This window comes from Anomalospiza imberbis, chromosome 4 (assembly GCF_031753505.1).
Source record: "Anomalospiza imberbis isolate Cuckoo-Finch-1a 21T00152 chromosome 4, ASM3175350v1, whole genome shotgun sequence".
NCBI lineage: Eukaryota > Metazoa > Chordata > Aves > Passeriformes > Viduidae > Anomalospiza > Anomalospiza imberbis.
Window position 1 is genome coordinate 269,101 of NC_089684.1, and position 72,089 is coordinate 341,189.

Sequence of the window (72,089 nt, forward strand, 5' to 3'; positions counted from 1 at the left end):
ATAACTCTAAAACTCCATAGCCGGTCAGCAGCTGTTCTCCCATTTTATTCGGACAAAACAATTTCTCTATAGGCCTGAAACTCAGGGACACCTTACTATCTCAGGGCCTGAAAAACATAAACAAAAAGTGAATTGAGGGGAGTAAACTAGGGGAATGTGAATACATCACCTAAAGCTGTAATTGGACAATTAACCTCTGATATGCAAATAGACCAAACTTCCATCTGTCTGAAAAACTCGTGATTGTCGTCCAACTTGGGTGTAGTCTCTGTGAGACTCCTGCACTGCCCAAGGTGTACCTTGTGAAGGCCTTTCAATAAATGCCTACATCCTTTAACTCTGTCTAGCCTCTGTTCTAGGTAGCCTCTCTGGGCATCACCAGAAATGAAGAGGTCATCAAGGTAGCTACAGAGGAGCTGGTGAAAATATTCCTACAGTTCAACTGCTCTAGCTGAGTAGTGGCCAGATTCAGCTGAGGTTGGAGTTATCTAAAATATATATGGATTTTGGTACACATTGCCCAATTTCTACCATTTTCACCAAATTAAGAGTTGGAAGTTTATTTGACTACCAGGTGAACTACCTTGAGGATGAAAAATGCTTCATAAATGACAGTGAGAATTACATTATTTGTGAATAAATGAAATTTATGGTTTTATTTGTGATCTTGTTTTCAAAGACCAGAGATAATCACACATTCAGTAATAGTAGTAGTAGTTCTTCTCCAGTGTTCGGTGTTCCACACATTACTATGCCTTACAGCTGCACAGAAAACACAGCTCTGCACACCAGAATTTTTATGAGGATGCTATAAGACACTTATTCTAGATTCTGTTATTACTAATCCCACTGTTAAGCTGCAAACCTACCTGGAGCTTCTTTACAGCTATAATGAAGTGATTGATACTAAAATTTGCTCTCTAAGCATTTGTGATGTCTGGTTTGCAATATTGGGTGACATCTCTATCTTCTGTTTTGACATCTTTGGTTCTGTTCTGTACATGACTTGAATATTTTTTCTCATATGTGTGTCAAATGAAATCCAAAGGGTGTTTCACTCTGTCTTATTCCAATTTTCATTCAGCATTGACCTCTTTATTTTACTCTTGCAGATTTGGAAAAAAGTCTTTATCAGCCTCCACCTCTTGACTTTTATTTGATCCTGGTAGGTCTCTCCAGGCATCCTGGGACAACCTGCAAACTCCAGGGTGTTGACTCCTTTGCTGTTTCTGTGTTCATGGTGAGATGAAATGCACTATTAGCACCAGGTGAAGTGTTTGTGACTGGTTAAACTCTGCATTGTGCAATGAGGGTGAGTGAAATTTAACATGGCAATGGAGTGATCTCAAAGTATTTGTCAAAAAATTAATAAGAAGGTTTTTTTCAGAACAGATAATTAAAATGTCCTGTTGCCATTGTGTGTGTGTGTGTGTATGTATTAAAAATGGTTGTCCTATTTTTCTTCTTTAAGAATTGGTACTAGATTTTTAAGTTGCACACAAGCATTCAAGGAAATTGATATCTCTAGAAATGTGGAACGTGGTTTTCCATGTCATGTATTTAGTCATATCTAATAAATACCATTTGAAGTCTGGCAACTACATTTAAATGAGTAACCTTACAATTTTCTCCTACCATATCTGACTTTTCAATTCAGATTAAATTACATTTTTAGCATTTCTCTGGTTATCTGGTGCACAGAACATAACCCAGTCTAATATAAAAGGATTAATCTAATTCATACAAAAGAGTAAGGAACAAAGATACAGGTAAACATCATACAGCTTCTAGGAAAGTGCAATTCTGAAATGAGAGAAATTCTAGTGGAGTCCATGTACAGTGATTATGAATCCTGACGCTGCAAACTTTTTTCTTGGTTTCTTTATTTGTGCACCATAAATTCTATTTCTTCAAAATGTTTTAAAATAATGGTTTTGTGAATATTTATTTCAGTCATCTCCTGTGTTTTAAATTTCTGTCTCCATCCTGCAGTCAAATGCTTACATCCCAATAACCCAGAAATAAATTTGAAAGTACTTCAAATATTTTTAATTTGAAAGGAAACATACTGTAAGATATGAAGTGTTTTCCAACCCAGTCCTTTGATAGTCTGAAGTGCCATAAATCTTACATAGATCTTAGTGTGTTAGCTATAAATGCAACATGCAGTTTGCCAGCTATGTTTGATTTCAGTACCCTAAATGATTATGAAAGAATAAAGATAACCCATTTAGACAGGAGCAAGAAACTCCAGCCTTTTATTTACCTCACGTTTGAGAATGTAAATTGTGTTTGTTAATGAACAACTAAAGGAAAATCAGCAGACAACAGGAACCTTTCAACTCTTTGACAAAATTTTAGACATCATTAGCAAAATCCTTTTCCACTCCATTAGTCACAGGTAAAATCCCAGGCTAAAAGGGCTCATTGTTTCCTGATGTAAAAGGTAGTTTTATTCTGGCTAATTTTTATTCTCTTCAGTTTAAGCTGAAACATTGAAGCTCAGAAACATTGACAAGGTCAGTGGTGTGCTTTAACTGGGTACAGCTCAGTCATGCAATTGTATATATATTCTACCAAAACAACTCAGAAACTGCTTGCAAAACTTGTTCTTTTAAGACACTTCAGACACAATCAGCCCGCGTGGTGAAATATTCTCTGAAGTCACTTAAAATGTGTTGATCACACTAAATGAAATAAAAAGCAAGCATCAGTAGTCTTGTCATCTGTAAGAACACAGGCATCTGATGTTCAGAAGCATGTTGTGTAACAACCAACATCAATACTCAATATGGCTCCAGTCAAAGCAAATTGAATGGAAGTGAGATCAGCTAGGGAGTTTATTTTATGTAAAATATAAACATGTTAACAGGAGAAAATACTGTTTTCTTATGTTACAACCTTAATAACCGACATGATTTTTATCTTACAGTTCTGCAGGTTGTGCAGGGTTCAATTACATGTACATGATGATTAAAAAGAGCAGATATTCATCTGTACACATACACCAAGTATTGAACGCTCTACTAGAAATCCAGTATTTGTATGTGTCCCCAGTTGTGTGCCTCATAACTCTGGTACCTCTTATTCTATTAAAAAAACTAGCACAAAATTTAAGTAGTTTTATTATGATTGCATCATTATGACAAGGTAGAGAGGGACTATATATTTAAAACATACACATATTCAAAGCCTCTGAAAAAAACTACCCTTTCCATATTTCATCCTCTTCTCTTCTTCCTGCTACCCTACATTCATATTCATTACTCCTAAAGCATTGTGATAAGTCATGGAGCTTGTGTCAGGTCTTTTTTAATGAAAGCCACTGAGACTAGAAAATTGTCTCCAGGAAAACCGCTGGCACCTGTAACATGGCTGCCCTGATGTTGCTCTTGCTGTTAGAATGAGAGTTGAGAGAGGACTAAAAACCAATTTAGTATGTGGCCAGAGTCTGGTGTGGGGCATTTCAAACATGAACACCATTGCAAATATAAAGCTGAGGTTTAAGCTCAGCATCTCCGAGGAATGTATATCCATGAATGAGATTTTGGGGACCGGGGACAGAGGGGTTGCAAATACTCATTAATTATCTACTGCAGAGCAACATGTCTTGGTGAACTGCAAGATGTCTTCATGAAGGGCTTAGTCCTGCCACTTTGGAACGCTATGAGAAGGGTCAGGATTATCTAGAGGATGAAGGTTAGGAAGCTGCATGTCAGTCCAGCTTCTCCTATAGACCTACTGAACTACCACAGAAAAGTTACTTACTGTTTCATATTCTTATACACAGTGAAGTTGCCACCTGCAACAGCCTTCATCAGAAGCATTAGGCTGTTAAATTGACTGCAGTGAATGGCACACACAAGTTAATTTATTTTACGTAGTACAATAGTCCCAGTCTTGAACCAAATGAAACAGAATTTATTAAAGAATTATAGCAAGAGACCATGAATAAAGGGAGTTAATTGCAGTTTCATATTAAATCAGTCAGGCAAAGCCAGCAACCAAACCTCCTAGAGGGTTAAGAATCATTAGTATGTAAAACGATGTGGGTCTAGTCAGATGGTCCCATCAGGTGGGCACATACCTCCTGATAGGTGTTATTTGACCCTGTATACAAAAGAACTGTGTTATCTGAATAAATCTTGTAGACAGGTTCTAGCAATCTCTTTGAAGTAATGCATATTAATGGAAAAGAAATTAAATGGGTGTCTATCGAGCCTTGCCAAGGGCTATTTACATAGTAAGGGCCATGTTAAATTGAGAATACCTCAGTATCAGAACAGATGCAACAGGAAAAAGTTCTGGTCTTTTCACTGATCAAAGAAAATGCAGTATCTAAAGCACTAGGAATAACCTTGCATTAACAACACAGAAAGTCACTGGCTTTCTGATATGGACAATGCTGTCCATATCAGATGCTGTCCTCTAAAAACCATCATTTTACACAAGCACTTACCTTACTTCTTTATCTCTTTGCTTTATATTGGCCCAAGTGAAGAGAAGAAAGATGCAAAAATTTGTTCTCCTAGCCAGCACGCACACAGTAGCCAAGAATAATTGTGACTCATTACATTATTCACAGTTGAGACCAAACAGAGCACTGATAAAATGGCAAAGAGAGCCATACCTGTATTACCAGCTGACTAACAGCTGACTCTGTGTCTGGTAAAAGAGAATTCTTCTGTAAGAACTGGAACTTTTCTAAATTCTAGTCATTGATAACCGTGCCACAGATTGAAGTATGGCAGTCGTCCTCAGATGGGTTAGCAGGCAGAGAGCACGAGAGGCTGTGAAATGTGCAGAGTGCAGCTCGTCAGGTACACACTGGTGCATGTAGCAGACACATAGCAAATGCTCTGCCCTTTTTATGCATGAACAAATATATATGAAAATGCTTGAGCTTTCCAATTTTACCACCCAGCCAGGACTACAAGCCTAAAAATGGAAATTGCGTTCTAACTAGAGATATTGGATCACAAGCAAACAGCTGCAAAAGCAGTAAGACAAAGGCAAAATATTAAGGTGATTGGAATTTCACAAGATTGATATTGTTGCTTAAAGTGCTTGGGTTGATCACATTTTTTAAAAATTACATAAAATTAAAGCAAAACAAATAGTATTAACCACATAAGTTATTATACAAATACAGTAACAGACCAACAAAAGAAAAATAAATTAAAACAAACCCTTCTAAATGATACTAGCAAACAACAGGTACACAGCCAAAACTTGCTAAAATTTCTAGTATTCATTCAGCTGTAAGACACTGCTCACAACTAGCAGCCACATGGAGCAAAAAAGAGATAAAACAAGAAGGGTCTGCTGTTGAGAGGCATCAAATCACTGGCAGCTGCAAGCTGTCAGCTCAGGTGCCAACTGCATGACATTGGAACAGAAGAGTGACTGAAATATAATGTCTGAAGACAAAAGGTTGTGCTAGCACTATAGGACCCATTGTGTAAGGTGAATTTCAGTCGAATTTTGCTAGGTCTTTAATGTTTATACTAAACCTGATATGAAGGAAACTCCTGCTTCGTTGTTTTCTTTACTCTAACTGCTAAAGGAACAAGACTTTTCATATATAATCTAGCACTCTGAGGTAACAAAATTGTTAAAATATTTTTGACAGGAGTAATTTTGGGACCAAATTTCAAAAAGGAGTTCTGTTTCATTAGTATGACTTTTCCATCACTCTACTCTTTTGGCTCCCTCTGCTATGTCCCCACATTAGAAATTCCATAAAATCCCAACAGCCTGTTCTTGGAAATATAAAAGCTGAGTTCTGAGCTCATCCTCTAAGGTAACTGATTTATCAGCACTGTAGTGCTGTGGAAACACGGCACAAGACAAAAATAGGTTTTTTTCTAAGTAGAGAACATAGTATTTACAAATGGACAGGGCATCTCAGCAACAGCATGGGAAACAACTGGAAAACTCCAGAACCTGACACCATAAAATATAGACATTTTAGGGAGGCACAGAATAGTATTAGACATTTGTGCTAGCCTTTTGTTTTCTAGCTGCTAGCTGAAAACTTTTATTGTCTTAGATATTTTTCCATTCTTTCATAAGGGATTGGAAATATCTGCATAAGCATAAGAGAAAAAGGATTATGCTTTATTTAACCAACTGAAATACTTTACACCATATGATTGTTCCTGTGGGGATCCCAGTCCTGCAAAACTTGAGTGAATGTGCTTAATTTGACAAAGAAGAGTTCCTCTGCCTATACTGGCACTATTAATACAGCTGTGACAGACAGCTTTTGGACGGAAGTCAAGACATTCAGCACACTGGAGACTGGATCCAATTTACAGAATTGTGACTGCAACTTTATTAATCAAAAGAAAATGCTCCCTAGTTTAGCCAGTGTTAATATGAAGTGTGTATTCCACAGTGCTTCAGAGCTGATGTCAGACTACTGATGCTGGACTGGTGTGATACTAGTGCTGTGATCTTTCCATGGGTTGGCATGAAAAATGCTTTTTCATATTTTATGAAACAGCTTATTCTAGTAATTTTCCTCTCAATAACTTACTGCAATGATCTGTGTGTTTTACAATCTAAAGCTGTCTTGCAGTGGAGAAAAACAGAGATTATTATCCTGTAGTTTAGCATTTAAATATTAATTCAAACTATTAACATTTTAAAAACCAATTTTCACATAGATCTATTGAAATAAGGAAATTTTTTCCTAAAATTAAACTGATTTAAAAATTATTTTTATGAAAAATTACTTTTCATATAAACATGAGCCCTGAAGATTCAAATGATACATTAAGAATATCTGGTTTTTATGAATCTTTTAAAGCAAAAGAATGCTGTAAGAATGTTCAGTAGTAAACAGCTAAATACAGACCTTTGCACCAGCACTGATTAATGCTGGTCTAGAAAGTGATTTCATTCATAGTCAGGAAACCTTATTCATTTTAAAAGGCCAGTAATTTTTATATTTTTATACAGAAATTCTGAATGTTTATAAATAAATAAATTAAAGAGGGATTTGCAGGTTTAGCTTTTCAGTGGAAAAGCTCCCACATCTCAGTGGGAGTTGAAGTCTGCTGTAAGATGTCTATCTTCTGTATTAGAGACAGAACATTGCATTCTAACATCAATAAAAGAATAAGAGCTGCATCCTAATTATGCTTGTCTTGAGCCTGCATACCAGCCTTCATTTGTGTGAGTGATCTCTGTAGATCACTACTCTCATTCACTTAAGTCCTTTAAGGTTACATTCTGCGTCTGTTTTCTTGCATCAGTAAAATAACATGATAAATCACAAGTAATCTTAGCTGAAAAGTCCACTTCTGCTTCTCATTCAGTGTAAAGTGCTACATTGCCTTAGTTTACAAAATGGCCATTGATAAATCCAACTGAACTTCAGATGATGTTACAGTAGAAACTACTTAATTTTCACCAATATTTCACAAAAAGGTATTTCACATTCACAGTGGAGTACAATGAAAACCATTACTATCTTTTCTACAGAAGACTAAAATATGAGACGTAGCTGCACTTCAAAAGTCATTTCTTGAAAGGGAGTGTTGGCCATAAAGTGTCAGGCAGGCTTCTTAGAAAAAAGGAAAAAAAAATCAACATAGTCAGATAAATACATAATGAGCAAATAAAATGTAACAGGTAGAAATAAATTTCATGAGATGAGAATATTTCCTTATAAATACTAGAACCAACTGTCAGTCCCCATGAAAACAAGAAGAGTGGTTTTGCTGTTGATGTCATTGCAATAGGACTTTGGCTACTCAAGTTCAAGAATTATATAATGGAGTCAAAGTGTCAAACAGAAGAGGGTAGTTACCCAGCATGACCACTGACTCAAGCCACTATCAATCCCTTCTCAAACCCTACTGATACTTTCTTCTACATTTATTCTTTGCCAAATTCAGGTATTCAGGTGAATTCAGAAATTTTATTAGCCATTGCATGACAAGTGCCAGCCAAATTTATCCAGGAAAATCACAAACTAATTCTTTTGTACTAATTTTGAAATCAAACTCTCCAGATCCCTATCTGTTTCTGTGGTGACAAAACTCTGTCAAGTATGACCAAAATGTTAAGGATGATATATATACAGGATAGCATGTACACTAGTGGTTGCTATGTATTATGTTTCTAAGAAATGGAGTCTGTCTTGAGAAATGAAAATGGGACCTACAGATATTTAGAAAATTGCAGGATCAAGTTATGTCTTATGTACAAACAATGCTTATTTAAATGGACTGGATAATTTCAGTCCTGATGGATATGTTACATGTGACCCGTGTTGCAATCTTTGCAAACACAATCCAAGTAAACAATCTGTACAATGTTAACAAAAATGTAAGATCAATCTTTATAAAAGCAATTTATCTCTGTATCATATGTGTGATATTACTCCCTTTATTCCAGTGCTCTGTAAGTTCTGAAATCTCACCTCATTTGTACTATCTCAGAACAAAGTGACTGAACATACAGAATTACTTAGTTCCAGTGTAATTTAAATCCCTCTACGTGAATTTTAGGTCTGTGGTTACACACTGAAAGTTTTTAACAACCAAAATGGAAATGATTTTGGAAGAAAACCTTTTCTGCAGCAGAGTAACATGTAAAAAAAATCCCCTATACAACCACAACTCAAATCATCATGAAATTGATTTTTTTTTCTTACACTTAAAAGGGATAAGTATATGTCAGGATGTATTTAAAGGAATGCTTTGTAAATCAACACACTCCAAAACCATCTAGAAAGTTTTAAATAATTTTTCCCTAAATGTAATGAATACTTTCATATAAAATACTACTCTAGCTGGATTGGGTCTAACAGTTGACATCCAAATCTTATTATCTGTAAATGTTAGTCCATATAAATTCCACTAAAATCTGACTTCAATTAGCTCTTCAATCAGACTTAAAAACTACAAACAGCCCCCCCCCCGTCTAAAACAAAGTTTTGAATGTCAAGAATGGACAGTTATAGTCAACATCACAGAAACCATTGAACAGGAGACAGTGAGCTGTTGTTCAACCATCCGAGATGTGATCTGTGTAAAAGTCAGTTCAGGGGAGCCATCACCTTCCTTTGTGTGCAGCATCCTTGTGCGCAATCATCACAGTTTGCCAAGTCACTCTCTTGACTGATAGAATAAAATATAGCCAGACTCTGAATTTTTTGATATATCAGAGGTCAGACCATAGAATTCTTCAATAGCTTGAGCATCTATTTTCTGCAAAATAAATATTTTTTTAATATGCTGTTAGATAAAACACCAAACACCGATCAAATGACTGCACGTACAGAAAAGGCAAATTCAGTTATTTGTTCAGGGGCAGCAATTAGCAAATTCTGTTTGCAATTTAAGCAGGGAAAGGGCAAAGATTAGGGGCTGAGCCTTGCTGATCTCACTCATGAAATTCATAGGCATGTTTCTGTCACTGAACCTAACTGAATTAGGCTTTCTGCAATAACAGAGAGACTCCTTGGAATGCAGTAATGAACACTGTTAAAACACATAAATGTGACCATGTGATCCTATCTTTCTTAAATTTTCAGAAATCTTCTTCAAGACTTGCCCCATCCAGCATCCCCGTGCTTACTTTCCTTACCTCTTGGGAAATCAGACTTGAAACCTCAGTTTTGCCAGTATGCCACAATGACATAAAGGGTTTGTACAAGAATGAATTTCAGAGTGCTCAGACAGAATCTGCAATTGCTGTGGGACATTCTACTCTAATCTACACTCAGGCAATCCCAGATCAACAACAAAATTCGGACTTTCTTGTAACTTCCCTATTCAAAACTGAAAATTCTACAGCAATGCTAGCTTTACTTAGTTCAATTTTACCAAGTGATAAGGTTTTAATTAATTAAATTGATTTTATTAGATATAGAAAACATTCAAAATTAAACTCTTAAAGTCTGCTATTAAAAACATCTGTTGTTGCTATGAAATAAAGAAACCCCTCTTATACTGACAGAGCACAAACTACAGGATTAATAATTTTGTTTATAATCTTTTTTCCTAACAGAGCTGAAATAAACATTACAACCAAACTATGGCTTTGCAAACTGGTAATCTCTACCCAGTTCTGGATCAGAATTTTAGCCCCAAGTAGGGAAGCAAACATTAATACAAAAGTTGTGCTCATGACCTTCAGCATACTGACCTCTACAATGTCATCATCAAACAAGAGCCAAAATCCATGACTTTTCACAATAGTAATGTAATGCCCCCGATTAGGTCCACTAGAAAGCAAAAGAAAAACCCAAAATATTAGAATGTACTACTGAGTCCATTTTGATAAGTCACATTTCTTTATGAATGCAGAATTATAACTAAATGTTATGAAAAACATGGTGAATCCACCTGTGGTGGTACTCTAGACATTCAGTCCTTTCCCTTTTTATTTTAACTTGTTGCAAAGCTAATCAACTGAAAGCTAAAGGTGTTATTTTCACCCGTGCCAGGACCATTTAGCAAATTATCGTACAGAACACTTAACAAGTTGCTCATGGTAGGCATCAAATACTTTTAAAACTGTAAGAACTAAGTATAGGGGGCAACTGACCAAAATGATCTGTTCTGAGACCTACATGATGCCAGCCTTTGGCTCTCACAGAGTCCTGGCTCCCAACTTTTTTAAGGGGTCTTATGAGGAAGGAGGCAGTTTCATCAATTTAAACCAAACTTGTGACTTTTGGAGACCTGAGACATTATTTCTTAAACAAGTACTGATTTACTATGAGGGATGTTGGGTAAATGGTTCAGCCCAAGACACATGCAAGTCCATGCAGCAGCAGGCTTTAAGTCCATTCTCCCCACATTTTGTCAGGGATAGCTCTGCCCTTGGCAAACACCTGCCAATAGCTGGTGATACACATGAAGGCACACTACCTTCCGCAGTGAACAACGACCGCGACCAGGTCGTACATTCGATCCAAGTTGACGGCATCGCCAGAGGTGTTGAAGAGACGTAACTCCAGAGGAAACACGACCCGGTAAGACAGCTTTGTATACCTGTGCAGCTGCTCCATATACTTGAATCTCTTGAGGTGTAAGGCAAGAATCATTGGCAGTTTTTTTACTCTCATCCTATGAAAGCATTAAGAATGCATATGATGAACACCTGACCCGTTCAAAGCCATTCTCTCTTCCCTTAATAAGCAAATGGCTGCATTATAAAAGCACTTTGTAAGTAACAATATCCAACTAGAAATAGCTTCTAGACTAAGACACATGCCTTTAAACCTGTCTGCAGGTTCTCTTGTCAACACAGAGAATGCATTTGGGATGTAAGATTTCTAGGTATTTAAACAAAATAAATATCAAGGAGTAAGTTTGCCAGAACCCAGGAAGGGCATGGTGAAACAGCCTGCTCTTTGCTTACCTCTTCTGTGCCTCCTGTTTACTGCAGCAAGTTTCACAGTAGTATTTCTGTTCACTACATAGTGTCTCTGTGTTACTGAAGTCTCTGTAAATAAATACAATCATCAGTTCTTTAAGGATATGAATACATTTGCCCCACTTGGGTGGATGAACTGGAACCCAAAAGACACACAGGATGAAATCTTCACCCATTCCAGTTTTCTAAAGCATCTGAAACGACTGTACTGGGGTTTGCAAATGGACTAAGGATATCTGGCTGCTATGATAAGTTACAATAGGAGCAGAGGCCCTCTATATGATACAAATGAAAAGTCAGGTGTCTCAAAATGGGACCTATGTCTGGTCTCTCATATAAAGAGGCTGCCCAAACTTGGGTATAATCACTCAATCCATTCTGTTTTTTTTTTTTAATTATTTGCAGAATAAAACAGCTTTAAGTACACTTCTGCCATCCCCAAATATCTCACATGTTATGGTGTTCTTCCATAAGAAAGGTTTGACTCCTCTTACAAAGAAGAAATAAATTGAACTTAGTTTCCTGCATGCTCTAACCTTCTGAACAGTCATCCAGAAGTTTTTAGATTATACTTTTTCATTTTCTAGAAAATTTTGTAAATACTGATCAAGTAAATACACTCAGAGATATTTCTGTATTGAGCTTTTAAAGTTGTAAAGGCAGTGGAAGGCTGCCTTTATGCTGGAAGGATAGCATCTCTCAGTACACCAAAAAGATTTGCTGGAAGTCACAGCATTGATATGCTTTGGAGCAGAATTTTAGGTACCCAACACCACTTAAAAAAAAAACTAACAGTAATTATTTTTGTCCCCTCTTGTGTTACATTGCAGCTGCACAGATGTTTTGAGAGCTGTGAATGCAGATATAAGCACCAATCTTCCATTTTAAACACATAGGTTTTCCTGTGACTTTGGGCCTTAAATAGCTATATCAGAATTCCAGAACTGTCGTATTGAGTGACCCTACCTGTACCTGACAGGCTTCTGAACTCCAGGCAAATTCACACCCATTCAGACCCAAATAAATTCCCTTCTACCACTGCAATTCACATTCACGGAGCCCGAATCCACACTGTCTGCAACTTCAGCCTGCTCTCACGGTAGGCAGCACCAGAATTGTCTTACAAGGCAAAGGGAGGATTCTGGATGATAATTTCTTCCTGACATCATCACTACAGGGGTAGGTGGGAGAGATGAAGATTACATTGTTTGCTAGGGCATAGATGTTAGAAATTAATTACATAACTTCATAAAAGTTTTAGGTTGACAGAGCACAACAAATTAGCACTTCATATGACTGCATAATATTTTTAACAACTGAGAATACTTTAACTGATTTATTTTCTTTATAAGGTCTTAACACTGAGGAGAAAGTGCTGAAAATTAGGAAAAAAATATATTTTGAAAGATAAGTTACAGCTAAACTTTGATCCTAAGTATTATTTTTTATCTAAAAGAAAAGAAAATGTTTTTACTGGGAAGGATTTGCTTCAGTGGTAAACACTGATCTCAATATGTGATTTCACATTTGAATTTAAACATAAAATTAATTTAATTCAGCCAATTCCTCTGAAAAGCACGGTAACCTTTCAGGGAATTGTAAGTGAAGAGCTGAAACTAGAAAATATTAAAGATGAGTTATATGTGCGGAGAATATAAGTCTCAGTAGAATGTGCCTGTGAAAGTTTTAGGTTGGCTGTTAGAGAAAGAGTCTGATATTTATTTTCGAAGCCTACAGTCTCAATTAAAAAAAAAAGCAAACAAATTTGGGGAATTTATTAGTTTTCTTCCCATCTCAAAGTGAAGCATGGAAAAATGTTTTTCTAACATGAAGAAATGTGCAGATGGTAGAAATTTGATAGATATTGGTTTGTTGCATTCCAAGTCTCCTATGAAAGTTAATTAAATGCAAAGAGTTTCTAAATTCCTGTTAAAATATCCTAGTTCTTCTGATGCTTTTAATATCTATTATGAGTATGATTTATTATTAGTAGTAGTATTTATTTATTAGTAGCATTATGGCATCTATTCTTGGTAGAATTAGAAAAAAATGTTTCACTGAAAAATGGTTAGGCATTGAAATAATTTCAACTTCAGTAACTCTTTCAGCAATCAAGAATTTTCAGCATGGCACTTCTAACAGATGTTGAATGGCTAAAAAAACCAGATCACTGACTGCTGTTCACAAAGTCTGCATGTGCAAGAGGCACAGCCCTGCAGAACTCTTCTCTAGGCCTGCAAAGCTAGTTTCAAGATATATCTAACTCTTTCCTATCCCATTAACATTAACAGTCCAATCTGCATTCTGCTTATGTTATTTTAGCAAGAAAAAGAAATGTTTGTATATACTTGTTCAAGATGTACTAACTTATCACTGACCTTGTGCTTCTACAGCCTCTCTGCTACAGTGTGAAAGCTGCTTTCTATTGCTTATATGCATAAATAATATTAATTTTTTGTTTTAAGAGATGAGACAACTATTAGTGTAATATAAATTACTACACAAGTCAGGATCAAACTGACTGATAAATATTGCAACTCCAATTGGAAATAAAAACAATGGATATATACTATATTTGTTATAAGACTTTTATTGCTTTGGGCCCAGTTGTCGATCCTGTGGGTTTAGACTATGCCAGAGGCTTGTATTCTTTCTGTTCTTTGGACATCTTGAGCACAGAAGGACTTTTTACATTTTGAAAAACTACAAAAATAAAAGAACATTAATCTGTAGTGGTAAAGAGTTTCATTATACTTAAATGTTATTTTGCACAGCTTTTCTGTATTTTACCTTTTAAATGCAGCAGCCCTTAAAGCTATTAGGACACATCAAAGCAGTTGTTTAAAAAAAAGGAGACAGCAAAGATTCCACAAAGAGTAATAACTTGGATGTTCCCATTGAAAGAAACCACAAAAGCATTTACATTTTGTGTAATAATGCATAATACCAGACAGCAATGAGAGGAAATCCATATTCTAACTGAATATATGTTTTCTAAACTGAGGTAGAAATGTTGCTAACATAAAACACAATAGAATAGATGAGAGGTGATAACACTCCTCCTGTTCAATCTGTAAATAGTGGCCTGTACCTCCCACTCAAGAAAAGAAAAATCAGGATTTTGCTTTCCTTTATTTCCAAAAGGAGCAATGGGTAAACTTCTAAATGCATGTCATGCTGTTGGAGTAAAGGCACTACACTGGAATGCACAAAGAGACTTAGGGCATTCATTCTTCTCAGGATTGTATAGATCTCTCTTGGAATATTATGTCCTGTTCTAGACAGCAGCACTTCAAGAAAGACAGAGTTCAAGAGAGAGGTCCAATAGGAGAGAAGGCTGAAGAGTAATGAACATGTGTAGAGATCCAGAGAAGATAGCCTGAAAAGGAGAAGTTGAATGACCTTAGCTGTTTAATTTTTTTTAAAAGTGATTACATTCTTCTTGTATGCAAAAGGCTACTGCAAAAGGGAATGGGGGCAACCTCTGGCTTATGCCTAGAGTACACAGGGCAAGTAGAAATAGGCTTGAACTGAAATGCCAAAGATTCATATTACACAGCAGGTAAAACTTATTAGTACTAAAGAACAGGAATGACTGGGATAGACAATCAAGATAATACTGCTAAAAAGATCTTCTGGAACATGTTGGATAAGCATCCTCTCTGACATGAAGGTAGGGGAAAACCTCTTTGGAGTCACTTTCAACTCCACCATTCACTTGTTGGTTGCAGTTGTGCAGATGCAGTTCTTCCACGCCTTAAGCTACAGCCACTGTCTGTTCATTAGAAAAAATGCTATTGGTATTTTTACTGAAGTACTTACTCTGCCTTTACTTAAAATGGCCATTCTTATGAAAACATTTCCAAGAAGATGAAAGATCAAGAATGTAAATAAAAACTGGAGAAAGCTGAAGGACAGATGGTAACCTCTATACAGCAGCAGTTTTTAACATGTTTACCAGACTCAGCTGTAAGAAAATGTCAGAGCTCATTCTCCAGTACCACAGAACCAAATAACAACTCAGATTAGAAAGGGCCTACAAAGGCACTGTGGCACTCTTGCAGCTCAGTGGCATTTCAAACTGACTTTGAACACCATAGGGAATAGTAATACTGGCAAGTTCAGGGTGGTGGCTATAATGAGTACTCAAAAGTGTGCAAACAAAAGCCTGTAATACCAATAAAGATTCAACTACTGGTTATTATAAAGAGGAAAAGAGACTACAGGGGAAAAAGAGAATGCACTGCTTTCCAAAGCTGCTCTTTGGTTTGCTCACCTATTACAGGGAGGCTAATTAATGAAGTCTGGAACTACTTGAGGGCTAAGAACTGCTACAGTATCCTGTGGGAGACTGAACAGAAACTGAGAAGGAAGGAACTTTAAATTATAAGAGAAGCTACTTAGTGCAGTTGTCATATTCACAGAGAAGTCACTGCTTTCTGGTTCAGGAAATAGCTAGTACCTCACATTCTTTCTCTTTCTGTAACTCTCACCTTGGGATGACACACCAGGAAACCCCTCCTAGGCGTTCCAGAATTAACTGAATAATGCAATTTCAACCTTGATAGCAATTTTGACGTTTGAAGGAGTTTGACCAATTGATAATCATTACCTTAGAAGAGCAATATATTGTCTTAAATATAGGTAGTGGTTTATTGTATTAACGTCAAAACTCTGGACATTTTAAATCTCTCAGAACAAGACTGAATGTAAGACTGAAAATTTTTTTGATGTCTAGAATTTTCAAGTTAAGAATATACTAGGAGCAGAACAGAAATTTAGAATAAAAGACTTCACATAATTCTAGGATCAGACACAGAATAAGAAATTTCTGATAATAAAATAGACTTTTGAAATATTTTGCCCTCTATGAACTCTAGCACTCATTCTGCAAAACATGCACTCAACTTTTAATATGCATATAAATCCTAATCAACAAAGCACTTGTGTAGAAGCTTAAAGATAAGCACATTAAAATCTCTTTGAAGGTAATAATTATTCTGCAGCAATTCTTCCAGATAACAACACAATCAATTATTTTCCCTGGAAGTTGTTTTCTTTTCCTCTTTCAAATACATACATTGAAAGAGAAAGTGAGTAAAACAAAGAACATTAATGTATATTTTGTCATTAGAGGAAACATCCAGTTTAAAGTATTTTTCTCCTGCTTAGGGTAAGCTCAAATCTAAATGTTTTTCTACTTTTCTATACTACTAGACCTGAAAAATCTAGCAGTTAGAACTAACTGCTGAAAAGATGCATTTGTTTACCTTAGACAGTGTGTAATCGATGTGTTCTGCTCCACATCAACAGAAAGGTCAAGAAAATCTTCATCTTTGCTACTAACCTGTTGCAAAAAACATACATGTAAAACAGAGATACCATACATCTAAATGCTGTCTCTATCTTTAGCAAATGCTAAAGATATTTGTTTCTGTAGAAATTGCTCTTACATAAAAATAATTCATTTCGATGCTTTAATATTTTTTAGTTCTGTGTGACTAATGTTCAGTGTGATATTTATTAGTAATTCTACCAATCCAGCTTTCATATAATTTAACTTCTGTCTATTCCACTTTTACAATCCCACCAACCATGGGCCATTAATGGCAGCCTACTGTTCAGTAAAGGTGAACCATCCTCCCCTGTATTATCTGAGATTATGTATGTTTCCTTGTTATGTAACACAGTCTGCTTTCTTTTATTATCAGAAATTTGTTTACCCTTTGTATAACATATTACAATATACATTCACATTTTATTCTTACATAATTATTTCCACTATTAAGGATGCAATGAAGATAATTTCCAAATATATTTCTGTCACAAAAGTCATACTATACCATGTTATCTTTTCTCTCTAGTGAGTATTGAAAAGTGTGGGTTTATACTTCTGGTTGACACAGCTACATTTCCCCACTGGATATTGTTCCTGGTCAATATTTTGATTAAAAAATTTAAATATTAAAGGTAAAAATGGTTCAGTGATAATATTTTGCAAAATCATTTCGGTGTTGCCAATCTTTTTTTAGACAGAACAAGAGGAGAAAAATGATACTGAAGAGTCTTCACCTAAAAAATTGAAGTCCGAATATTTTCAGAATGACAGATCCCGATTTTTGTATTGAAAATTATTTTTCACTAAGAGTGTTTAATCTTAAAGTTGAAATAATATTAACAAAAAAATCATCCAAATGGCTAATTCTTGTACTACTTCAACTGAGTGAAAAGATTGCAGAATTACTTACTGCATATGAATTCAGTCATATTCATAATAATATTTTTATAAAATGTTGCATGAACACTCCATGTTTTTGCCTCCTATTGCATTTCCTTAGAAAAACTAAATCAGATGGGAAAATAGTGAAGTACAAATCAAGAACTGCTGTGAGGATCCATTGTTGTGGCAGAAGTCCCTCATGCTCAGATTTTTGCAATGCTGTAGATGTAATAGTTATGTACCGCCTTGAGCTCATATTTGTGTTATGTCAGGCATACTATAAGCTTGGTGAATGCAGCCCATATCAGACTTGAATGCAGAGAAACACCTTTAGCTGGATTAATTTTGATATGATCAAAGATGTACAGAGGAATAATGCACACCCAACTGAAATGAACAACAGCTTTTCAAATAAAAATCCTCCCTGAGACATGACTTGACCCACAGAGGACAGGAAACCACAAAACCAGCAGCAATTGACTGCAGTATAAATATACAGCTAAAATTTGAAAGATAAAGCAACAAAGCTTCAGAGAACATTGTGTCTCTACAGCTGGAACCAGACTTCTATCAGACACACTGAGTATCATGAGAACTTAAACACTTGAAAAAGTCCTTGGCAGGCATAGTGCTTCATCTGAATGCCTTAAAGAAGCTAGGAATTCTGTTATTGATTTCTGCATATCAAATATTTCCTGGAAGGGAAGATGAGCTACTTAGAGCTAGAATAATACAGATTAAAACTAAAGGTAGCTGGAAAACCAGATTCAAACTACCTTCTTTGTGAGAATAAGAACTGCTGAAATCTGAATGATTCTTCATGTACTACTTATGAATATTTTAACAAAAGAATAACTTTTAATCTGTTTTACTATTTTTCTAAGATTTCCTGTTACATTAATCCAAGGAAAACACACTGGAAAAATATCCTGAGTAGTATACACTATTTCTGCACTCAGAGGAAGCTACAGACAAGCTACATTTTCCATACAGTTTCATCACTTTGAATTAGAAGTATGGAATTGTGCAGTTATGCTGTTACCCAAGGACACATCCTCACTTCTTCACCAGTTTCTCTGAGTAAACATTAGATATTGATTTAGAATTAGGCCACAACTATTTAGAGAAGCTTGTCAGTTAAAAAAATAATTCTTACTTTTCACTTATTTTAACTTGCTATTACCCAAGGTTTTATAATTGAAATAGATTAAATAGTTAATTTTCACTATCTCTCTCATGTGTTCACTCATACAAGCTTGCTCCAAACTTGTTCCAACATCTTATGTTGACTATCATTGTATCTCTTCTCCTCACCATCCTCCTCTGACCAAGTTCCTGGAAGTGCCACATGTATTTTCTTGGAATATAGAGCTAATCTTTATTATTAGAAATATCAGACTTTGTTCTTTTACACATCTGGTAGGACATGGGTAGAGTTTATGTCACCAAGCTTCAGCTGCCTAGACCTTGCTGTCTGAAGATACCTTTTCTGAGCACCTTCTCCCATCTTAATGCAGCTAATCTAAAGTTGTGTTTTCTTTGAGGAAGCCCATAGCAGCAGCACTGATCTTAGTAAAAGTACATAATTTTTAGGCCAGATCAGTTTGTTGGCCCAGTTCTCAACTTGCTGCACCAAGAATTGCAACACCAGGAAGCCAGGACAAGCAGTATGGAACAAAACACCGGATACTGCTAAAAACTTTGTTTCATGAAACAGCCTAGAGACAGATGGAGAGAGCTTCCTGCAAAAGCTCCTTCACAATCTCCATCAGCTGCAGGAGTTGAGATGACTAGCTCATCCTTGATGCCTGTCAACTTTGCTTCACCAAGCAAAGGTTAGGTGATGTTAATTCCAACCTTAGTGGAAGGTCAGTGTCACTGTTCTCCCCGAAGACTTTTTTTTCTGTTACTCTTTCATGCAACCTCACAGGAAAAATTTTAAAAAATTATTTATTTTCTCTTTCAATAAGAGCATGTGTTTGAAAAAGACAGTAATCAACAGGAGACTTGCAATCAGGTTTCCCAACAAAAATTAATTTTTACTTATAGCTCAAGCATAAGACATTTCAAACTGATATCATCCTCTAGAAATTATTAGGGAGATAAAATAAAACAATTTGTTAATAATGAACCCTCTGTATACCTGTCAGACTCTTAAGATGGAATTAACACAAATCATCTTAACATTTCACTTATTATATGAATATGATGTGAATATCGTCTCTCAAAGTTACAGTGATAAGGAAAGGTATTGATTTACCAGCAAGGATTTTAACTGTAGACATATGCATTAGGACAGCAAAACTTGGCAGAGATTAGCCAAGTAATGCTTAGAAAAATAAATTTTTAGAAAAGAATATACTCACTTCAAGAAGTAAATTCTACAGGAATATCCACAATTCTCAGATGTCTGAAAAGATTCATATATTTATATATACAAAATGTATCTATCTATTAATGGGCAACAACCAAAAAAAAAAATCTATCCCAATGCTTACGGTTTCACAGTTCAAACATCTAGTTTCGTTAGTCAGTGTTCCCTGAAAAATCTCATGCACCCAGGTCAATTCTTGTTTATTGCTCTCTTCGGCTTCATTCATGTTGCCATTTTTCAGTTTCCCATTTTGCTTTTCCTGTTTCTTCTCCTCCTGCAAAATGTCTGCAATAGTGTTGAGCAGGTAATTTAAAAACTCATGTGCATCTTGCTGCATGTAGTTGTCAAAGAGATCTGTGAAGAAGAGAGTCAAGATTTGTACAGCTGAATATCCTTTCCTCCAAGACAGAAAAATATTTTTTTCCCAAATACTTGTACTGGCCCTTGCTCAGCAAAGTATTTGTAGTAATTCCAAAGAATAGCTTTGCAGCCATTCACCCTGGCTCCAGTGAAGTTACTTTGGGGGAGAGCTTCCAAACTTTAGCTGTCTAGAAAGTTACACTGATTGGAGTTGGTTGTGTAGGCTCCCATTACAGTCAATGAAGAAAGCAAGAGAGTGACTCATCCTAAATTATTTCCTTACACTAGACAGTTACTGCCTAACTTTAGCCAGCACTAACTTCCATCCCCATATTCCACATCCCTCAGACACTCAGGAACATCACAGAGTTTTGACAGTAAGCCACATGGCTGGGAAAATTGAGGCCATTGGATGCTGACACATACTCGTGTACCGTGTCTGGGATGGAGTTACCTTTCCTCACAGTAGCCCACAGGGAGTTGTGCTTTGTAGCACAAAATGCCTAAAATGGTGGTGTTGATGTACCAGTGTTTCAGCTGATGCTGAGCAGCACTCACACAAGGCTGTCTCTCCAACCCTCATCCTGCCCAAAGGCTGGTAGACTGGGTGTGAAAGAGGTTGGGAAGGGGACATAGGTGAGGCAGCTGACCCAAACTGGTCAAAGTCATATTTTATGCCATGTGACTTCATGTTCATCACTAAAATCTAAGAGAAAGATGTGTGGTTTTCCATTATTAAGATATATCTCTTCCAAACAAACTTCTACACATGCCAAGGCCCTACATCCCAGGTAGTACCTGGAAATCATCTGTAGATGGGAGGTAGAGAATAAATCTCCTTTGGTTTTTCTTTGTTTCTGCATGTAATTTTTTTTTTTTTAATTAAACTACTTTGATCTCAACTCATGAGATTTTTTTCCTCTTATCTTCTCCCCCTGCCCTGCTGAGATGAGGAGTGAGAGACCGGCTTGGTGGGCACCTGGCAGCCAGTCAAGGTTAACTCACTTCAAGCAGTAATAATAACACTACCTAACAAAGCTCATTTTTCACACACAAGTCTGGTGAGAAAAGACTTGTCCTGTTCAATACGAATTGCTTGCAGTGAAAGGGGAAAATATCCCAGTGGTGATTTAGTACAGACTTCTCCAGTAAAGGCTTAACTCGCCCACCATGTCAAAGAAAAAAGTATGCGTGCTCCCAGAAATGTATATTTTTATCCCCCTGCTCCTGAAAAACTTCACATGGATTTCCTCAGAAAACATTGCACAGAACCGCTGGCTTTGAAGTGTCTAGCCTGGACATATAAGCAGGCTAATACACACTGACTCTGGCACTAATTTAAAAAAGCTGAAAACATAAGATCCAGTCTTTACAAGTGATCCCCAATAGTGTGGGGGCATTTATCACTAGATGACTCAGAGTTAACTTTTTCATGATTTCAAATGTCTGCTCTGAAATGAACAGTCTGCTCATTTATATGCTGTCACCAGGAAGCAATTTCTTCCAGGTGTTTGACTCATACTTTGTCTCTTCATTCAAAGCCTCTCTGTTTCTAAGCATGCCATCCACACCGATATGAATCCAGGCCAAAATGGAGCTGTGACAGGCTCATATCCCTTAGACAGAACTACTACAAGATTAGGTCTATGCTGTTGCCAACTTAATGGTCAAAAGGGGTCTGATGCTTCACCAAGTAAGACTGTGTCCACCACTTCCAAGAACCAGAGCAGCAGCTGATGTGTAATTGATGGACCACCTTACACATTCCCGGCTCCTTATCCTCCAGGGTGTTCTGGAGCTGGTGGTGCCTGCAGCCTTCCTAGGTCACACAGTTTCTATACTGCCAGCTGCCCTCAATGTTTCTCTCTGCCATACTCAAAAAAAAAAAAAAAAAAAAAAAAAAAAAAAAAAAAAAAAAAAAAAATTACAGCAGTGTCACCCTATTCCCAGCCCTAGCTCACCCTACAGTAAGGTCTGCCCCACCATGTTGTCAAAACATCACTAATTCACAAACCTCTGGGAGCCTATGAAATCTGCCATGGTTATTTCAAGCATAACATCACATACACAGATACTAAAATAATAATACACCCCACAAAGTACCAAAAGCAATTTACAAATCTAACCTGTGTTTCTGATTAACATGATCACATTGCTTAAGATGTATTTATGCTTTTTTGATCAATGCATGAATACCTTAGAGAACTTTGGTTTTACACTTACCATTCTCTTTTCGTAACCTTGATATAAACTTCTTTGGTGGAATAACTCCAACTTTTTTCTTCTGAGTAGCAATACTGTGGAAAAGATCTGCCAGGCAAGTCAAGAGGTTTTCCTTCTTTTTCTGTTGGGCTTTGTATGATAATACATTTTCCCGAAATGGCCGGCAAAAATACAATGCCTGCAGCACGGAGTTACAGTAGCAGGTGTTCCCAAACTGCCATGCAAAATTAAAAACAAGCTTAATCCCTGTGCATCACAACCAAACTAGCTGTTCATCCAAATCCTGACTCCTGTCACTGTCACAAACCAGCCATTTTGCCATGTAGTTGCAGTAGAAATAGATTTCCACACCCACCATGACACTTCATGAAAAACACTATGGTGTTCTAAATTAACTAGGATACAAAGTAAAGGTTTCCACTTGTAAGGAAAATATTTATTGCAGTGGATTTCATTAAGTTTATTTACATATCTGGGCTCTATCTTACTGCTCAGTAGCAGAATGACTAATGTTTTCAATGGAAAAAATTACTATATCTATATAATTTCCAAGGGAACAAACAAGTGATTAAACATTCTTCTCACTCATTTTCTCCTTGGTCAAATAAAAAAGCTCCTCCTAAGAGTTGCCAATGCAGAATGCTGTACCTAAACTTGTACATACTTTCACCACTTCCTCCGTCCTATTTCACACCTAAAATAGACTTTTAATTTTATTTAAGTGTATGTTCTAATCCCTGGAAATATTCATAGAACTGTTCTCTCTGGGGGTGTATGAAGCCATCTTCAACCATCTGATAGAGTTTTGCAACCCACTGTGCCTAAAATTGCAACATGAGCAGCACTTAAAAATAAAAGACAATCCTGCATTAGAATAAGATTAGTAAGAGCAGGGGAGAAAAACAAAACAAAACCAAGGAATAAAGCAAATTTCAAGTAACATCAAAATGGGACTTACATTGACCAATCCAAAGTAGTGTTCATTGATTGGAAACTGCTCTGGGCCAATGTCTTTTTCCAGAGCAGAGGCATTGGTGCCCTACACACACACACACAGAAAAAAAAAAAAAAAAAAAAAAAGGAAAAAAAAAAAAGGAAAAAATGTCAGAACCCAAACCAACCAACAACAACAACAACAACAAAAAGCATTAAAATGGAAGAAATTATTTAGAATATTAAGATTCCAAAGTAAAATTATGGACAGTATCAAGACAGATAATAATTCATTCCTTTTAGCTATGATTAGTCAAGATATCTCTGTCTTACTGATAGGCAAGAACAATAGTCCCATGAGCCAATAAAAATATTTGCAAATCTGGATAGTTGAGCTGGCCTGGCATGGGCCCTCTAGTAATAGATGACTAGGAATGAACAGGTCACAATGGGGGTTCTTCCCACACCCACCTCCCCCTTATTTTTACTGTGTACATGGTCATCTGGATCCCATTACTCTCTTGTCTCATAAAGACAGTAGTTGATCTTAAGTACAACCCTAAAAACCAGTTTCTAGATAGAAGGCAGGTTTTTTAAGCATTACTGAAACTCCTCTGATTCCCTCTGAATTAAACATCAGCCTGTAACAATACTTGGGCTTCAGATTGGCACCCAGTTCTAGTAACATCACAGATGCTAAAAGCAAATGCAATATACATGTCATTTTGTCCTATCTAACATTAAAGAGCACATAAATCCAAGCACAGTTAGATCTCTTAGTCACTGCCCTAGTGTGGCAAGTTATGCTCAGCTGTATCTTCAACACCAATGTTGTTTAGGTAACTGCTGGTCTGTAAGCACAACCACTAATTTCGTATGTTACCTGTTGTTTGGCTATATTAAAATGCCCATTTTTGAACAAGCTTAAATTAATAAGCAAGGTAGTTGCTGTCAAAGCAAATGTCATAATTCCTATACACATTATGAGCTTGGCTCCATCCTCTGACACCCTCACTTCAGATACTTATAGATGTTGATGAGTTCCCCTCTCAGCTGTCTCTCCTCCAGGCTGAACGGGCCCAGCTCCCTCAGCCTTTTCTCATGAGAGGGATGCTCTAATCCCTCACTCATCTTTATTGCCCTCCACTGGACCTGCTCCAGGAGCTCCATGTCTCTCCTGCCCTGAGGAGCCCAGAACTGGGCACAGCGCTCCTGATGTGGCCTCACAGGGCTGAGTAAGAGGGGCAGGATCACCACCCTCAGCCTGCTGGCAATGTTCTTCCTAATGCACCCCAGGACACCACTGGCCTTCTCATCCACATGGGCACACTGCTGGCTCATGGACAGTTTGGTGTCCACCAGAAGCCCCTGGTCCTTCCCTGTACAGCTGCTTTCCAGCAGGTCAATGCCCAGCCTGTGCTGGTGCATGGGGTTACTCCTCCCCAGGTGCAGGACCCTGCACTTGCCTTGGCTGAATTTCCTCTCTGCCCGTCTCCCCAGCCTGTCGAGGGGCTGCTCCTCCCAGCTTGGTGTCATCAGCAAACTTGCTGAGGAGTCATCTGCCCCTTTATCCAAGTCATTGATGAATAATTTAAACAACTCCACTATTGAATCCTGGGGAACACCACAAGTGTCAGGCCTCCAACCAGAACCTGTGTCACTGACAATGACTCTGGGATCAACCAGTTCTCAATCCACCTCACTGTCCACTCATCCAGTCCACAATTCTTGAATTTGACTACGAGGACATTGTATGAGACAGTGTCAAAAGCCTTGGTGGAGTCAAGGTAGACATTTGCTTAGACTTCATCAGCTAAAATTTTCAAAGTAACTGGTAATCTGATCTAGAATTCTCATGTCCCTTCCCCACCTTCTCCCTAAGGCCTGATTTCTGTTCCCTCACTGCACCTACCATCACCACTGCTTGCCAAATTAGATTATTATTTCATGCCAATTCATTAAAAGAAGATTTAGTCAACAGAATTAGCAGTGTGAAACTCAGCACAGGTTCTCTTTGAGAATTTGCAAGCCTTGAAAGTAAAACATCTCCTTTAAGTCGGCAGGTTCCAGAAAAGCTCCAAAGATTTCATATTTTACATCCCCTTCTCAGATCTTTTTCCATTCTCTCTTTTTCTCTCACATACACAGAGTTCATTGCTCAGACCATGTTACTTCCCAGAAAATCCTTTGAGTCTGAAGTACTTTAAAAGCACAAACCTTCATGAGAGACTTCATAAGGGATATATGGTCTCACCAGATTCTGCTAAGCCTTGGTGAAAAACTTGGAAAAAAAGATTGATTAATACAAAGCAATTATTGGCTACCATTCAACAGAGATGACAGTGTGATATTTATATAAGTCTCATAAGATTAGTTTCATTGCTTGGAAAGTCAGCCTTGCCAAAGATGCACATATTCAGCAAAGCATTCCAAGAGGGAAAAAACTGATAAATATTTGCCTGATATTAGCAGTGAAGCAAACAGCCACTGTTACCCTCAAACCCTTGTCTGATACAAGAGAAACATGACTACAGAAGATTAATGCAGCTTCTGAGGAAAAACATCTTCATATTAATACTCATAGTACAGTATTCAGATCAAAGTGACGGTTTCTTTGAATTCACTTTGAACATTACAATGGAGTTCCCTAAACAAAAAATGAAATGGGTGTTTTTCCAGTTTTGTAGGAAGTATTCTCCACATTGAAATAAATTCTTCCTCTACAGTTCATGGAAAATATTATCTCTAGGAAGTAACATTCTATACTTTCATAAAACTACAGGTTAGTGCATTCTGTTAGACAAATATGATGCAAGTGCTCTGCTAACTAGTTGCTCCTACATTAGTCATTTGCCTTTTCTCCAGGGCCAGGGTTTCTTAATTCAGAGGATGCCAGATGGTTGATTTAAATTTTCTTGTAAATATTGTGAGAAAGATCAAGAATCAGGATTTATCAAATGAAATTATCACTGAAAACCAAACAAATTAATGATCTATACTAACCAATCTTCATATAAAAACTCTATATTGCATGGAAATTTCCAAAGTATCTGCTGTCGAAAAAACCACATGCTTAGTAACATCCTATCATGGAGCTTTTTTTACCTCTCCAAATCCAGGCCTTGGCTGTTGCAAATATAAAATAAAGTTCAGTGTGACAGTGACCCAACAAAACAGTGAGGCTAAATTCAATCTTTGAGTAAACTGACATAACCCGCTCAGACTTCATTAGGAGTAGGGTCTTCTTGTATCAAAGGGAATTTCAGTCTGGTTTTTATTTATTCTGAGGTTTCCAAAAAGATACTGTTAAATCCTTGGAAAGGCAGTCCAAGAACATAGGTAAGAAGCAGAGAGACCTGGTGCTTCAAAGAAGGATATATTCCTTACATGGAGAAAAAAATGTACACAGGCTACTTAGCAAAACTCAAACCATGTCACATTGCATATAAATTTCTTGCTTTGCATATGAAGTCTCCTCAATAAGCAGTTGACATGAGGAGAGAAGAAGGACATTTTTCCAAGAAAGTATACCAGAAACTACCCCCAATCCAGGTTTAAACTGGAAAAAATATATTATTAGGGATGTGTTAAAGGTGGTTCAGAATTCAGTTTAAATCGACCATATCAAATGGAAAACATGATGTTTTTCATTCCACTAGACTAATGTTAGTGAGTCTACTGATGTCAATCTACAGCAAACATCAACCATGACTATTTTTCAGCATGTTTGTGTTTGTTCTCACTCCCAGCAAGTAATTTTGATTACTTCTACAGTGAAAACCTGCTCAGACATTTTAATGCAACCACTCTCCATTGTTTCATAAAAGCTTCAGCTAGGAGAAATATCCTACCACAGCTGAATCTACTGTAGTTCCATAAAAATAAGCAGAAGCAGCAGTGTAGCTACAGAGCCTGATATAAGGAAAGGCTGCATAAGTCAACGAAGTGAGATTTGGGAATATTAAATAAAGTCATATCAGAGTAGAGACAGTAAAGGAGACTGGCTCCTTCTTAAAAGAATACACTGGTGAAGGAAATGCACTGGAGTGACTGTGGTCTCCAGACCTAATTAGAGTGAGAACTCGGTCAGTGTGGAAACTCCTACTATGTATTCTGTGGTGTTGGAACCTTGATTTCTCAGTTTTACCACTTAATTCAACAATCAGTATTCAGCCCTCATAAAAAGACATACAGCTGGAGACATAGTCAAGCACAGGTCAATTCAGGCCAAGATTTTTGCCACAGCATGGCTCCAAAAACATTCGGCCCATGTGACCTATATTTTTCCCTCTTGTTGTTTTGCCCTGGACTTTCCAAAGAATAAGACTGCTGGTTTTCTTTTCAGTTGAAATTTCTGATAATATTGCTAAGAGTTTCATTTGTCCTTTTGATCACATGAAACAGATTAGGTAAAAAAACACTTGAAGTTCCTTTACACTTTAGCATATATATATATATATAAAAACTTCAGGATAAAAAGAAGTAATCCAATTGGTTCATTAAATCACATGTAGCAAAGTAATCTAAATACGATTATTCTGTGGAGGATGAGAAATGGACAAGAGCTAATATGAAAGATAGTATCAACAGAAGACAGCAAAGCAGACTAAACTTCGTACTGTGACAGAGCTATAAAAATGGCACTAACTTTCTAGAAATATAAATGTGTTTAATTTAAAGTAAATGGATACAGTAAAGAAATTAGGACTCTTCATAAGCCACTTTATGTTATTTAGTGATACCCACCCCAAGTGGGTTTATTTATCACTAAATAAACAGAAACATGGTAGGAAAACCAAAAAATTAATTAAATTTTTCTTTGCACAGAAAAATATGTCTGTACAATGACAAAAAAATAAAAGAAATAAGAAGAAATATTTTGTTCACAAGAAAATCTAAAAAGTATAATGGAAAAACACATAAAAATTTAATAATTAAAATAGGAACTTAAATACATGAAGAGCAAGAGATTGATGAAGGAAGATGGCTGGTCCATGACAAAGAGTTTCAGATCATATACATTTATAGATTAGATTTCTTTTTTCTTAGTATTCAGGGAAAGTGAGAGCAACACAATAGTTTCCTGAAGGGAAAAACTGAAGACTTAAGACAAACTAATGGTGATGTTTGAGCTGGTAGAAGAGAAATTAGAGTAAAAATAGAAATGGCTCCAGGGCTAGGCAGCCTGAGTTTAAGGATTTTGGAAGGCACAGCACATGGAAGGAAAGGAAAAAAGAAAGTAAAGAAATTTGGGGAAGGCCTCCTGGCCAACAAATGGCAGTGACAGATAACTCAAAAGAGAGGAGGCAACTGTAAAAATCCCAAAATTAGCTCCCAGAAGCAACACAAAGAATCAAGAGTAAAAGGAGGACTAGCAATAGCACAGCATGCAGCACACATGCAGCTGCTTTCAAAGATGCATCACCTGTCCCCAGTGCTGGACTTTGGCTATCCTCAGCAGCAATCTCAACTTTCAGAGAGGTATGGTAAGTATGAAATAGCCAAACCAGCCTTCTTAAAAACTCATAGATATTAAATGCCAAACGTGGAGCATTTCTGTAATTTTCTAAAGTGTAAGTCCCACAGGATGGTTGAATTTAACCAGATTAGCTCTCTCTTCATTCTGTGAGGAAATGCCTTTTGTTCCTTCAGCAAAGCTATTTTGGGTCTTTTTTACCACAAGAAGAAAGAGGAAAGAGGCGATTCTATGAAAACACAGAGGGTATCATAGTAAACAGCAAAAGAACATGGACTGACTGAAAAATGACTGTGTATTCAATTTCTTTTTGGGAAAGATGATTTATCAAAACTTATCTAAATAAATTATTTTTGTGTGTTTTTTCCAAAGAGCCTTCTGATCATTAAGGCAAATTAGAAGAGCTTGAAAGGAGAGGCCTAACCTTTTTTCTTGCTGGGTACACTAAATTTTCTCTATTTACAGATCTAAGTATCACATATATCACAAATAACTTCATCTGTCTACTGTGTGGTTTCCAAGAAATGGATAAAAATTGCAAGACCTGAAATCCTGAACCACTTAAAATCATGGACAAAGTTTTTAAGGTACTCAGTCTTACATAGCTGATAAACTTGGTTTTCTCAAAGCACAAAGCAACAAAGCACTGCAGGTAAGGTTCTATTGAAGTGTTGCAAGTCCAGTGTCTATATCCATAAGTAATTTTTTAAAAATATTGATCTTTAAACTTTCCAAGATTAGACAGCTTTTACCAAACTGCAACTCAATATTCTCCTGTGAGTCTTTTTGTATCTCCAGCTAAATTGTTCTTGGATTAATGGCACCCAGGCTTTTGCTGGAAGAAGCAGCAAAACCATTGGTTTTGGCCAGTTTCCTTCTTGCAGAACGCAAGATGGTCTCATGAGTCAAAACTAAACTAAGATTTGCGTACAAACTATTAACTTCTTCAGTAACATTTTGGTCTAGACCACATACTGCATACATGCTGCCTCAGAGCATTTTAAAAGCAAGGCACCTTCTAAACTTCATCGCAGCTGCACCAGCTGGAATACTCTGATAACCTGGAGACAGAAGTAGGAATACATTCATTAAATCTCCACACAAGATGAGTAATGAGGGCTGCAGCTATGTTGCAGGACAGGTTTAGAATTAAAAAAAAAATTACAGTATTTTTCTTTTAGAGAAATCCTCTAAGGACCTGAGACAAGTGTAAGATTCTGCGCATGAAGAGAAGAATCACCATGTACAAAACGGGAAACAGCTGGCTAAGGTAGTAAAGTTTTAGAAAAGAAAGAAAGAAAAGGGAAGTCTCTGAGTCATCTAAGATGAATAAGCCACAGGTATGTAGTGTTATTTTAAAAAATCTCCAAAACCCCAACAACAAATGTTGACAACATAATCAATTCTTGCAGGTGGTCTACTAAGATCTTAAAGTAACTTTCCTGTTAAACTTGTCAGTAGTAAGACATCTTACATCCAGTTTTGGGTGCCTGGTTTCAAGGAAGATAAAAGTAACTGGAAAGAATCCAAAAGAAGCCAGTCAAAATGGAAGACTCAACTCTAGAGAAAAGTGACCTATAAAAAAGGGTTGCATAGGGTTGTGTTGCATAAGACAGAAAAGGCTGCATAATGCAGGAAAGGGCATGACAATATTTTCAAGTCTACAGTTTGTTACAGAAAAGAACTAGTCTGTTCTTGGTCTCAGCAATGGACAGGATGAGAAGTACCAAACTCAAATTACCGCAATGTAGATTTCAGTAAGACATTAGGAAATGCGATGTCATTCCTATCATTGGCAATCTCCAACTTTGGCTGACCTACATCAGAAATAACACAGGTTTATCATATTCAGTGGACAGTTGGAGACTTTATTGTCATAGGATACGTTACATACAGCTGTTACGAGGCCATTAACTGTGAAATCAAAAAATCAAATGAAATAACCTAAACATGCAATATCCAGTAATGGCTGGTTTGAAACCTACAGCAGAACAGCCTTGCAATGGCTGAGCATACCCAAGAACATGCTTACAGTGGAGTCCTGACAGTGGGGATGCTTCTTCCCCAGAAGCACTGATATCCTGGCGTGTTAAGCACATAATGTAGGCAATAAATATATGCAAGCGTTCCTACAAAACAGCCAGCCAAGGACAGTTTCTGAGGCTAAAGGAAGGTCAGCAGAAGGGAACTGGCTGACTGATTCTCTGATTGGCCAGGACTTAGACTCCACAGACTGTGGCTCTTCAAATCCATCAGAACCTCACCTCCTGTACGGCACTTGCCCACCACACACAGTTATCAGGGTCCAGAGTCTGCTTTTAATGTAATCTCTTCCACAATTCAGATTCACTCAGCCTTGCTGATCTATAACTAAGAGGTTTCTTTACTGAGGTGTTTAGTGTAACCACTAGTTTACTCTTAATTCAGCAATATGAAGCCAGACTACATGCATCTAAAAGAAACACACTGTACACTGCACATTGTGTTTATGAATTGTCCTTTTGTGCTTATTTTCTAAGCAGCTAGTAAGTACATAATAACCACTTCAGCCATCAAAAGGTAGTCATGCAAGACAAGCCTCAGCCATTACTCGAGGTTATACTTTGGGAATGATATATTAGGATGTTTCTCATTTAGCATATACTCCTCTATCCAATAAAAAATATCTTTTGTGGACTTCTGATGGAATGCACACTTTCTGTGCATCTTCTGATGGAATGCACACTTTCTGTCTGTTAGTCCAATACCCATTTGTCAGCCATACCCTCAAGTTTCTCATTACTTCAGAAAGTTATTACAAAGGTTAGACTTCATATTCTCCACACTTTTCATATTTTTGTTTCTATATTTTCTATGTCATATTGAAATTGTGCACTTTTGAGACTATGCTTCTAAAACTGCATTGCTTGAACTCTCTAATCTTATCAGATGTAAAAACTTATTTTCCTTTATCAATCTAAATATGCCTTCAGATAGCTGTTTTTATTGTCTGGCACGTATTATTTTGCCTTTATCTGCATTTATGAGAAGATATATAAGACATGAAGAAATATATACTGCAGGTTGTCCAAATGAATAAATCCAGTTGAAAATCATAGTGATCAATTCTGTAATTGACTAATAATCTTATTATTCCTGTACGAAACAGGATTTTAGTATTTTTTGCAGCATTAAAATTGTAGGGGTTTTTTTGTATAAAGCCTTTTCCAAATCTGTTTGTAGTTTGAGTCTTCATTCTGCCAATGCCCTATATTCAAACAAATGCTGCAATTAGTCTCTAAAATAATGCTATTAAATGCACAAAAAAAACCCCCAACATTTATTCTTATTTGTTTCCTGAATGTACTGACTCCTAGACTTGTATGTTTTTTCTCTACAACCAGTTTCTAGGATTGTTAGAAACTGTTTGTTTGTTTGTTTGCTTTGCTTGCTTGTTTATTTTTAAATGAAAGCTGCAATTCACAGGTGTTCACATAATTCCTGATGAATTGCGTGAATGTTTTCATGCAGAAAACCAACTATTTTTCTGAAACTCATAACTATGAGACTATGAGAAGAAAGAGTAACATGAAACTCCAAAATTAATCCTAGGAACTGCAACTTTTATTCCAAAGGATATCTATACAACAACTACCAGGAGTAACTATGAGGTATCTCAGATGACACCTTGTATCAGAGAAATCTGAATGTGTTTAGATTATTCTGTTCATTAATTGTCAGAACACTATGAAGTTCTAATTGGAATATTTGAAATACTATTACAAAATTATGAAAGGGAGGGAATTAATACCTGTTCTCAACAGAATTCTGAAAGAGAGAAATATGATCCACAGAACTTGTTAGCCAGATCAGTATAAATATATATCAATACATTCTGAAATGGTTAGATGTCCTTCACTGCACATAACAGGAATATCCTGAGGCCACAGCTGCAGCATGAGCTTAACTCAGAACACAAGGCTGTACCTAAAGCTCATCAACAGAGAAACATACTGCAGAGGATTTCAGTAAGCATGAAATGCCATCATGCCTGTCTACATTTGAACCAGGATTTGGTACTTGAGTCACTGAGTTATTCCACAGAAACAATAACCAAAGAGAATTACGGCACCGTAGGAGCTACATCACATCCCTAGCTGGTGCCTGCAGTCTACCAGTGTTACAAGGCACTGGCTGCGGATACTCCCTCAAACAGAGTTTTTCCAATGTATCTTATACTTCTTCACCTCTGTTGTACCTGTCCTACATAAAAGACGACAGCTGCCTATTGTATACGTCCCTCAGTGGTGAAAATGGTGTGCAGGCAGAGTGAATGAGCTTTTACTGGGGCTGAAGGGCAGGAGAGTTGAACATCCTGCAGACTACACCTCCCTTCTCAGTGAACATGGCCATCATGCCCACATAAGAATCCTACTGATTCCTTCAGGCACAGTTGCCTTCATCCCCTCCACCCATTCAGAATAAGTTTTAGCTCTTAATTCTCATTAAGTAAATCAGTGAACAATAACTAGAACTATTGCTATTATTATAACTTAGGGGACAAAACTGGTAAAACACAATAGAGAAATTTTGTTTAATTCTAGAAAGTTGTACATTTAAATATTTACTACAAGTAAATGTGCCAAATGGAAACGTCCCCCACCAAATATTTGCTTCTTACTGGCTAGCTCCTACTGTGTCTGTCTCAGCATGTGAGAGCTTATCCAGTACTAAGTATCTTTTGCGAGTTAAATACTGTCCCTGTCTTTCTTGCTTCACTACACTTGTTTTGATCCTTCCTCAAAAGACTAACAAGCTCTACCATCTTTAGGAGATCAAAATTACAACCCAAGATAGCAAATATCAGGCAGTCAACTCTATAGCAAACATACATTCAAAAATGCTGGCTAGCCAGGTTTTTCCATTAATTCAGTTAAATTTCAGTAATATTTTTCCCTGCAGGACATGAGACCAAACATTGGACAAACACACACAAAAAACTTTGTCAAGAAAGGACTACCATTGAAAACACAATCTAAGTTCCATTCAGGGAAGGACAAGTAACCAATTGCTGCCTCTGTCCCTCTTCCTCTACTCTCTACACCACCCCTAAAAATCAACCAGACATAATTGTTTGGATTCTGGGGGCCTTTTTTTTTTTTTTTTTTTCAAAAACCAAAAAACACTCTGTGAACACTCTAAAGTGGAATGGGAAAAAATAAAGACCAGAACCCCCTTTTTTAATTACTGAGTTTAGCCCGGTTAAAAAACTTAGAAACCTACTATTATGTAGCATTATATAGAAAAAACATATTATATTACCTAAGAACTACACAGTTATTTCTTAGTTCACAACTTGTCAGTAGCTCAGTTTTCAAGCACTCTATTATAGTGCAGAAACAAGGTCTGAGAATCAGCATCTCAGCATCTTTCTAGATAGATTTCTACAGATGTCCTAAATCAAACTAGTGCTGCAAATATTCAGGTTTTTAAAAAGGCAAAGGTTTACTTTTATATCTCTAGCCCTCTAGAAGGTTGCCATAGCTCCTTCGACAGATCACTGAGTTCAAGTCCATCACCTCATCAGGGTGGACACATTTTTGGAGTTGCCATAATGCAATGTTGCCAACACTTGCAGGAATTTGTATTTCTCTTACAGCCCCAAATTCCTGTAACTGTCTAAAACTCCATTGCTTTTGCCTTAAAGAACTTCCAGTCCCTGAGGGTTATCCAGAAAAAACTAAATGTGACCAACACAACATGGCATCTCTAAAAGCTAAATACGCAGACCTCAATGAATATGTAGTGTTAAAATATCATTAACATTAAATCGACTGCACCTTCTGTCACAGTACCATGAGTTAGAATTGTCTTGAAGTATGAATCCTTGTACGCCTTTTCTGCTTAGGGCTCTCCTCCTTCCCTTTGGTCTCTCCATCTCTCAGATGCTACTTTTGCAGGATGTATTGGCAATGACAGCTGAGCAGCACACCACTGCAACAACCTCATCAGTTCTGCTGTGAACCTGTTCAGTCTTTGGGAGAAGTATGCTGCGTAAAAGTGCATCTGCCTGAAGCACATGAAAAATCAGAGTTCTTAGCACTTTATGCCAAGGCCTTACATCCACCTATGAGGCTCCAGCTCCTCTTCATGCACTGCTCTTTTATACAGTTTGCAAGGCATCGCATCTACCATTAATCAGCAGTAAAAACTGGAGCCTGTCTCAGAGCGAAGGTAAGTGCACCTAGGTTTTCTCCTCAGTCCTGTACCATTTCCTGAACCTCTTTCTGCAGTATTTGTGGCTCATTGGACTGAAAATCATTAAGAACAATGAAGGGTTCAGAAAACTTGTTACTGTTGGTGAAGAAAGGTGAGCACCCAGGTTATTATACCTCAAATCTGGATTTTGTATTACTTCTTTTAAGCCCAGAATCAATACACCCTCCCTGCATTTCAGAGCAGGTATTTCAAAGGGAGGGCTGAGGTTCAAATCAAGCCTATGCATGGGATTTCCCAGGCATCTCATTTGCAACAAAAGAGCAATCCCACTTAAGTGGAAGTGCAGACACATGGAAGGGGAGCAGGCTTGCAATCCACACTCCCTCAGTCAGACCCCGCAGGAGCCAGGCCTCTGGGGCTGTGCCCATTGCCTTACCCTAGAGACAGGCTCCATTCTCCAGGGCAGATGAATGGTATGTGTGGCATCAGCAGCACAAGGCATGCTGGGGCACCACATGGAGGGAAGCTGGCAACTGTGTGTAGCTGCTCTTGAAGAACCTGGAAATAAGGGTGAAAAATACAGACTAAAAAACCAAAGTGAACAAAAATAGGACTCTCTTCTGTTTGCATTGGGATGCTTAGAATGCAACCACTTATTCGGTAAGTTTGCTACAGTCTCACTGTATTAAAAAGTCTTTGACATAGTTTGAGCTTTTCCTCCTCCTGCCAAGAAGTTTCAAAAACCTAAACTAAATTAGGTGCTCCAAGTTTGTTAAAATTTAAATTAAACCCAAACACAATGCAGAAAACATCATTTCAACTATTCCATGGGGAGAAAAGTAGCAAAGTGAACATAACAAACAAAAATATAAACGTTTCCTTGCTCCTTCCTAATTCCCTAAGTGGTTTTGAGAAAGCTAAGTGATTCGAGAGTACTTCACGAACACCAGTTCTCTTCGAGCAGCGTACAGTGCAAGTTAAACCCTGTTAGCTCTAAAGACAAGACTTCCTAGAACAGGCACCTAGCATCGAGATCCAAGTGTTATTAGGCACCTAAACATCCTCCTTTTCTATGTAATCTGGGGAGCTCCTGGCCCTAGGAGACCACAGAGTGCCTGCCTGAGAGGGTTAAACGGGGTCATTGATTTAATGCGGATTCAGAACCCAACTTTGGTCCTTTCGCAGTGTTAGGGCAGGAGGAAGGGCAGGCGGAGGAAGGGCGGGCCACGGCTCCGTCTGCAACGCGCCTCGGCCGGGGTCAGACCCACTCCGTGGGGCCTCGCACCGATTCTGCAGCTCCGTCCCTCCCCGGCCCACGCCCGGGTTGCTCCAGGAAAACTCCTCGGGACATCGTCACTCTCCGTCGGCCAGCTCCATCCCAGGCACTTCCCGGCGCAGCCTGCCCGGCTCCCCGGCCGCTGGGGCGAGGGATGGAGCCGCGCGGTTGGGCTGCGCCCCTGGGGCAGCCCCCCAGCCGGCCCCCGCAGGGGCTGCCGTGCCGCCCGCCGCCCGCCAGCACTCACCATATTACAGATGGAGGCGATGTTTCTGACAGTCATGAGTCTAAAGGTTGCAGCGATCCCACACCGCCATCTTTATAAGGTGAAAACAGCCCCGCTCATGGTGGGAAGAGCGCAGGAAGGGATAGGGGGCGGCGGCGGCTCCTGCTCCGGGGCTGGGATAAAAGCAAGAGGAGGGGACTGCACAGGCACCCTTTGCGCCCGCAGAGCAGCGAGAAGGACGGACCTTCCCGGCCTCCCTCCCTCCTCCGGGCGAGTGACCGGCAGCTTCAGCAGCGCGGGGACAGCGGCCGCATCTCCGCTCCTTCCGCCCGTGCCCCTCGCGCGGTCCGCAGGGCCCCGGGCTCCCGCTGGAGCGCTCAGCCGCGCCTCTGCGCCAGCCGGCACCGCGCTAATCTCTCCCTTCCTCCTCCTCCTCCTCTTCCTCCTCTCCCGGCGGCTGCCGCTCGCCGCTCCATCGCAGCGCCGCGCCCGCTGATCCGCTCCGACACCAGCGGGGAAGGGAAGGTCAGAGGCAGCGCCCGGCACGGGGCACCCCAGCGGGCTCGGCGGGGCGGCCGCCGCCGCAGCCAATGCGCTGCGGGGGCGCGGGGGAGCGGCGCCCGCCGCCCCTCGGGACGGGCCCTCCGACAGGGGCCGAGGTGCTTTAATCGCCGGGCCTGGAATGGCCACGGGGCTGAGAAACCCGGCCTCAGTGCGTACGCAAGCACACCGGCAGGCAGCAGCGTGAAGGACGGGAAGGCAGAGTGCGGGCAGGAGGACGGCTGCACTGTGCTTTGGGACATGCTCACCCCACCTAATTAGGAGGTACACAGGAGCCCAGGTACTTGCAAAATCCAGAACAGTAGGCTGGAATGTAATTTACTGCCCTCAGTTGGTGCTTTGCATTGCATTCATGCAGATAACCTTTATCTTCACAAATGCAGTTTTGGGACTATGTCCACACCGCATGTGCAAGTGCTCACTCACAAATTCACGACATGTAGCATTTATACAACACGGCTAATGTAATAATCTCCGTTTCTCTTCAAACACAAGCAAGCTGAGGCCCATGTCTTTCTCCAAGGCAGAGCAGCGTAAGCATATTAAATTTACACACGTGATAATAGGCACAAGGTTGTTAAATAGCTAACTTGAGGTCACATAGCAAATCTCTGAGAGACGCAAGAACAGAGTTCAGCTAGGGAAATCCTCATCTTAGAATTCCCCTTTCCTTAGCAGATGTTGCTTTTTTTCAGTTTAAGGCCCGTTTATTGTTCCTCTGCTATGCTGAGGAAATCATTCAAATGAAGAGAGAACTACTAACATTTCTACAGACACCTCTGCTCCTAACAGCACCTCAAGTGTGGCATGCTCATGCTTGGCTACGCCTTTCATTTCATGATGCTAGAATAAACTAATTGCAGCCTATAGAGCCTGCATCCACAGGCTTTATTTACAGGAAACATTCTGAAGTCATTTTTTTTTTTTTTTTTGTGGTTTTTTTTTTTTTTTTATAATTTCAAATTAAGATCTATGATTACTAGTAAAAATCTGGCTTCAGCAGTAACATCTAAAGATAAATTCCTGCCTTGAGAATACTGTTAGGTAAGTGGCCTTAATCCAGCTCACTGTGGACAAGTGCCCACTTTATAAAAATGGTACCAAATTTAGCATTAGTTGGTATCCTGCTGACAGTTTCGGCAAAGAAACTCAAATTTGAGTTGTCACAGAGACAGAATTTTCTTTCCTCCTTAAGCTGGATTAGTTATATTAAATCATTACAGACATTCAACATACAGGATGAAGAAAGATTTTTGGACATAATGGAGTGACTGAAGTCCTCAGGGCCACTAAACTGCTTCATAAATCCACAAATCACTATGCAAAAGCCATTAAATAACATGGGAAAAAAATTATCTTTGGTATAATTCTATTAAGTTCATGGTCTTACATTATGTGTGAATTTGATCCCAAGTGTTTAATTTGCTTAAACTCAGAGGACTGGATTACACATAATACGACAGGTTTTCTCAACATAACCTGGGAAAATGGGAGTTAAGCCGACGTGTCAGGACTGAAGCAATGAAGGTCTGATTAGTTTCCAGCACATTTCTAAGTAGCCTGCAGAGAGTGGACAGTACTGCACCTTCCCTGGTTTTTCAGCTGATGCCTGTTATTACACAAGCCTAATCATGTATTCTTTGCTGCAGCCTGCTTATTCCAATTTACTGGGGAGAATCATAGTTGCTATCAGTGAAAAGTTATGGAACAAACAAATGGGTTTGAAAGGTGATTAAAAATTTTAATGAAACAAAATGCAGGATCTAATAAAGCCATTTGCCTCACATATATTTTAATGTCAATAACATTATTTCCATAATAAAAACCCCAGGGAAATCATAGAAAGTGTGAAAACAAAAAAGAAAGAAGTGGTATTTTCATACTTCTGTTTTTCTCAAATGCCAATTACTTGACTTCAGGCTAAGTTTTCAGTTGTTTCTGATCGTTAAACATTTTTTGACACAAAACTAAATTGCTACTGATTAAGCACTTATTAGTTGTTCAAGGGAATATTTGTAAACATGCACACACATCATTCTGTGAAGAATTCAGTATCATATTCCTTAATGCTAATATAAATACTTTCATTTAAAGGTGGACACTTTTCATGCCTTGTTTCTGCAGATAAATAATAAAAATAGGGAATAATATACAAGTGTTTATGTGTCAGTTTGACAATAGTCTAGCACTGTCTTTTTCACTCTTCAGACATATCAAAACAGGAAAGAAGAAAGAAACTTTCATGCTGGAAATGGACTGGTATCTGTTTTTGTTTTCTTCTGCTGTTGTCATTTTCAGGAATAGAAACTTTATTCCTGTAGCTGTTTGAAGATAAAAAAGTGCTAAGCAATGCAACACATATTAGTTACAAACTTTATAAGAATTGTATAAATAAAGAACAGTGCACAATTGTTTCCACTCTGAAGCATTGCCCTATCTCCTTACAACAAACAACCAACCCTGTGTTTCTTCTGAGTGTTAGACAAAGAGAAGTAAAACAAAGGACTATTTATAACCTAAAAGTGCTTATATAATTTCCGTTGAAAGGTCAAAAAATACCTCCTGCATATAATGTTAGATCCATCTTGGTCTCATCTGGTTTTACACTTGAACATTTCTATTTCATTACATAAAATATGGACCTATTGTAGATATCCTACTTGGCTAACAGAGGCGTGGATTTCCATAACATTTTCCATCAGACTTTTTTGCAAGAGTATTTTGCAGGCATTCACTCAGAGTTGTCAAATTATTTGGTGGCAATTTAATATTAGCTTCTTTTACAAAGCAAGAAAATTGCCAGCAGAAATTTAGTGACTTGTCCAAAGTTAACACAGGAAAGTTGGTAGCAAATCTGAGACTAGAATATCTGTTCATTTTGTGCTACAAAGAGGATATTGCATTTCCTCTCTAGAAATCTTTTAAAATTCCACAAAGGGTTCATTTATGTTTTTCTTGTAGTAAACTTGGGTCCAGAAGTGGGTAATCATCAGTCAGTTTTGCTGAACAAATATTTGGAATAGATCAAATTCGGGATATTTCCAACCAATTAGAAGCTGGAAAAAAGCTTTCTGGAAGCATGGAAAATGTATAAGAATTATAAGAGAATTCAGAGATCTGAAATACTTGCAGTGCTGACAGTGTAGGTTTAGAATTTTACAATTTTTAAAATATGTTTTGTATCTAATATTAAATTATGTTCTACCAAAAAATAGCAAAATGTCTTTAACAAAATGGTAAATAAGTAGACACAAGAATGAGAAATCAGGATTTTCCATGAAGCCTGGCCTCATTTCAGAACAGACTGGTGGCTTTAGTACAATACCAAACAACAGCTTGCAGCCTATGGATTGAATCTGTGGCACATAGCTCATAGCAGGTCCATGGAAACCACTCCATCTGCACCTGAAATTCTAATGGTAAGAGTGAGTTGTAGTCCATGAACAATTCATGGAAATCCATAGAAAATGTGGAGAGTCTAAAACCAAAAAGCCAACGCCACTTTAGAATTACTATTCTTCTTTAAGACTGTCATCTTCAAAGCAACCCCTACCCAGCATTTTCAAATTATCTGAGAAATTATTTCTCTTTATTCAAAATACTGTAAAACTTCATGTTTTGGTGACAGTATGACTCGTCAGCATTCTAAAGATAAAGCATGGAAATAAAACTGCATTAAACTGATCCCCGAATCTTGCCTACCTTTTGCTAGTTTAAGCATTTTACTAGTTGGCAAGTAGAGAATACCATCTCTTAATTTTTCTCAGAAATTACTACTGTTCAGAAGAAAACAAAACACATTTACAGCATCTGACATCATCTTTTTTTGGCCAGACACCAGATCTGAAAGCCCAAAGAGAGCAGAATAATACAGATGCAAGTACATTGACGTCGAGGTACCAAAAGCTGACTGAGTAGATACAAAGGGTCGAAGAGTTCTCTAGTGCAAGCCATTAAATTCTATTCTATGAAGAGGCTGTTAAAGCCTCTGCAGCCAGTCCAGTGTTGATAATGGCCTGGAGCTGTGATTATCTCATTATATATATCTTTCTCCTGCCCTTTTCCTTCTGCTTGAGTTTCAAATACACTGTGTTAAGAGCTTGGAACAGTGATAATAAGAGAACTTGAGTGTATTGCTTCATCAGTTTAAATAATATTAACCTTCCCTACACTCACTACTCAAGTAAAAATATTCCCACCTTTCCAGAAAGAAGAATCTTGAAGAATGGCCTCTTCATCAGGTATATTATTCAGATAGTGAGCTCACTAGCAAACTTTACTGGCATTTTTCTTACCGATGCAAAATGTGCTTTCAGGTGGAAAAATACTATTTAAATTCTAATCATACATATTGGCTGGAAAGAGATAACCAAAAATTTTAACCATGGAAATAATTTACCAAACAAAAAGAGACTCGCTGAGCAAAAATAACAGAAAACTGAAGATTTTTACAGAAATACATTGGTATTTCTGCCTCTGAAAAGGAAATAATGATTCTGGCTTGCTTTCCTCTTCTCCAAAGATTTTATTTATTAGTTTTATTCTATTTTACAGGCTCCAATTTTAACTCACAAGCATTCTGAGGACAAAAAAAAAAAAAAAAAACAAAACAAAACAAAAAAAAAAAAAAACCCCAAAGGGCAGATAAGCTGTAAATGGCATTTAGTCTATTTTCAGTATGAATTTAAAATAAACTTTACATTTTATTAAATTGTGCATAAATTAATTAAATTACACTTTTATTACATTACACTACATCTCAAAGTTTTAACCAAATTAACACACACACACACACACACACACACACACACACACACATATATATATAAGGCTATTACATTCTAAGATTTGAAACCTGGCAATTATTTAATGCTACCGAATACTAATACTACTTTGCAAGTGATCCACCTGCAAAGACTGATGGTTACAATGAGGTTTTACTTGATTGATTTTGCTTCATATCAGTGTGGAGAAAGACAGTAAAACTGAAGTGAAACATTTATGACAACTGCACATTGTGGTAAACTCCTGATGTTGTTAAACAAGTTGTTTTCTAGAGTCTTTCTTCTGTGAGAAGCATCAAAGCAGTGACTTTGAGATTTAATTCTTGCATGTGACAAAGAGACACTTGCCTAGTTAGAGCACCACTCTTCAAGGTTTGAACAAGTTAGTTCAACTCACCCAACTCCTTAAAAAGCTCAACACTAATCTACAAAATAACCAAGATACCCTGCTGCCACTTAATACATTTCAAAATGCCCCCAGGATAACTGGATTTCCTACAAATTCTGCTCATGATCAGGCCTGTATTTCTCCCATTTAATGAGTGATCCAGCGTAATCTCAAAATTAACCTGTACTCAGATCCACCAATATTGTGGTCTTTCCCTCAAGTCCCCTAAGTACCCAGATTGTAGGCAGACTCAGTGCCCAGCTGAGAAGTTCACTCAGATAAAAGTTACATCCCACACACATGGAAACAGCAGATCTGCCTGCAGCCTTGTAGGCAGCAACTTAGTGGTTACAGCACCTTTCCAGGAATGGGAGAACTAACCTGCAAGTAAAGAGGCTCAAATCCAGATCTGATCCTTGCAGTAATTTATTAAAGGGCAGTTATTTTATTCTATAGAGAGGGTTTGGAAAAGGACAGATAGGTCAGGTAGACTCTGCATTTCTTCTCTTGAAGTTATGACACTATCAGACACAAAAGTTAGTTTCATAGACCCAGAGAGAAGGCAAACAATACAAACTTTTTATGGGGAAAACAGAAGAAAGCTTGTGAGGGGCAAGAAAAAGGTGTAGGATTATGTGAATGATTAAAATGCTCAGCTGGGATGGATACTGATCACTGGTTTGCTGTGGATTGCTGGTTTTCTGTGTAAGAGAAGTGCCAGTTTACATTCTGTACTGGAAAAGAAGAAACCAAATTTGACAGAAGTCCCACTGGCACAAGTGCTAAAAATTTAAAGGTTGAATGCCACTTCATCATTTTGACTACATTACATAAAAGGACTGATCTGACTTAGGTGTCTGACTGTAGAAAATAGTCATTGCGAAGAAGCGCATCTGAAATAACTTAAAACTACATGTCTCACAAATTCATCTCCAGAGATGGATCTGCCTAGAGACCTAAGGGAGGTTTTGAATCTTGATGTACAGACAATAAACTATCACCGGGTTGCAACAATCTGGAACACTGTTTTGAGTGTCAAGAACAAGACGGAAGAGGTAACTAGAAGTGGTAGGAAACAATTTCTAGACTCATCCCTTGATTGCAACTATGTGACTATTTGTTTCAGCCTGCATCGGATTGGTTCAGCTCTATTGAGAGTGATTTAAATACAGGGTTCAGATTAGGGACAGCGGGCCAACTCGTTATTTTCTTTCCACACACTTTACAGGTACTGCGCAGGTAGTAATTCGGCATGAATCAGGAAATACAGTTTCTCCTGAGAAAGGAAGGTGTGAATTATCAGCAATATACACACCTATTTGAGAAGCAGGGACTTCCATTCAATTCAGTGTGGACAATGCTCTTAGGCACAGGGTGCGATTCTTGGGGTGTCCTGTGCAAGGTCAAGGCTTGGACTCGAAGAGCCTGATGGGTCCCTTCCAACTCAGTATATCCTATGATACATTGTGATTCCTACCTTCCAGCTTTGCTGGGCAACATACAAAGTGCTTGTGCTACAAACTACTGACGCCCTGTTTATGCTAATGTGCTCCCTCCAAAGCTCTTGGCAGCGTCCCCAGACAGGCAGCGCCCCTTGTCCGGGGCAGAAGAGCGGCAGCGCTCTGCTCCGTGCAGCACAGGCCTGCTGGTGCCGCCGTCCCCGCGGCGCGCAGCCCAGCGGAGCTGCACGGGCTATCCGCCCGGCGCCGGCGAGGCGCGGGCCTTCACCTCACCATCCTCAGGCAGCTCCTGAGCCTCCTAGGCAGGGCTTAGACGGGAGTTTAGGCAGAGATCCGCGGTATTTAGCGCCTCAAAACCGCTACACAGCTGCCACTTCGCACCGAAGACACTTTGGTTTCCCGGTGTTAAACATCTCCGGGCACCCAGAACTCGGTCTGGGCAGGAATGGACTAGCACATCCCCGCGGAAGCCTTGATCTGACCCTTAGGTCAGCTGCAGGAAGCTCAGCGGAGCAGCCGGGGCTGGCCGGCCCCTCAGTCCCGGCCGAGTCCCGGCTCTGGAGCGGCGCCGGGGCCCTCGGCCTCCGCCCCCCGCCCCGCCCCGCCCCGCGCGGGGTCGCGCGCGCCGTTCTCGCCAATAGGCAGCGGCGGCTGGAGCCGCGTGGGTCTCGCGGGAGCGCGGGACGGTATTTAAGGGCCGGCGAGAGGGCGCCCCGCCCTTCTGTCCGCCGGCCGAGGGCGCGGTAAGGTGTCCGCGGGCGCTCTCAGGGGAAACCGCCCGCGCTCCGCACGGTCGGGCCCTGAGGCTGGGGGGTAGAACCTATGTGGCTTTCCCTTCACATCTTGCCCTCTCGGAGCTTGGCGGTGCTCCGGAGAGTCAACACAGGGGGATAGAGCAGCTTTCCCTCACTAAAACCCAGTGCGGAGCCGTTCCCTCCGCCCTGCATCCTGTCGTGAGGCACAAACGGTCCGTCCCTCCATTCCCCCATCACGGTCCCCTTGCTGCCCGGCTGATGCCTTTCTCCCTCCGCAGCGTGTCCCGAGGTACCGGCGAGCCCTTGAGAGGCTCCCGATGGGCAGGAGGCCGAGCGCGACAGGCCTGGGCAGGGGGAAGCGCTGGCGATCTGCGCTCACGCCTTTGGACGCCATGGGTGAGGAGCGCACCGAGCTCATCCCTCCTGACAGCCTGCGCCTGGGAAGAAAAGGCTTCGGGCTTCAGAAGTGGAAGGCTTTGAATCCTGAGATTTTTTAAAGACAGATATATGGGGTGCTGCCCTGTGTCTCTGAGCCAAAATAATTGTCTACATTTGCGCTTTTCTGTTCTTCGAACCGCAGCTATTTAGCTGCACAGACCTTAAATCTGAATCACTGCGTTAATTTAGGTTTTTTATAGGCCACATCAAGAAAACGGCAATTACAACCTGTTATGTTTAGGCTGTAGGCACTTAGGACTTGGGCTCAAATGGGCTTAATAACTGTCCAAACAAAAAACCCTCTTGGGCTTTCCCTGCAGTCTTCTACTCCACTTTCAAGTGTCCTTTGTCTCTTGCTTGAGTGCTGTATAATTTTTAACAAGGTATATAGCTATCTGTGAGTGGACACAAGGTGTCAATGAATTATCGGGCAAAGATTCAGTAAAATCTACAGGTTTATAGCTTACCTTGGTAGTGTCAGCACTAAAAGGATTTAGGCTTAATAAGCTTTCCATTGTTTATGATTAAAATTATATTTTACAGAATGTTAAAAATATGTTCTATATAGTTTAACTGGGCTAATGAACATGCCTTATCAGATTGAACCACTAATTACCTTTTGTTCTAGGTTTTGATTTGAAAATGAACTTCTTGTAAATGACTTCTGCGGCTCCATGGAAAATTACTTTTAAATGTTTAACAACATAGTAACAACTGTAGAATAAAGTTTAGTTTAAAATTTGAACTTTAGTTAAACAGTATTAGAGTTTTACAATTTTTTGTTTGTTGTTTAGAGGCCTCACATAGCAACCTCATGCTTGAAATGTTTTAGACATGGATAATCACACCTAAATGTGAAGCAATACTCAGGACATAGGAACAAATAATGCCTTCTAATGGAAGGTAAGTGTGCTTGTCTTAATGACAATTGCCAATGGTTTTTAATATTGCTCTTTAATAATTTACAAATTTCAAGCAAACTGTACTATCTCTTAAACAAATAGTAAGTTCAGATCATCTTTGTTGATAAGGAAACCATATACTAAAATCTGCTCCCCTTTTATGCTTTGCCCTCTTAAGTCTGGCAGTGTCTTAAGTGGCCAATACAGAGGGGTATAAAAGTTCTCTTGCAAACCCAGAGGTGAGGTTGAAACTCTTCTTTGGATCATGCTTAGGAGGAACACATTTGTGTAACTGCTGAACTTCAGGAAGCTGCTGAATCAACTTTATTAATAGTTTGTAGGAAGATTTTGAACTGTCCTCTTGGTATGATATCTGAATCTTAATATCACAGATCTCTCAAATCTTTGTGCTTTGTAAACCTATGTGATGAATGTCTTGAGTGAAGAGTTTCTTGTAAATTGTTTAGTCTCCAGGTATGTAATAGTGAAAAGAATTATCAGATAATAGTGGATGCATTGTCTTCTGTTCCTGAAGGAGTTTAATTTACTCCTTGCTGGAAAACAAAGCAAAATAGCTTTGACTGGTGAAAAACTTGTGTGGTAACTGTTAGAACTTTATATAGATTTAGCCAAAAACAAATAGCAAAAAAAATCGAAGGAAAGCAAATGATAGTTACTGGGTCTGTTTTTTCTAATATAGCTGGTCCTCTGGAATGGAATCCATACTCATGGTATAGGAAAAGAAAATCCCATCCTGTAGAAAGTAATTTCTTTTAAGAAATGGTTCTGGCCTAAGGTTAGAAGGTTCATGCAGCTCAACCTTAGAGCAGTTACCACCTGTTTTGTGTGTGCATAATGCTGACTGCAATTTAAATAGAAATTCTTTTACAGGAATGAAGACAATGTGTGCCAGGAACTGACATTAAACATCACTTTATGATTTCCTGACTGTGGGTGATTTCTGACTTCATACAAGATGATTCCAGTTGTCATCTCTAAGTATCGTATTGGAAGTAGAATTGAGACAAGCGATGGCTTAAATTGTCTTCAATGATCATGTTGAAACGGGTTTCCTAACAAAAGCTGCTGTAATTTGACTGTGTTTGTGGATTAATTAAAATAAATTGAGTAATAATTAAAAGTATGCTACTAAAAATTTGTGTTCTGAAGGTTTCTTGTTAAGGTACTTTCTGTATGAAGACTTTCATGGATGTAAACGCTTTTGTGCTGTCACACAGAAACATTCTCTTTCCACGTTCAGACTTGATGAGCTTAGTCTTAAATTTACAATTCCATTGAAAAGGCCTTCTGAGTATTTTGAAGTATTTTGTAATGTAAAAGCACTGAGATCAAACAGCTAATTATTTCATTACACTGTATGTGTTCTCTACAAAAGGACTGTCTCAAACTGTAAAGAACAAGTTACCATTGTAATGTTTTTCTTAATGGTAGGTCTTAATTTTTTGCATCCTATTATTGCCCGTGCTTCTGTAGAATGCACAAGCAAGGATATAAAATAGTCAGAAATGGCTGTCAGGTGCTCACCACTGCCTGCTTAGGAGAGTGAGTTGGTGTGGATTTTGGAACAAAATGTATGTGTATATTTACACATAGATGGTCCTAATTGACCCCCATCTAGACGGGAACTCTTTATCTTTGCTTAAATATACACTAAAAGGGATGAGTAATGACCTACTTGTAGCCTAGGCTCACCTAAGTCTGCTTGTTTTAATAAGAGACAAAATGAAATTTGAAGGATATACAGAAGTACTTTCTCTTCATGATATTAAACTTGACAAGTGCCGATTTCCTCTTGCAAGAAACTATATAATTTCTTATAAGTCTTGGTCTTGTCAGTTCTATAGACATTTGTCTTCTGTGGCCATGCTTATGGATTAGTTTTTAATCTGTTCAGTCACGTTATGGGGTTGTGGTTCTATGTCTGCCCTGTGCAAGATTTCTGATTTCCCTCTCAAGTTCAATGTTAATTGATATCTAGTATAGACTGATTTCTGAATGTTTACTCCTGTTTTCCTTAACCAGTAAGCTTGTTTACCTTTGATAGTTTGGCATGATGTTTTCAGTGAGCTGTCTATACTTGCAGAATTTCTGAAGGAATCAGGAGCCATCTTAGAATTAGGGTTGGAGTTTTCCTTTCCAGATTAATTTATCATGCAATCAATGGCATTAAATTCCATATGTTGCTCTGTCCACAAGGGTCTTGTCAGAATCAAGGTCTGTTGGGGGTTCTGCAGCCAGGGTTAGTTCTGAATTTTTTTTTTTTTTGTAGTTTCATTGCTATCTGCCACCCTTTTCTTAAAAAGAGGTGTGTCTTAACTTTTAAGAAGTTTAATGTAAAAGTGTTCTAGGATCTACCTCTTTCTATTACTGACAACTGAAGTTCTGATGTGTGTCAGCATGTCTGGTGCAGAAGATAAAATTTTTACATTAATGGATTACACAGTATATTGGCACTATGGTATAAAAGCTTCTCAATAGAATCACTCTGTAAATGAAGTCATAATTTGCTGCTGCTTTTGATGAAATACCCACATGCCACTAAGTGACAATGCTGCATGCAAGGTCCAGCCTTTGCTGTTCTCTTTTTAGAAGACATCTGGTTAGAGAGGCTAGTGAAAAGAGAGTCCACTCTAGACGATCCACTATTCTGATTTCACACAGCAAAATGGAATAAGTTTAGTGGGTTTAGTACATCTAGAGAGAGATCAAGAATGAAATAAAGTCTACTTGAAACTCCATGGTGAGCACCTAAAGTTTCACCAATCTTGTTCTTCAAATAACTAGGCAAATTTAAGGCATTATTCTTTAAAAATCTGGTTTAATGCAGAATCAAAGCAGAGATTATATTTTCAACTAAAGAAGTATCAAATTATTTCATGTATTTATAAACCTTATATCTTTTTACATATAGCTATTTGTTATCATTAAGCTGGGGCCATTGCTTTATGCTGGAAGCTCATTTTGGAGAAACACTGGTTGAAATGATAAGTCACTTGAGAGTACTTTGTTCTGTGACTTCTCATGAGTATTTATAAGAAATCTCTCCTCAATTAACTTTGGCTTGCTCCTATTCCATCTACAGGCTTTTGGGAATATAAATATGTCAGTTCAGGCATCACTCACCTGCCTACATTTATGATATATCACATTAAAGTAGTGAAGCAAAACAAAGGGATTAGTATTACTCTAGGTGTATGAAGTGGGTCTAAATCCAGTAATTTCATTGGTGTAAATGAGCTCGTTCACCCCGACCACCACCTTGGGGGACTGTGTGCTTGGGGCTGTGCAGTTCACCAAGAAACCTGGTTTGTTTGATGCATGCTATGCTCTAAATGGAGTGATAACATTGCAATTCTCCCTTTTGTTCCTCATTGGAAAAGTGAAGACTAATGGAAGAAAAATAGCCAGATTTGCCTGAGAATAGTCAAGGGCTACCGAGTTGGCTTACAGCCTTGTTGTAGGCTAAATGACATGAAACCATACTCAGTCATTTTATACATTTTTATATGTATGCTTTGTACAACAGGGATTATATAGAGATTTGGGGAAAATAAAGAACAGGGAAAGATACAATATAGTTTTTAATCTGTACACTCCTTTTTATTCTGGCTATTGATAGCAAATGTAGCTATTGTAGCAAATGTAGCTGCTCTGGGTTTTCTTTGACTAAATCTGATCTAAGGTTAATCTGTTCATCAAGATGGGAGACTGTCAAACAGAAGGGGGAATATATACATACCTATGTGTTTATTCCTGTTCTCACACACAATTGAAAATCATGATATTTCCTATTTCACTTATTTTTAGTAAGTCGTTGCAATTGATGAGACACTATGATCAAAGGAGTGAAAAAAAAAAAGCCCTACACAATATAATTATGAAATAATGTGCTTAGCCTTGGACAGTTTTCTATACACAGAGCTACATGAAGCAACATTTTCTTATGTTCTGTGCAAGGATCTGGCAAGGCATAAAAATGTGCTTTTTTGGTTGATTTGTTGTTGTTGTTATTTTTGTTTGGTTTTTGGGTTTTTTTGTTATGTTTTGTTTTCCTGGGAGACCACCTTGAAAGTCTGGTACTCTGCAAGAATTTTAGTTTTGAGGAGCTTGTCAATATCAGAGCTTGTGTGATTTCTGCTTAGTAACAGAGATTTGTGATCTCAGGGGTTTGTAGTGCATTGTTTTGAATAATCTGAAGTTTGGAGGCAGGTATTAATTCATCCTAGAATAAGCTTTATGACTCTTTGTGGCCTTACATGAACAAATCAGCCTAACTGATATTCAGTGGGAAGGCTGGAGATAATACTCAAGTAACAATGGCTACTCGCTGTCCTAGCTGTTCTTCTGAGTTCATGGTTAGTTGACTGCATCTTCCTTACTTTTCTGCATGCTTTCTCATAATGTTACAGTTGTATCCAAGATCCTTCAGTTCATGCAAAGAGGGTGAGAATGTCAGCTGAATGCGCTTGAATCGAAGAAACAGCGTGCATGCATCCTGTGCGTTCTGGCTCGGATCAACGCAGCAGACATTTCTCACCGCACTAGAGTTTATGACATGTAAAAATCCTTTTTATGCTTGTTACATCTCAGATCTATATGAACCACATTTTCTTAAAACTTTCTACTTTGGGAATCAGATGCAAGTCTCATTGGATTTTTCCACATATCAATACTTTTGCTTACCTTGGTAAAGGTGGTCTGAAATTTGTTGCTGCAGAGAGGACTTTTTCTGTTCACTGGACTTTGATTTAAGGCTCAGAGATTTCCTCCTATGCTTTGATAATAAAATTCTACAGCTTTGACTCAATGCATAGATAATGAACACTGTAAAACTGAAAATACTCATACTTTTTCATTTTAAAAAATATAGAAGCTGTCAACAATGACTTGCCATCTTCAGATTGCACTATTATGTGTTTATTTTAAGACACAAAGTTATTTAATTGACCACACATTCTAATAAATGTATTTCAACAAATATACTTTATTAAATGTACGAGCAGGTATAACTGGAAATAGGCAGAGGTTTAGAAACAGCAGTGTGCATAAAACCAGGGAAGGAAAAAATGCTGGGAGTTCCTGCTTTTAGCATTGCCTGGGTTTGGAGACGATAGGTCATGCAGAGCTCTAATTTATTTAGCATGGTAGCAAGTGAGGTCATTTTATTTCTTTCTCAGTGGTATATTGTGCACTAAAGCAGAAATGGTATGTGACCTATGATTCAGCATGCTTTTTAGTCTTTCTACTTCTAAGCAAAGACTCCCAGCTCAGAAAATGAAAGAAAATCGATAGCTCTGCAAAAAAAAAAAAAAAAAAAAAAAAAAAAAAAAAAAAAAAAAAAAAAAACTTAGCAAGCTACTCAAAAAGATTGCCAACTGTAATGTTCTCAGGATTTTAGTAATGGATCCTATTAGGATCATCACTTCAGGATTTTGTTCCTCTGAAGTGTAAACATAACATGCACACAACATGCTTCACTGGTAAACTGACAAGAAGAAATAGCAAAGTACAGCATAGAGAAGGATGCAGTTTGTTTCCAGAAATAATGTGTTCTCTTCCACTTACCCAGACCGAAGGTACTGATTTCAGGTCAAGTATGGCACAAGCTTTTTAAAGTTGCTGGTATGCCCTGACATACCATGATTTTTTTCCACATATTTTTGTAATTAAGTTAGCTTATGCATTAAATACTGTGTAGTCCACAATTTTATGAACTCTTTTCTTGAACTTCTTGCTCATTTTCTTTGGAAATTGCAAGGGAAAAGAAAGCATGCCAAGAATTCATCATAAAGCCTTGAGAATTTGAGTGTGTGTATTTATACTGTTAGAGAGGGGCTGATGGTCTTCCTTTTTGACTAGAATTATGAGAGCTGAATGCAGATTCAGTGATCAGATGAGACCTCTCTCTCCATATTTGGATATAGAATTTAGGTATGAAATAAAACAGTGAAGAAAAATAGTGAATATATTATACACTCTCCTGAATGCACCACGTATCTCAAACTGCTTCACAACACTCAATTATTGTACTCCTGGCACTTCAGGAACTGTAAGCAGAACCAGCGGTTGTTATGAAGTTAGTAACAGCTCCCATGTGACCCTTGGACAGGACCTGATTTATGAGGAAGAAAATATAGATAGGGAACCACCATTGTTTAGTGGTGTGGGGTTTTTAAGAAAATTGTATTTTCTTACTAAATGAAGATGTCATTCCATGTAAACTGTAACATGACAGGAGAGCTGCTCTCGCAGCTCTCTCTGGCTTTAGATTTATCAATTATAATTTGAAAAGGCTGCTAGAATCTAACTTGAAATCTTCCACAAATAAGGTATGCACACTTAGTTGGAGGTCACTAGGACCTGTAAGAGAACTAACACAAATGCAGAGCAGATCTTCACTCAGTTTCACCAAAATTCAATTAAATCCTGCTTGTTTACCTCAGCAGAGTCAGGCCACCCATCCTCTCTACAAGCCTTAGTTATCTTTCTGAGGTTTTCATAACCTAATGTCTAAGATGTGGGGTTCTGTCCTCAGTCTTGCCTTTTTCTTATCTCAGTAGCTCACCTCACCATTCCTGCTCAGTGCTGTGCTGCCAGGTGCCCAGGTCTGGGGTTATATAAAGTTGGGTTATTTATACAGTTGTTTACTAATATTCATGCTGTTAACTGAACTCATCTTTGATCTTGTTCAGCAAGGTGTCATAAGTTTTCAGCTTGACTCACACAGCTTCTCATGTATTAACTTTGAGTTTCACTTTAAGAATTATAATCTTTATTCTTCCATGTAGTTGATCTATCCTTCCATTATGACCTCTGCACTTCAATTGTAAATTATTTCCATTACACTAATTTTTGTTTTTGTTCAGAGTAATTGTATTACTAGTGAGTCTACCTTAGGAAAGTTATTTAATGTCTTGTAGGTTTATGGAGCACAAAAAGAAAAAAATACCTTGCAATTTGTAATCAGATTCATTAAAGTAGTTATAAATTGTATTTAAGTGTCTTTGCTTTTATTCAGTTGGATTGTTCAATAGTTTATATATGTTTTTATTGTCTTGAGATTTGAGAACAAGTTGGACTCCTTGAGAGAGTCTCACATAAAATTCAGTAGTACAAAATGCTGTTGCCATTTTCTTGTGGAAAAATAAATGAGAACTGAATATTTCATGTATTGAAAAGGGGGTAGAGAGACACTGTTTTTCCTTCCAAGTAAATTATTTTCAGTTGTCAGATTGCACAGCTCCAAGTAAGAATATCATGTGGATCATCTGTTTTCTTATATCCCCAGCTGCCTTTCAGATCCATGGTGGCAGAATTTCTTGTGGTAGATTCCATAAATTGCATGTTTTGAAGTAATTTAAAATAAAGATTTTTAGGGCAGGGTTTTTCAGAAGTATTCAGAACTGGATTCTTTCCAATCTTTCTGATGAGTTTTACTGTAGATATCAATAGAACAAAAATTGGCCTGTACTGAATAATTTGAAAAACCCACTGTTAGTTACTAAAATAAAAATCTTTGGTATTCCTTAAACTCTTCAAGTGGCAGGGCATGTTTGCTTCAGCCAGGTAATTTGGATTGCCCACACAGAAACTCTTGTAATGTAATTCCATACTTATATCATGAAGCCAACAGGAAAAAGCAATTTATTACCCTGTCAGCACTGAAGGAAATACAGAACACACAGATGTGGTTGTAGACTGTCTTTCTAGAAGTGTTAGTTCATGCCCTAGGTACCATCAAATACATTGGAAAATATAAATGCTCTTGTAAATATGAACTATTTTAAATGGCAGAAGCTTGATTTGAGAAAATTTTGTTACTCACCTTGCCATTCGTTAAGGACCTGAGCTAGACCTGTGTAATACTTTATTGCTTGATTGAATTTTGTTTCCTAAAATACAGTTCTCGAGGTAATTATTGATAGCTCACACCTATAGTCTGTAACACTCTACAGTGCCAACCTGTAAATCAAAGCATCCACAGAGATTAAGATTTCTAGGGAAAAAATAGATTCATATGGAGAATGGTATGAAAGACTCAATCTAGAACACAAGGACAGTCTCAGAGTGTAGTGTAGTATCTCAGTGTCATCATGGGGGCATCACAGGGTAAAAGAAAATCCTACTCAAACAGTATATAATTAATTGCAATTAAAAGCCAGATAGAACATAGAGTTACAATTATTAAACTAATCGACTTAGAATAGGATAGCTTGAGGAAACACCATGAGATGAGTGAAAGAGCGATTATAGCCATCCTATACAGCACTGATTAAGTCCAATTTTACTTTGAAACTGTAAAGCTACCACAAATTTGATTTAAGTTTTTTAAGCTTGGACTGAAGAAAGGCATAGATATGGTTGTGTGAATCCTTAAAAAAAAAAGAGAGGGAGAAAGCAAAGATTCAGTGATATGTGTTTTGTATGTTATTCAGGAACCTTGAGAGTTCGGTTTGTTGCTCTGGTCTCTGGTTTAGAATACTTCAATAAACACTATTAGCTGAGTATCTCTTAGTGTGGGAATTGTACTTTGTCAATCTCTTAAAAACATTAACTGTAGGGAAAAAAGAATCAAAGTGCCTGCTAAAGAGGTGTTAAATATTTTTGTGACAAGATAAGTCTAATAGTCTGTTCCACCCATAAAGTGTTGATGAAAAGTGACTTATATAATCGAAGTTAAAATGAGAATTAGTTGGTTCAAAGCTGATCTAGAGCTGATATAAATTTGGCAAAACCAGAACAAAACACAGAACAAAATGCAGACATTTTGTTAAACTGAGTAGGTCTAGTGTGCACTGAAGTTAAATTAGATTTTCTTCTTGTTTTCTTCTTTCAAATATTTGACACACCTCTCACATTTCTGGTCTATAACATTAGCAAGAGGTGGGATATTCAATACAAGTCTTTTGTTATCAGTGTCTGTAGATTTGTTGTTTAGCAGTCTGAAATACTCTTTGTTTACAATCATAATATACTAAAATGATGTCGAAAACACCAGCTGTATGATTAAGTATATTCCATAAAACACAGTAATGTTGCTGTAAAAGTTCAATCTGGTATAATTTGCCCTATCTCCCTCCCGCCCCGCCTGTTTGCAGGCAGCTTGTCCAGAAAATTAATTATTCATTTATGTAATTGCTGTAATTCAGCTGAAAAAACTCAAATGTAATGTCACCCCTCCTTGTTAGAAAAGAAGTATACAAATTCAGCAAAACCATCTTTAAGTTTAAAAACAAAATTGTTTGTATTGGCTGTGTGGTTTCTGTGCTGATCTAACTAGAAACAGAGGCATCTGAGATCAGACACTCCTGGCCCCTTGTTCAGCTGCTGCTCTGCTGAACCCAGTGCTGGTGGGGTGGGTTGCCCCATTTGCCTTCTGCTTTTCATTCCAAGCTCTGTGGAGCAGGTCTGTTTGTGTAAACAGGCATATGCAAAGGATCTGCGCTCAGAATGCGTGGCTATTCAAGATGAGTCTGAACAAGGGTAGAGGACTCAGCAAGAATCTAGGTCTCAGCAGGCCCTGCTTCTATGGGATTTTGTCTTCAGAGGGCAGCTGGGGAGTGGGGAGGGAATGCAGTGGAAATGGCTAGGGCCTCATATAATGGTATAGCTGTGACAGTATCCTCTCAGACATTTGCAGAACAGGGGAAGGGTACAGTTTCCTCACTCAGGAGTTCATTTCCTGTTCTCTCCATGGAGCTGCGAGTCTACAAAGGGATGTGGTCAGTGCAGTGTGAAGAAAACTCCACTGTCATTTATATAGAATCAGCTCTTGTTGTGGTAGCAGAGAGGAACATGGTAAACAAAGCTGTAGGGAATATCATAAAACTGCAGCCTTCTTGCAGAATGCAAATTAATCTGCTTAGACCTAATTTTATGGGGGAGTTTGTACCATGGAATCTGGATATATTGTAAGGGACCTGGTTCTCTATAGTGGGGTATAGTGTTCACATTCAGCAGCAGTGCAGGATGTTTAGTATTAATTATTTTATCACAAAAATAATTTTGATCTTCTGCAACTCTTTCATAGCTGGAATTATGTGTAAAACAATAGGAGCAAATATGTCTCCTTATAATTATACTTCTATAAATAACTGATTTTACTGCATTGAGGAAATTATTTCCTTCTAGCATTATCCATTACCTCACTGTATCATCTGTGCCACAGCCAGACACCTTGGCTACCTGAGGACAAAAGTGTGGTTTTATTTAAAGGTGTGCTTGTGCCCCATTGTTTCCAGGGCATTGTCGTTGTTAGGTTTGCTGCACGTGGCAGCAGAACAGCCGGTCTACCCTGACTCACAGCAGCTTGGAAGAAGCTTTCCAAAATCCCAGAAACAGTAAAATTCTAATGAAGTGTTACGTATAGGCTTTTGAAACCGAATTAATTGTACCAGAATGGCTTTTTTGTCTTGTGAGGGAAATGTTAGTGTATCAAATCTAGGATATTTTGTAGCAGGTAGAGACTTTGCCTTGGTCAATTTCAGTGCTTAAATCATGAGTTGGCCAGAAAGAATGAAAACCTGAAACAAAATGAGTGACAAAATGCTGGACTAATCTAATGAAAAGCAAAACCTCTTCATTGTACCATCAAAAAAATGGACACCCCTCTCCCCCGCCATTACTCTAAATTATTATGAAATACATTTTTGTCATCTAGGTTTAATTTTTATTCAGTTTTAAAAATCTCAAACTTACATGAAGCAAGGGAACAAGGGAAGAAAATTATCCAGAGGCTTGCATTAAGGTTTGCATGAGCCTGTGTAGGGTTCAGATCCACTGTTAAAACAACTAAGGCTAATAATCAACACTGAGGTACGTGGAGTTTGTAAGATTGGATTGGAGAAAAACCTACTGACTTTTTCCTCTTTATTTCATAACTCAAAATACCTGACAGCTGAGATACTTCCTAAATAGTTGCTAGTAATAGTAATCTCATAGTAGAATGACTGCAGGTTTATGCCAGAACCTGGTGATTCTTTTCTTGTTGAGACAGGCAGCTGGTGCACAGTTCTGTAATCATCTAATCTCTCAGTATACTGGGAACAAGCATACAGGTACATTTTGTTCTCAGAATAATTTTTGAAGAGGTTTCAAAATCATTCAGGTATAATCCTTTACCATTGGTGTTTACACTAGCCTACCTGTAACTTTACCTGTAACTTACTCTTTCCTACATATACAACATTTAGTAAGTAAACACAAAGAACTCTGCTGACCTTCCCTTCTTGTTCCAGTGCAAGGGCAGGGAACTCACCACCACCATACTGTAACACTTAAGATAATTTTCAGCTGATATTGAAACACCAAGAGACAAAAATAACTGCATGTAAAGTGTCATAAAATCATACCTTCAAGGCCTTTTGTACTAGAAAATAGGTCAATTTGTGCTATTTTTGCTTATGCTTGTGACCTTTCTGGTAACTATGCTGTTGGCTTGGCGGTATTCAAATTATGATTCTATTTTAAAAATAACACCTGTGTGCATTTGCTATTAGAACATCTAGATGGAGGACAAAAATCTTAATGAACTCCTAATTGAATGAAATATGGCTAGCCCACATTTTTGTTCCTGCTGATCAACTGCTCTGGTTTAGCAGCTCCTACAACTGCATACAAATTCAGGGTACCAGAGGCCCTTTTAAAGAATCCTGCCAATTCAGTTTGACTGCCTAAAATTCTTGTACCTTTTCTATGTTCCTAATTTAAATTGGCAATGCTTGTGAATGGTATCAGGTTGTCAGCACTAGAGAAAAAAAACTTTCCTTTTGTTCCTAGAACTAGTACAGTGTGAGCTTTCTCATCTAGTGACACAGGATGACTGGGATGAAGAGGAAGGAAATAGTCCCATCTTTCATCTCCTTTTTTTTTTTTTTTGGAAGGAAGTGCTGAATAACTGAATCCCTTCTTTCACAGAGCAAAGGTTCAGTGTAATATATCCCACAGTATATCTGGACCACCTTACTCAACTGTTAAAGAGCAATTAATTTCTCATAGAAATTAATTTGTCTTCATATTAATAATGTCATCAAGATCAGAGTGGTCAAAACAGTATGTTCTGAAGTACTTGCTGTTAATCAAATTCCATAAAGCTGTACTCAAGGTTTCTTTGTTTTACTGTCATGGCTTAACCCCATCTGGCAACTAAATACCACACAGCCCCTAATTCGCCTCCCCCCATCTCTAGTAAAGTTTGTGGGTTAAGAACAGTTTAATAATTGAAACAAAATATTGTAATAATACAAAAAGCAGAGAGAAAGGGAGAGAGGAATAAACCCCAGAAGAAAGAACTGATGCATGGTACAATTTCTCACCCCCTGATGACTGATGCCCAGCCTATCCCTGAGCAGTGACCAGCAGCTCCCAGCCAGCTTCTCCCCAGCCAGCTCCTGGCATTTGGATACTGAGCATGACATTCTGTGCTATGGAATATCCCTTGGGCCAGTTCAGGTCAGATATCCTGGACATCTTTCCTCTGGCTTCTTGTGCACCTGCTCACTAGCAGAAATGGGAAACGGGGAACTTCTTGACTTAGAGAAAGTGCTGCTCAGTAACAATAAAAGTATCAGTGTGTTATTAACATGACTCTCATATGGAATCCAAAATACAGCCCTGTATCTGATGCTAAGAAGAAAATGAACTCCATCCCAGCCGAAACCAGGACAGTATCCACCCCTTATTCCACACCATTTACATCTTGCTAGTTCCCACACTTTCCAATGCACCATTAACTATCCTGTCTTTTGATAGATGCATACGCAACAATCACTCCTTTAGTCTGTTGACAATGTCTATAAAAGTCTGTTGAGTTCATTTAGTTTGTGACCTGGAGCTCTTTCCATCATAGGAGTCTGTGGTGTGTCATTTTGGACTGTTGCATGGTAAAGCCAGTTCTGATTCTGTCACTGCTGCACTTATCCTGTTTTATTAAAGTTCATCGTTTATTTCCATGATGATCAAAAGGAAGTCAGGTTCTTACCCTCAAATCTAGAATGATGGATACAGGCACCTAGTGTGGTGATAGGCATAAATCCACATGGAAATTATAATATGCCACATTATACAGCAAATGACATCATACATTTTAATTCACTGATCATTATTGCCCAGAACCAAATCCCCCTTGAGGCACGTGCTGGAGTGCTCCATCCTCCTGCATTACCCACCAAGTGCACACAGGTCCTTGAACAGAAGCAATCCCTTGGACAGGTTTGCCTTTGTCTAAGGCAGAAATAACCCAGACTGTTTTCCTCAGCATATTTTTAACGTGCACTGCAGGAATTCTGTCCCCTTCCACAGTACATAACAGTCTTGTTTGAGCAGGGCCAGCCTGACTGACAGATGCCCTAGTGTTGACTAAGGAGGTGGCCTTTGCTAAATGTGTATTGCAGTGTTTGAAGGTCCCACCACCCACAGCTCTCCATGGAGTGTTTAACAGCATTCTTCAGTCTTCCTAAAGGCTGGTTCATAGTAGGGAATGTGATATACCCACTCAGTGCAGCACTCTTTGGCCCAAGTGTCTACAGTGTTTCAGAAATGAGTCCCAGTGTCTGACAATTCTCTCTGTGGTATACTGTCTCCTTAAGGATTGCCTTTCAAGACCCAGGAGAGTGTTCCAAGCAGTAGCATGGGACACAGGACATATTTCCAGCCATCCAGTGGCTTCTTCCACCATTATAAGCACATGGTGCTTGTCTCGATGGGTTTGTGGGAGTGTGATTTAGTCCATCTGTCAGGCCTCCCCCTGTTTATATTTCAGCCATCAGCCTCCTTACCAGGGATACTTTAATCACTTGGCTTTCTTAATTGCAGTGCATGTTTCACATTCACACATAATCTATGTGACAGTGTCCTTGGTTAAGTGCACCCTTTGGTCATGAACCCATTTATATGTTGCATCTCTTGATGGTCGAGGGTGTCATGGACCTACCGAGCTAGAAACCGTTCACTCTCATGATGCCAGTACAAATCCACCTGAGCCAATTCAGTCTTAGCAACCTGATCCACTCGTTGGTTATTCTCCTGTTCTTCAGTGATCTGACCCTTGGATACAGGAGTGTCTATCTACATGATGTACCTTCACAATCAAGTTGTCAGTGCTTTACCTCAGCACTGCCAGTTATTCTGCTTCCATTGCTGCAACCACCCCCACAGGGCATCTGCCACCATCCGTGAATCAGTACAGAGGTGAAGTATTGGCCATTTTTCTTGTTCAGTGATGTCTGAACCCAGCTGGATGGGTTTCACCTCTGCAAACTGACTTGCCTTTCCTTCAGCAGTTTCCACATCTTGTCATAATGGATTTCATATCATTTTCTTCCATCTGTGATGCTTTTCTACAGCAGGATCCATGATTAAACAAGGCATATTGTTTCTTCCTTACCACTTTACATACTGAGCATAATGTTTTATGGTGTAGAATATCCCTTTGGCCAGTTTGGTCAGCTGTCCTGGATGTACTCCATGACAGCTTCTTATCCACCTCCTCATTGGCAAACCATGGGAAACTTCAGAGTCCTAAAACTGGAGTGTGCACTACTAAGCAACAAAATGTCAGAGTGTCATCAAGATTATTCTTGTACAGAATTCAAAACACAGCCTTGTAGCAGCTACTGAGAAGAAAATGAATTACATCTCAGCTGAAACCAGGACACTTACCTAGAAGAGGGAGTGGTTTTGGCAACTGCTGCTGATGTAATTACTCTAATTCAGATCTAAAACATTGTTTGTTCACGTAAAGGAAACAAGTTTCCTGCACTTCCTCACATGAAACAAATTCTCTGTATAGCTTCATCTTAGCTGGCAAGCACTTTCCTGGGCCCCTACAACTCCCTGCCCAGAGTTGCCTCCAGGTTGCCTCCCCCAGTTCTGGCCTTTTAACGTGATACTTCACCTCCATTTACATCTTCTTTAGCAAGCCTGCAGCAGAGAAGGGAAGGTGAACAGCAGGTTGGGTTAAATTATTTTCCCTCCAAAATGTTAGTTTTGTGCCTCTGACATGCCTTCTTCCTGCTACCCACCGTTACCTCTCTGCCAGGTAAGCCTGGGAAATCCACAGTCCAGCTGCTCAATGTAAAAAACACTTAGAAAATAAGCAGAGCAATATGGACCCATATCAATTTTAAAAAACCATGTACCTAGTGCACTATTTACAAGCTAGTTGTAAATGATTTTATTATTTACTGATTCGTTTGTGTATTTTTCGTATAGTTTCACTCAACAAATAAATGTTTCTGTTTAAATAGTCAACAAAGAAATGTTTGTGTTTAAATCTTTTGTCAAGGTGAAGCAAAAGCATATATTGCACAATCATGTTTATTAGCATTAGAAAATTATTTTTGCTATTATTTGTGGACTGTGGATCAGAAATCCTTTGTATTGTATATGTTCTCCAATGAACAATACTGTGTAATTAGGCCTTGATGTTTCAGCAGAAAAATGCTCTCTGCTGCCAGACCAGCACGCTCCCTGCTGCACCTGTACAAATCTTCCTGATAAGGCTGCTCCAAATGGCACCTGAAGGAATGTGGTGTAGATCAGCAGCAAGTCACCAGTACAGTGGTTCCACTGTATCCTCAGTTAAGCTGTAACTGATACATAAACAGGAAAAAAAGCTGACTTTCTGTTTGTATCAAGCAGTGCATAGAGTTAGAAAGGATTAGATTTGTATTTTGAAAAGAGCAAATTTCAGTGGCTTTCAAACTTGGATTTGGTTCAGATCCGGCAACAATGGAAAAGGTTTGCAAATCTAAACCCAAGCCATCTTGGAATTACTAGATTTTTTCTCTATAACCTGCATTCCTTCTCATAGATAGGACCAAATGAATACTTTCCCCCTTTATTAAATGTAAATAACAATTATAATCATTCTTCCAAAAGTCATGTATTTTTCTAGCAGTTTCTTTTGAGTATGGATTGAAACTATTTGTCCTACGTTAACACTTAAATGATCAGTTAGGATCCAAGCCACATTTTGCTGAATGCTGCACACAGTTGTCATGCTCAGGCAGTCTGCATTTTGGTAAGCTATTGCAATAAAACATACTAATAGGAGGAGAGAAATATTTTCCTACCCAAATACAGGTCACTGTAGAATCATACAGACCAATAGTTTGGTCAATAGAATTCAGAGGGTATGAATCACTATCTTATAGCCTGCTGCTCTTCACACTCCCTATTATATCCTGGATATTCATCAAATGTTACAGGTGATAGACCAGCACCTAAAAGGGTAATTGGTATCCATGGCTCCCTTCATTTAGACAATTGGCTGATCAAGATAAATATTACAGGGAAGACCAGGTTAATCCTTGAGGTTATTTTTCTCAGATATCCCATGTACTTCTAGCTGAATTGTTATCAAGAAATCAGAAGAGACTAAGGGCTAGAACAGGCCTGGGTGACTGATTCTACAGCTCTTGGATGTTGTGGCTCTGTTAGCAGGTAGTGTGCCATATAATGCTCATTTCTTCTCTGCCCCACAGTGCTATAAAATATGCAGAACAGATTGAGACATTGTATTGTCATGGCAAAAACCTATGCATAAGAGCCTTTATAAAATCACAGCCTATAAATTGCTTCCCCCCCCCCCGCCCCCCCTTCCTAATATCTGAAAATCAGACAAGCTCTTACTGAAAAGCTTTCAAATATCCTTCTGCTTCAGCTCTCCAAACAACAGGCCACTGGGACAGTGCTGCTGTGAATAGACCACATCTCTCAGCGACTTGAAGAGCTTTCCTGACTATTGATGTTTCCCTGACTCAAGTCCAGACCTGTGATAATGCAGCCCCTTTTGGAGCCACTTTTACTGAGATATCTCAGTAGTTTTGGAGCCTTGATTCAATTTATCTTCTCTGTGATAAAGTTACCCAGTTATGGCAGCAAGACAATCAGACTGGAATCTCAGAAATCAAAGATTGCCAAAACATGGCTCACCTTGTTAATGTTTTACTAATTGTATGGATGCATTTTTGCCTTCTTTTTTGGCGGGGTGGGGAGGGAGAAATGAGGGCAGGTGGGGGACATTTTGTTTTGCTTGTATTCCTAGATACCCTAATCTATCACACTTTGAGATTTAAAATCATGACCTGAATTAAATCCCTCTCCATTTTTAGCTTGTTGTTAGTACTTGAAGTATCATCTGATGTATTTTGCAATTATTTAATTATTATCCTTTTACCCAAGTTGAAGGAAGACATCAGAGCATATAGTTTTCAGAATGCTATTTACAAGATTTTGCAAGAGCCATCTTCTGACCCAGGCTGTGTCTCCACCTTGGCCGGATGCACTTTTGAGTGGGGGAACCTACAAAGGAGTCCCACTGGGACGTGGTCTCAAGGTCACCATGGCTGCAATCTCAGCCCATGCAGCTCTGGATAAATTATAGCCTCACAGAGCTTTCATGTGGCATATAAACCACTGCTGCAACAATGGGCTCATAGTGATACAGCACTGGAGGAGATGGCCATAAATGTGACATAGCATGTGTGCTACATGCCATTTATGGGGGCACCGGTTCCCACCAGGGATGCTGGTGAGAGTCTTAGGGTTCTTTTAAAAACGTTAATGAGGGAAAGGAGACAGAAGCATTGCAACTGAATTTAAGAATAACCCCTATCAGATTACTCATAGTTCTCTTACTGAGGGTGTGGGGGTGTATTTGAAGTGTTTCTACAAGACCAGATACATCCTACTGCATTATTCATGGAAAAGAACTCCCTTACTTTAGCCTGAAAGACATGTAGGAGGAAAACTCAGTTCAGTTTGTTCACAGCATGAGATTACCTTAAATTCTTGCACAGCCAGTGTGGCTGTTGAGTTAGTGGTAAACCTGTGTGCTGTGCACAGCACATGATGCACTCCTGCCATGTGTGACACACTCACACAGGTGTCAGCAGGGCAATGCTCATGTCCTTCATTTGTGGAAAAGGTGAAATTAAAAAGAAACAAGCCTTTACTTCAGGACACGGTGTGACAGAATGAGCTAGGTACCAATCATTTTAATTTCTGATATTTGTCATGTGCACATCCTAATAAAAGCCAACTTCCCTCAGTTTTAAAGGCTTACTGCCTTTTTGAGTAGCTCAGAGATGGGACATGCAAGGGCAGATCCAGCTCAGAGCTCTGGCGTGTTTGTTTCTAGCCCTGAGATGCTGTCAGTTTACAGACCACTACTGCAACTTCCTTTCCTTGAGTCCTTTCTGAAAGATGGTCTTAGATGAATTTGAGACAAGGCCGGTTTCAAAGTGCAAAAGCTCTAGAAAGGTGTTTTCATGAATTTCCTTCCCTAAGCCAACAGGAGCTTGGCTAGAGGAGCTCAATGAAGAAGGTGGGATACAATCAACAAGTATTGTCTCTGAGTTACTAGTTATATCTTTGCATTGCTAATCAGAAAAAAAAATAAAAATTAAATATCTTTCAATTTATTTGTTTTACTTGCCTTGTTTATTAATTTGCACTTCATTATCTCAGTCTGGGCAAAGGAAGGAATTTCTAATTTTTCATTATTATTGTTAGTGACAGAATCCTCAGACATCCATTTTCAAAATGAAATATGCAATAATGTAAAAAGAAGTGCTTTTAAAATGAAATGGAAATTATTAATACCTGTTTTTATTTTGCTTGTGGGGAATAAACTTAGGCAAAGTTAGTCTAAATAATACCCTTCAGACAATGAAACCCTGGCAAATATCTCTTTATATTATGTACTGTTATCCAAAGACTCAGTGATGTGGCAGTCAATAGATACACATATCTACATCCACTTTCCCTGTAGTAAAATAAACTTTTAAAGAAAATGCTCCATTAGCTCCTGATCATCAATCTTCATGTAATAATGGAGCTGTTTAAACTCAGATAGGCTTCTCCCTGCCCCCCTCCCTACTACCACCCCATTCTATTAAAATATTTACATTGTAATAACTCAGTAGGGTTCGTGCTTTGGGTTTTTTTCCCCTAAATTGAAGGCCTGTAAGTGGGTGAAAGTATTTTAAAGCAGGGTGAGACTGAAGGGACGTGACATGTTATTGAATTAAGGGCCTTAGAAGGTGAGGGCTGTGCAGTCATAAATTTCAGGAATGCGGATGTAACTCTCTGAATGTGTATATGAAGTTGACAGAGTTTGACAGCTACCATCTGTGAACAATAATGTATAGAGCAGCGGGGCTACATGATGCAGACTGGAATGTACCTATCAGGCTCTAAGGACTATAACAATTTACTACTCATTATCAGCGACCGTGGTCATGATTAGCTGCAGGGGTTGGAATGAAACCTGGAAATTATGAGAACAGAGTTCCCCTTGTTAAAGCAGAATAATTAGTTTAATACATATGAGGAGAAAACAGGCAGGAGACTTCCTTCTTTTTCCTGCTCATGAAAACTGAAAAAATGCACAGTGAAAATGGATAGACTGTTACCTCCTTCTGCATCACTTGAAATACGAGAAAATGGCGATTTTGTATTCATTCCCTTTCTGTTCCAAGGATTTCCACAACTCTGCAACATTTTCAGCATAGAATGGCAGGGACATAATTATGTGATAACTGTGTTAATGCTACATTCATTTACCAGAGCTGATTTCTTGTGGTCTGTGCTTTCCTGTGCTCCATCAGAGCATAGCATTGTGGCCAAAATATATCTTTGAAGCACAGAATCTTACCAGTAAAATCTCTACCAAAAAAAAAAAAAAAAAGCTCTTTTCTTGGTAACTTGTATTGCAAACAAATCTGTGTTTTCCCACAGGTTTATATTTTTATTGGTAGACACCTTAAAGTACAGTGCAGCTGGAGCCACAGAGAAATATTGTGAATTCTCATTTCAGGCCGCCCAAGCACACTGTGTGTTGAGACTGAGAGACATTTTATTGCTCAGTATAAATGCACATGGGTCAGTCCCACTGGCAGTTGTTTATTCAAGCTGAGAATCTGTCCCAGGAAATCAAGGAAATTAGCAGATAAGAAACAGAAATCATACAGTCTCCACAATGTATATCTCAACGTCCACAATAATATATATTCATTCCCATTCTTTTCCTGCAAACATTTGCTTTTCTTACAAAAATGGCATTATTCCTAGTCTACACACATTAGTCAACAGTGAACTCCGACAACAGTTTAAGATCCAGCAAGGTGCCCAGATTCCTAGGAAGGGCATTTGACTTAGAAAAACATCCAGCAAAAACAACACATTGAAAGAGAGAAACAGCAGGAAGTCTACTGAGCAAGAACAATATCATCCATCCTCTTTTAACTGAAGGAGAAAGGTTAAGGTTGGTTAAGAAGAATGTGTGACCAGACAAGAAAATATAGTAAGCAGCTCCTGTGATAGATGGTTTAAATTTAGTTGTTCCTGCCTGGGGTGGGAGTTGTGGGGTTGGACTGTGTGACCTTGTTGAGTCCCTTTTACAGAGATTTAACAGGAAAGGACAAGGTTATTTCTCAGTAGGAAAGGTTGTGTGCTTTTTCATTATCTGCTTTAGAAAAATGTACACCAGTGAGGTTATCAATAGAAAGCCATTAATAAAGACATGTCTTATCCCTGAAAAGTACTGACTTACCCAGACCCAACTTAAAGAGGTGTCTGTCACAGTCACAGAGATGCATCTTAGCTCATAGATGAGGGAGTTCTGAGTTGGCACCTCTCTGGTGTCTGGGCCAGCTTGGTATGTTTGTTTCTGCCTAGAGATGACTGCAGGCTGAACATGCAGTGGCAAACGGCTGCAAAAAGTGGGACAAGGGGAGACTCCTTGCTCTTGTGTTCCTCAGCTTGATGGGAAACTTTGTTTACAGCAGTCAATGCATACATAGCCTGACTGGCAGATCAGATTGTTTTCTGAACAGATTCTTTTCAACTAGATAAAGTGAAAAGAAATCAGTTTAACATTTACCTCAACATTTCAAGTTTTTTTTCTTACAACAAGCTCTATCTCAGAAATGGAAGAAAAATGTATAGGTTAGGTTTTTGATGGAAATGGTTTGTATTCCAGTGGAATAAAAGCCATTCTTTTCCAACTAGCTCTAACTACCCATGCATATAAACAGATCCTGAACAGAATTAACATGCAGATGACTCTGTTACTGGTGTGGGAAGGAGCAAGGAGTGTAATGATTCAGTCTGGTAATTAGTTATTTTGATAATGATAAACTTGGGCTGTATCTTGTGTAATTGTCAGGTAAGTAATAGCCACTGGACTGACAAAGCATGAACACAGAAAGCTGCTTCTTCTGGTGCTACTGATGTGTCATTTTGTGCCTTGCTTTCTTGTTCAGAAGTTGCCTAGATGCCTGTGAACCCAAATTAGTGGCATCAACTTATTTTCCCCCCTTAGAGTAGGCTTCCCTATTGCTTTACCTGATTTGCGCAGCACCTGCCCCAGCGCAAATGAAAGTCTTAATGGTGATTGTTTAAAAATAAGTTAAGCAATAGGTAGGAGATGTTAACCAGACCTTCTGGCCACTACTTGCTGGCCAGAAGGCTGTATTTGAGACAGTCTAAAGACAAAGAGTTTTACTGATTATTTTTGACCTTGTCTCTAGTCATTCCTCAAGTGGTTTGGATCACCCATAGAGACACAGGCTGCCAAACATCTAATAAAAAGAACCAGTCAGGAGCCTTGGGTCTTTGTGTTCTGAAAACTTCCATCCCTGCAGATCTTTTCTAACAGACCTGTTCTCTAAGTATCTTAGTTAACATGGATGTGATATGCAAAATAACCCCCCTGCTAACAGTCTGTGATAGTGTTTGACTTTACATGTGCTTCAGTTTCATCCGTAGCTTGTTCAGATTTCAGTGAGTGAGGGAGAGCTCTGTTAATTAGGCACAGTTATCATTTGCATCTACTGCCTATAAGACAGAAAACATGCCTACACAACATGATGGACAGACACAGACTGTCTGGAGCACAAACCAGCAAACCAAATATAAACTCTCCTGGGGCAGTCTCTGTGTTACAGACACATGCTGGTGTGAAAAGCCCTTTCTAACTGCTATGTTTTTGATGCTATTGTTATCTGTAGTACCAAGATAAAAGCTTGTTAAGGATTACTACATTATTTGGTGTCCTTTATTTTGCTGTATGGACATGTCCAAAGGCATTGAGGACTTTGAGGCTATTGCAGCCTGTAAAAGAGAACCATTTTCTAAGCCTGCCATTTTAATGCAGGTAACCTAATGCATTCCTTCAGAGCAGTAAAGAAAATAGCAATAGGACTGAAATGGCCTGTAATTTTCCTCCTAGCACTTTGTAAAAGGAGTATTGCTATGTTATTTTACCTCTCTTTTTTATGTGGCTGTAATTTCTGAGGCTTTGGTATCGCATTCCTCTAAAAAGTCTTTCTTTATTTGCTTTAAAACATTAATATTACATTAAAGTTGGTAGAGATTCTACCAAACAACTTAATGCTAAGTTACAAGTATTTCTTATCTTTACCAGTGTTTGTTCCTCTCCCCATTCCAGCAAGCCAGTAAGGTAGTGAGTCTGGGCAGTCTGATCTCATTCTCTACATTTCCTGCTTGCTCATTTTAAAACCTGTGAGCCAGAAATTTGTCTTACAAGTTCCCCCAGCTCCCAGTTCTCTTTGGCATTCAAGCTGTCTAGTAGTGATTAACCAACTTGTAAACACAGTAGGAATTACTAACAAAAATGGGTCTAACCTAAAAGATGGTAATCTCAAAGGGTTTTGTGGCTACTTCATGCCCTGCAAGTTCAATCTCAACAGCTTCCAGAGTTAACACATTAATTTCTATGATTTGGTTTTGAGACATTATGGGATTGTTGAGATTTTTAACATGTCTTGTTGCTTTTGCTTAAGCAACAACTTTCTGAAGATATTTTCAAAATGTAAAATATCAGTGTAACTCAGCAACTATTTTTTGATTTTCATGGATTTTCACTATTCCATGCTTTGTCTCTATTCCCAAGACACTAACCTGTAGATCTCAGAGGACAAAAAGTTAATTCTAAAAGATAAGCTACCTTATTGTTGCCTGCCCTTGCAAAACTTAGTTTTAGTTTTACTGAGTGTCTTTCTTTCCACTCAACACAGTTTTTTAAAGCATTTTTTCCCTTTCAGATATCTGCTATAAAACTCAACCTTTGTGCAGGGTTCTAGTATGTTGAATACACACTGATCTTTGAAAAGAAGTACAAACATCTTTTATTCTGTGTATTTTTTGTCTTATTTAACTCAATTATTTCTGAGATGGTATTTCTCAGGTTTCAGGTACAAGGCAGACTTTAAGATACAAGTATCATGATTCCTGTCAATTTAATGTTTAGTGACATCCCTGAGTACCCAGAAAATGGATTCAAAAATAAAACCTAATGCTGTCCTTTTAATAAGAAATCTGATAATGAATAGAAAGCCTCAGCCTACAAAAATGGGCTGGAGCAACATTAAACATCTCTGGCAGGCAGGGCAGCATTAGCAGCAAGCCTGGGATGCAAGACACATGCTGGCACACTGCACTGGCCCCATATCCTGGCTACTGGCTCCCTGCTTATCAAATAAGAGATAATTGAACTTGACCTTCGCTCTCTCTGAGCATTTCAGAAGCCTGGATCACTGTCAGTCTCCATCCCCTGCTGTTCTCAAAAGCAGAGTTGGGGTAGGGGGAGAAAAAGAACACCACAAAATCCATGCCCTTACTTATGACCTTAACAAATTTTACCCATCCTCCCAAACTGATCACTGTTAGGCTGCCTTACTGCTGTGTTGGCAAATTTTGACCCCCCAGTTCTCACCACTGCAGATCTTACCTTGTGACTGTAATAGTCACAGGACTGGTCTGTGAAGTCATGTCTTTGCACTAACCCTGATTCCACCTAGCATGAGAGGGCTCCAGGGGAGGCCTGGACAGTTGCCACAGCGCATACTGACTCATTATAATAATACAGGTTGGCTTGGGCTGGCATCCAATTTGTGCTCTAGTGAGAGATAGAACATTGCATTCATCAACAGGCCAGCAGCCACTACCTGTCCAGCTTGAAGTATGAATGAATCATTGGTTTGCCTCTGCTCATATGGGATATGGCATTCTAGCAACAGTCATTGTTGCTAGAGAAAACTTCTATTTTTCAAGAGAAGGACTGTTCATAATAATTATTCTTACAGCTGGAATGGATATATACAGCTCCTAAAGTCCTTTTGCCATTCAGAGTTAATAAATGGCAATGAAGACTTCTGTATTTCATTAAATAACAACTACAGTTTTTAGTTGTTCGTTTGGGGTGTTTTTTCTCTGAATCTTTAGTGCTGTAAAGCATTGGCTGAAATTATATAAACTCTTCTGTAGCAAATGCCTCATTCCTTCAGCTGAATGTTACAATAGTGGATGACACAGAGAAGCACTTTACTTGAGTGTTCTCTCTCTCTCTCTGGCCTCTGAAGCTTGTTTCTTGTTTGTGCTATCACTCTGCTTTGAGAAAAGAGGCAGGGAATGCCCTGCCTCCATAGAAGTATCCAGTCCAGAGGTTGAAGGAGAGTCCTGAAGGAAGCAAGATATGGCTTTAACTCATCTCAGGCTGGGGAGAACACTGAATGTAAGTCTTCTGCTTTCTGGATGAGCACTTCAACCTCTCGTCCATCATGGGCAGTCATAGGCAGTCTCCATCATTCTGCCCTCTGAAGAGAAAAAAGTGAGCTGAAATCTGCACTCAAAGAATTGACCTATGTCTCTGAGAATCACTGTCCCCTTTAAGACATTGTCCAGTGTCTTAGTGAAGCTGGGTCTATAATCTTCACAGCATCAGTGTTCATACAACCAAGGTCATCATGTGACCCTTTGGACAATAAGGAATGGACTGGCTTTGTATCCTTCCTGCTAACTCTGATAGGAAAGTCCCCGTGAAGCTCTGCTGGGTCACGGAAAGTCCTGTGGATGTCCTCCTGAAGGCGCTTTGGCCATCCCCCAGGAGAGGATGACCACCACTGACAACAGGGCAGGCAAAGCCTCCAGACTTTTTGCCTCATCCTTACTTTAGCTGTAGGTAGGTGGCTCTGCCAACTTGCCAAATTGATAGAAGTTAATCCCTCCTAGGGAATCACGGGACTTCACTCCCAGAAAGCTGCTCCAACTTTCATCCTTAGCCAGCACAACCTGGCCTCACTCGCACTCCAAAAGCACCTGCACTTTATTTTTTTTTTTTTTTTTTGCAAGCCACCATTTTACTAAGGATGCATCACACCTTGATAGTGCTTTTCATCCACACAGCTGTGTGTACTTGATGGTGATGTGAAAAATTATTGCCTCATTCCAGAGATGGGGAAAATGAAAAACCAGGCAATTCAGCTTGCTTTTGATATAATTCAGAACTGGAAGAAATACAGCATTGCAGCTAACATCTAGGTGAATGTTTCAATATTTCTCATCAGTTGGAGACGGCTAACTACATATTCTGTAGTTAGGTAAAGAGCAGAGCAGGTTTTAGAAGTGCACACTCTGTGGCCACAATTTATACATCCCATAATATCTATCAGCAGACTTAGAGGGTGGGAAGGAAGAAGAAAGGTGGGGGGAAACCATCCTGGCTTTCCTGAAAGCAATGAAGTGCTGTCCTGAGTTTTCTGCCATTAGGAAATCACCCACATGTACCTTTTCTCCCCTAATATTGTTTTTGTGTACAGCATTTTTCCTCTTGCTAAAGCTGATTGAATATTGGGGATTTCAAGAAGCAAGTAAGGCACTAGCAGGAGGCCTAAGAGACCTCCTGGAGCAACGCTGCTGACTCAAGAACTCATGTGTCTCTTGTATCAGTGGGCTTGTTCGGGGTTTCTTGGAGAGCCACACTAATCTTACTCTGGCTCTCTAAAAAAAAAGGCATGCACCACAAAATCATAGCCCGCTAGTACTTGTTACAGCACATATTGCTTCCATTTGTCTCCTTGAAAGATACTGTATTTCTTTACCCACAGTTTTTCTTCTCTGTGGGCTGAGGTATGTCTGAGCTCGGAGGAGTGACTATGCTGTGTGCCATCTGGGTCTGCTCTTTCTTCACGGAGGGCTGCAAGGCAGGACATGTCAGCTGAATTTGGCAGGCGAACAAAAGCCATTTGGATGCTATAAGAAAAACAACTGCTCCATGGTTTGGAAGCT

General features: G+C 38.7%; 1 protein-coding gene and 1 non-coding gene across 2 annotated transcripts; one reads left to right on the forward strand and one right to left on the reverse strand.

The window, feature by feature from the left end:
* Positions 1 to 6,010: 6,010 nt before the first annotated feature.
* Positions 6,011 to 37,206, reverse strand: USP46 (ubiquitin specific peptidase 46). Its single transcript, XM_068186720.1, has 9 exons — positions 36,708 to 37,206; positions 23,536 to 23,616; positions 22,578 to 22,791; positions 20,119 to 20,348; positions 16,671 to 16,747; positions 11,386 to 11,469; positions 10,893 to 11,090; positions 10,165 to 10,243; positions 6,011 to 9,224 (listed from the first exon to the last, which is right to left on the reverse strand). Exons 1-9 carry the CDS (start codon positions 36,741 to 36,743, stop codon positions 9,123 to 9,125), a joined length of 1,101 nt encoding a protein of 366 aa, XP_068042821.1. The 5' UTR covers positions 36,744 to 37,206; the 3' UTR covers positions 6,011 to 9,122.
* Positions 37,207 to 46,139: 8,933 nt separating this feature from the next.
* On the forward strand, positions 46,140 to 46,258 carry LOC137473507 (small nucleolar RNA SNORA26). Its single transcript, XR_010998858.1, has one exon. It is a non-coding gene; the product is annotated as a small nucleolar RNA SNORA26 (small nucleolar RNA).
* The last annotated feature ends 25,831 nt before the right edge of the window (positions 46,259 to 72,089 follow it).

Coding starts and splice junctions, on each gene's coding strand:
- USP46 (XM_068186720.1), bottom strand. CDS start 36,743: ATGACTGTCAGAAACATCGCCTCCATCTGTAATATG. Junction 22,792..23,535: donor ACTACTTTGGATTGGTCAAT/GTAAGTCCCATT, acceptor TTTGCATGGCAG/TTTGGGAACACCTGCTACTG. Junction 10,244..10,892: donor GTCGTTGTTCACTGCGGAAG/GTAGTGTGCCTT, acceptor TTTGCTTTCTAG/TGGACCTAATCGGGGGCATT.